The following is a 72,089-nucleotide window of genomic DNA, read 5'->3' on the forward strand; positions in this document are numbered from 1 at the left end:
GTCACAAAGTGAGTCAGAACCAAATAGTTGAGCAAAACAACAAAGTCTGAAGCCAAGCCACTGCATACAAACCCTTCTGAACCAGAGCAGCTGAACGTAAAAAGGCCATGTGGAAAAGCCACAAGGGAGGAAAAACTGCCAAAGAAACCTCTTAATTGTTCCACGTGGATAATCAGATTATTTGCAAGTAACAAGATATTTACCTCTACATTTCCAATATTCAAAGCAAAGGTAATAAATTCTCAAAACTCATCACTTTCTATTTTTACAAAAATTTACTATTATCTCTGCGGTCTTTAGATTGTATTTGTTGTCTTTGTATGGTAGAAATGTTATATGATATTTGGTAAAATGGATCCTCTTTAGTTTTTTTTTATTTCAACAGTTTTTGGGGAACAGGTGGTTTTTGTGTTACATGAATAAGTTCTTTAGTGGTAATTTCTGAGATTTTGGTGCACCCATCACCTCAGCAGGGTAAGCGTATCTTTTCCCAAGCCCAAGTTCAGGGACATCACCTTGGTAGCTTGAAATCAGCCATACTGGGAGAAGTTGGCAAATGCTATACATCAAGGCTTTTTCTTTGTTCAAAGACCTTGTCATTAAACATTTACCAGTTTCCCCTGGCAACACTCTTTCTGCCTGTAAACATCTGAGAAAGGTGTTGGTCCTCCCTGACCAAGGACTGAAATAGTAAATATTTTGGAATCCACACCAGGTAACAGATGATGCCTGAGTTCACACCAATAGTGTTAGATATGCTCCCTGTTTCGTGATTCCTGAAGCCAAGCACTGCACTGTACCACCATCGCACAGCATGGAAATTGTTCTGATCAACAAGAACCAGTTTTGTGCCACACCCTACTCCTATTATCACATGTCTTCTCTTTCTGTGTCTCCTGAGATTTGGATACCACTGTGCAACATGAGAAGAAGCAGAGGGATGGATAAAGATGTCTTTCATCTTGGGAAGATTAGTCCTCCAAGAAAGGGCAGAGAAAGGATGAGTACAGGATGCCTCAACCACAGTTCCATCTTCTCCAGCAGTAAGTAGCTAGTCCTGAAAATACCCAAAGGCAAGAATTTGCCACTGCAAGAGATTTTTTTTTTTCCTCGTGAAGTCCAGCTGGTTCAGACTGCATGAAAAATGCCCTGGTTTGTGGAAGGCTCATTTTATTTTACTATTTGCCGAATAATCTCCCTGCCTTAATAGGCTAAAGGACATTCAGCTCTTTCCTGATCTGTATTTTAGATATATTTTTTCTCATTCCAAAATTCTCCACACTAAATCGTTATGTTTTTTCTAAAGTTACCTGGGCTTCAATGTAGGTTCTAGGCAAATGGCATCAGGTCCACATAATTTCTATCTAAACCCAAGCTGCCTTCCCAATACAACTGATGACTAGTTCAGTTCTTTCCACCAGCAAGACAGGCCTGTAGCCTCATGTTAAATGAACAATGGTGGTTAAGGGAATGGCTGGGGCAAAGAAAGGAGAGCAGAAGTATATAAAGTGCACGAAGTTCCTTGTCAGAGGAAGGAGTCTGAAATTACTAATTTTATTCTGGATGCTAATTTTAGATGTAAGTAGGTTCTTTCAGATATCACGAACTGGGAAATGATCATGTTGCTTCAAGTAATGGGAACTTATTTATGATGTAATAGACAAAATGTATACAAGTTCTATGAGAGATGGAAGTAAATAAAAATTACTCAATCCCACTCTGTTTTTAAAATTAATTTCAACTTTCATTTTAGGTTCAGAAAATACATGTACAGGTTTCTTACACAGGTATACTGCATGATGCTGAGGTTTGGGGTGTGGGTAGTGAGCATAGTACCCAATAGGTAGTTTTTCTACACTTGCCCTCCTGTCTCTCTACCCCTTCTAGTAGTCCTCAGTGTCTATTGTTCCCGACTTTATGTCCGTGAGTACCCAATGTTTAGCTCTCACTTATAAGTGAGAACATGCAGTATTTGGTTTTCTGTTCCTACATTAATTCACTTAGGATAATGGCATCCAGCTGCATCCGTGTTGCTGGAAAGGACATAATTTTATTCTTTTTATGGCTGTGTGGTATTCTATGGTGTGTATGTACCATGTTTTCTTTATCCAGTCCACCACTGATGGGCACCTAGGTTGATTCCATGTATTTGCTATTGTGGATAGTGCTGTGCTGAATATATGAGTGCATGTGTCTTTTTGGTAGAATTATTCATTTTCCTTTGGATATATACCCAGTAATGGGATTGCTGAGTTGAATGGTAGTTCTGTTTTAAGTTCTTTGAGCAATCTCCAAACTGCTTTCCACAGTGGCTGAACTAATTTACATTCCAAGCAACAGTGTATCAGCATTTCCTTTTCTCCATAGCCTCACCAGCATGTGTTGTTTTTTGACTTTTTAATAATAGCTATACTGATTGGTGGGATATACTATATCATAGTGTTTTTATTTGAATGTCTCTGATGATGTTGAGCATTTTTTTATGTTTGTTAGCCACTTATATGTCTTCTTTTGAGAAGTCCCTGTTCACGTTCATGTTTCTTGTCTACTTTTTAATGGGGTTGTTTTTGCTTGTTAATTTGTCTATGTTCCTTGCAGATTCTGGACATTATACCTTTGTCAGATGCATAGTTTGTGAATATTTTCTCCCATTCTGTAGGTTGTCTGCTCTCTGCCAAGGCCAATGTCCAGAATGGTGTTTCCTAAGTTTTCTTCTAAGGTTCTTATAGTTTGAAGTCTTACATTTAAATCTTTAATCTATCATGAGTTAATTTTTGTGTATAGTGAAAGGTAGGGGTTCAGTTTCAGTCTTCCGCATATGGCTAGCCAGCTATCCCAGCACCATTTATTGAAGAAGGAGTCCTTTCCCCATTGCTTACTTCTGTCAGCTTTGTCAAAGAAAAGATGGCTGTAGGTGTGTGGTTTTATTTCTGCATTCTCTATTCTATTCCAGTTGTCTATGTGCTTTTGTTTTGGTTACTGTAGCCTTATAATATAGTTTGAAGTCAGGTAATGTGATCCCTCCAGCTTTGTTCTTTTTGCTTAGGATTGCTTTGGTTATTTAGGCTCTTTTATGGTTCCATATAAATTTTAGAATAGCTTTTTTCTAGTTCTGTGAAAAATGTCATTGGTAGTTGAATCGGAATAGCATTAAATCTACAGATTGCTTTGGGCACTATGGCCACTTTAATGATACTGATTCTTCCAATCTGTCACAGCACAAAATGTTTTTCCATTTGTTCGTGTCATTTATGATATTTTTAGCAGTATTCTGTAGTTCTTACTGCAGCAATCTTTCACCTTCTTTGTCATATACATTCCTATTAGTTTGGTGTAAAAGTAATTGCAGCTTTTGCCATTACTTTAAAAAAAAAAAAAAAAAAAGCAAAAACCGCAATTACTTTTGCACCAACCTAACAGGTATTGTTTGTGTGTGGCTATTGTAAGTGGGATTGTGTTCTTCATTTGATTCTCAGCTTGAATATTACTGGTGTATAGAAATGCAACTGATTTTTGTATGTTGATTTTGTATCCCAAAACTTTCCTGAACTCATTTGTCAGTTCCAGGAGCCTTTTGACAGAGTCCTTAGGATTTTCTAGGTATAGAATAATATCATCAACCATTAAGGAAACCAGCCCTACACCACCCGGCGGGTAACCCTAGTCCAGTGGAGACAAAGGAGAAAGAGACACAAAAAGAGTTTAAAAGGTGGGTCCAGGGGACCAGAGAGTTGGAGGCTTGCTTAGGGCCCAGAGCTCTTCAGTTCAGCCTAATTTATTTGTTTACAAGCTCTTTGTTCTTAGGGCAAATGGGAGGGGTAGGAAGGGATGAGGAAAAGGATTAATCAGTGAAGGAGAACTAGTGAGTCATTCAATAAGATGCATAGCAGTGGTGGTTTCTGTGAATTTCCTTGAGCAAAGGCGTGTTTCTAAACTACTTAAGATTTTTAACTTATCAGGACTGAAATGGGTGGGAGAGGGTTTTGAGGAGCCAAGATGTATGATTATACTCCAGTGCTTCAAGGGAGTGTTATTTCCCTGAGCAACCTGCGGAATGCCGTGGAGTGGTTATGCTTTTGGGGCATAAAGACATGAAGGCAATAAGGAGAGCTTTCTCCTCAGAGGCTGCCCATGGTTCCCCAAGGGTGTCTCACACAGGGGAGACCAACTCATCTGGCGCTCCAGAAACTCTCTTTCCCACATCAATAAAGAGAGATAGTTAAACTTCTTATTTTCCTATTTGGTTTCTATTTACTTCTTTCTCTTTTTTTTTTTTTTTTTTTTTTTTTTTTTTTGAGACGGAGTCTGGCTCTGTCGCCCAGGCTGGAGTGCAGTGGCCAGATCTCAGCTCACTGCAAGCTCCGCCTCCCGGGTTTACGCCATTCTCCTGCCTCAGCCTCCGGAGTAGCTGGGACTACAGGCGCCCGCCACCTCGCCCGGCTAGTTTTTTGTATTTTTAGTAGAGATGGGGTTTCACCGTGTTCGCCAGGATGGTCTTGATCTCCTGACCTCGTGATCCGCCCGTCTCGGCCTCCCAAAGTGCTGGGATTACAGGCTTGAGCCACCGCGCCCGGCTTACTTCTTTCTCTTGCTCGATTGTTCTGGCTAGGACTTCCCAGAGCCCACTTTAAAAGAATTTATGAGCACCTTCAGATTATTCTGAAGAGAATGTTTTGGTTTTTCTTCCACAGACTTTAAACTTTCAGAAAGCAAATGCCCTCACGTGTGAAGAGGCAAGAGACAGAGGTGGAGAGATATCAAGATCCTAATTATTTAATCTGGATTCATTCAAATGATAGATAATAACTTCATCGATGCAATGTAAGTGACTCTTATATCCTTAAGTTTTATGGGCTTAGTCAATAAATTGCTATTTTCCCTTTAGCGAACATAGAAAAAAATCAGATCAAGAGCAAACTAAAGCCAAAATTAGTAGAAAAAAATTATAAAACTCAGGGAAGAAATAAAATTGAAACAAAATAATGATACAAATGATCAATGAAAAGAAAAATTGGTTCTTTGGAAAGATAAACAAAATTGACAAACCTTTAGCCAGACTGAAAAAAAAGAGAGAAAACCCAAATAAATAAAATCAGGGATGAAAAAGAAGACGTTACAAGTGTTACCACAGAAATTCAAAGGATCATTAGAGACTACTATGAGCAACTGCGTGCCAAAAATTGGGAACAGAAAAAATAAATTCCTAGACACATACGACCTACCAAGAGTGAACTATGAAGAAATCCAAAACCTGATGGCCAGGCGCGGTGGCTCAAGCCTGTAATCCCAGCACTTTGGGAGGCCAAGACGGGCGGATCACGAGGTCAGGAGATCGAGACCATCCTGGCTAACACAGTGAAACCCCATCTCTACTAAAAAATACAAAAAACTAGCCGGGCATGGTGGCGGGCACCTGTAGTCCCAGCTACTCAGGAGGCTGAGGCAGGAGAATGGCGTGAACCCGGGAGGCAGAGCTTGCAGTGAGCTGAGATCCGGCCACTGCACTCCAGCCTGGGCGACAGAGTGAGACTCCGTCTCAAAAAAAAAAAAAAAAAAGAAATCCAAAACCTGAAAGACCAATAACAAGTAACAAGATTGAAGCCATAATAAAAGGTCTCCCCACAGAGAAAAGTTGGGACCCAATGGTTTCACTTCTGAATTCTACCAAACATTTAAAGAAGAACTAATACCGATTCTACTCAAACCATCTCAAAAATTAGAGGAAGAGAAAATACTTCCAAACTCATTCTATGAGCTGAGTATTACCTTGATACCAAAACCAAAGACACATAAGAAAAAAAGACAACATAGCCCAATATCCCTGAAGAACTTTGATGCAAAGATCCTCAACAGGAAACTAGCAAACCAAATTCATGAACACATTAAAAAGGTCATTCATCATGACCAAGTGGGATTTATCCCTGGGATGCAAGGATGGTTCAACATACAAAAATCAACCAAAGTGATCATTAATATCAACAGAATGAAGGACAAAAACCATATGATAATTTCAATTGACACTGAACAGTCATTTGATAAAATTCAACATGTTTTCTTGATGAAAACCCTCAAAAAACTGGGTATAGAAGGAACATTCCTCAACACAAAAAGCCATATACAACAGACCCACAGCTGCTATCATGCTGAATGGGAGAAACCGAAAGTTTTTCCAGTAAGACCTGGAATAAGTCAAGGATGCCCACTTCTGCCACTGTTATTCAACGTAGGAATGGGAATCCTAGCTAGAGCAATCAGACAAGAGAAAGAAATAAAGGGTATCCACATTGGAAAGGAAGAAGTCAAATTATCCTTGTTTGCAGATGATTCGATCTTATATTTGGAAAAACCTAAAGAATTCACCAAAGAATTATTAGAACTAATTAAAAATCAGTAAAGTTGCAGGGTACAAAATCAACATACAAAAATGAGTAGCATTTCTATATGCCAACAGTGAACAATTAGGAAAAGAAATCAAGAAAACAATCACATTTGTAATAGCTGCAAATAAAATAAGATTCCGAGGAATTAACTAAGGCAAATAAGTGAAAGACCTCTACAATAACAACTATAAAACCCAGATGCAAGAAATTGAAGAGGACACAAAAAAAATGGAAAGATATTTCATACTAATGGATTAGAAGAATCAATATTGTTAAAATGTTCATACTACCCAAAGCAATCTACAGACTCAGTGAAATCCCCACCAAAATATCAATGACATCCTTCACAGAAACAGGAAAAATAATTCTAAACTTTAGGAACCACAAAAGACCCAGAATAACCAAAGCCATCCTGAGCAAAAGGAACAAAACTGGAAGAATCATGTTACCTGACTTCAAATAATAATACAGAGCTATGGTAACAAAAGCAACATGATACTGGCATATAAACAGACACACAGACCAATGGAACAGAAAAGAGAACCCAGAAATAAAACCAAACATTTACAGTGAACTCATTTTTGACAAAAATGCCAAGAACAAACAATGGGGAGAGGAATATCTCTTCAATAAATGGTGCAGGAAAAACTGGATATCCATATGCAGAAGAAAGAAACTAGGTCCCTTTTACCTTAAAAAAATCAAATCAAAATGGATTAAAGATGGCCGGGCGCAGTGACTCACGCCTATAATCCCAGCACTTTGGGAGGCCGAGGTGGGTGAATCACAAGGTCAGGAAATCGAGGCCATCCTGGCTAACACAGTGAAACCCCGTCTCTACTAAAAATATAAAAAATTAGCCAGGCGTGGTGGTGGGCACCTGTAGTCCCAGCTACTCAAGAGGCTGAGGCAGGAGAATCGGCTTGAATCTGGGAGGTGGAGGCTGCAGTTAGCCAATATCATGCCACTGCCCTCCAGCCTGGGTGACAGAGCAAGACTCTGTCTCAAAAATAAATAAATAAAAAAAAAAAAAAAAAAAAAAGGATTAAAGAGTTAAGTCGAAGACCTCAAACTATGAAACTGCTACAAGAAAACACTGGGAAAACCTCTCCAGGACATTGATCTGGGAAAATACTTTTTGAGTAATGTTCCACAAGCACAGGCAACAAAAGCAAAAATTGATTAATGGGATCATATCCAGTTAAAAAGCTTCTCTACAGCAAAGGAAACAATCAACAAAATAAAGAGACAACCCACAGAATGGGAGGAAATGTTTGCAAACTGCCCATTTGACAAGGGATTAATACCTAGAATATGTAAGGCGCTCAAACAACTCTCTAGGAAAAAAAAATGTAATAATCTGATTTTAAAATAAACTAAAGATCTGAATAGACACTTTTCAAAAGAAGACATACAAATGGCAAACAGGCATATGAAAAGGTACTCAACATCATGGATCATCAGAGAAATGCAAATCAAAACTACAATGACATGTTATCTCACCCCAGTTAAAATGGCTTATATGCAAAAGACAGCATTATGTAACAAATGCTGGTGAAGATGTGGAGAACAGGAAATCCTTGTACACTGTTGGTGGGAATGTAAATCAGTACAACCACGATCAAGAAGAGTTTGCAGCTTCCTCAAAAAACTAAAAATTGAGTTACCATATGATCCAGCAATCCTACTTCTGGGTATAGACTGAAAAGAAAGGAAATCAGTATATGGAAGAGATCTCTGCACTCCTATGTCTGTTGCAGCGCTGTTTACACTAGCTAAGATTTGGAAGCAACCCAAGCTCCATCAACAGATGAAAGGATAAGGAAAATGTGATACATATACACAATAGAGTACTACTATTCAGCCCAAAAAAGAATGAGTTCCTGTTATTTGCAACAACGTGGATGGAACTGGAGGTCATTATGTTAAGTAAAATAAACTAAGCACAGGAAGATAAACTTACACGTTCACACTCATTTGTGGGAGCTAAAAATTAAAGCAATTGACTTCATGGAGATAGACAGTACAATGATCTGGGGCTAGGAAGGGTAGTGGGGAGGGGGAGAAATGCGGATGGTTAATGGTACCAAAAACATACTTAGAATGAATAAGACCTACTATTTAATAGCACAGCAGAGTGACAATAGTGAATAATAATTTAATTGTCGATTTTACAATAACTAAAAGAGTATAATTGGATTTGTAATTCAAAGGGTAAATGCTTGAGGGGATGGATATCTCATTTTATTAGATGTGATTATTATGCATTGCATGCCTGTATCAAAATATCTCATGTACCCCATAAATATATACACCTACTATGTACCCACAAAAATTAAAGTTAAAACTTTAAAAAGATCACTGATAGCAGATCATCATAACAGGTATAATAATAATAAAGTTTGAAATATTGCAAGAATTACCAAGATGTGACACAGAGGCACTAAGGGAGCACAGGCTGTTGGAAAAATGGTATCGATGCACTTGTTTAATGCAGGGTTGCCACAAACCTTTAGTTAAAAAAAAAAATATATATATATATATATATATATATATATATCTGCAAAGCACAAATGAGGTATACATGTATGTAGAAAATCCTTCGGAATCTACAACAAAAGTCAGTAGAACTAACTTGTTAACTCAGCAAGATCATAGGATAATAGTCACTGTGTAACAATGAATTGTATTTCTCTCTTCTAGGAATTAAAAATTGGAAATTGAAATTAAAAATCCAATGCCATTATACTAGGAAAAAAATCATTAGATGTTTAGGGATTAATCTATCAATATGTGTGTAAGATCAAAAAATGCCCAAATCAAATCTATCTGTAGATTCAATGCAATTCAAAATTCCAGCAGGATTTTTTCTAGAAATTGAGGTGAGCCCTAAAATTATTTAAAAATGCAAAATATATAGAATAGTCCATTCTTTAAAAGAAAAACAAAGTTAAAGGACTTAGGGCACCTAATTTCAAAACTTTCTATAAATCTACAAGAATAAAGACAGAGTGGAGCTGGTTTAAGCATAGACATATAGATCAGTGGAATGGAATAAAGAAATAGTTCTGGAACAACTTGCAATACAACTGGGGGCTGGGGAAGAAGAACCTCAATCCCTACTTCTCATCATACTAAAAATTAATTCATAATAAATGATACTGCTAAACACAAAAGCTAAAACTATAAAATATCTAGGAGAGAGCATAGGAAAAACATCCTTGCCACTTTGAGTAACCAAAGCCTTCTTAGGATGCAATAGGCACAAACAATAAAAGAAAGAAATAACACATGGAAGTTCATCAGAAGAAAAAACTTCTCTTCAAAAGATACCATTATGAAAATGTTAAAAATCACAGCAAAAATTGAAAGAAAATATGAGTAATACATATATATCTGGCAAAGGACTTATGTGCAGAATATATAAAAACTGTCACAACTCAAAAGTTAGAAGAGATATAAATCAAGGAAAGATGGGCAAAATATTTAAAGAGGCACATCACAAAAGAAGATACTTGAATGACCAATATGAAAAGATGTCACTAGGGAAATGCAAATTTAAAGAAATATACGATGAAATAGTTTGATAGTTTTTATACAAAAACATACATTTACCATACAACCCAGACATTTCAGTCCTAGGTATTTTACCTTTAAATAGTGAAAACATTTGTCCACAAAATGACTTGTATATGAATGTTCTTTGCAGCTTCATCCACAAGATCCCCAAACAGGAAACAACCCAAATATCCATAAATAGGTGAATTGATATAAATAAGTGGTATGTTCATATCATAGAATACTACTCAACAATAAAAAGAAATGAAGTACATACAAGCGTAAAAATGTCTATGAATCTCAAAACATTGTGCTGAATGAAAGAATTCAGAAAAAAAGAGTAAATACACCATTCTTTGATTTATACGAAATTTTTAAAAGGAGAATCAAACCTATTGAGAAAGGATGTAGATCTACAGTTGCAAGGTTGGGTGGGGACTGACTCCAAAGGAAAAAGAGCAGGTTTTTTTCTTTTTTTTTTTTTTTTTTTTTTTTTTTGGTGGTAGATGCATTCTATATTTTAATTGTGGTAGTATATATATATATATCTGTAAAAGCTCATCAAACTGCACATTTAAAACATGCAATTTTAAGAGTTTATTTTTATTTTATTTACATTTTACCTGAATAGAGTTTTAAAAAAATTTTTTAAAGACTGACAAATGGTCTCAAAGACTTAGTCTTTACAAAATTTAGGAAAAGAACTTACTGTAAATTAATTTGCTGACACACTTCTATAATACTTTTGCCCTACATTTTCAACTACTTGATTATTGATTGCCTCTTCATTTGACAATGAATTTGCAATATTTTAAAAAAGAAAAATAACTTTTTCTTTAATACATGTATCAATTTTTAAATTCTTGATAGTTTAGGTAGGAATGTTTACTTCATATTCAAATAATTTCTAGTATTCAGTGTTATGCCCTTTTTTGACTTTTTGCCTGTATCTCTTTGGTTTATTTCTAGTTGTTGCTGTGTGCATACTTAACTTATCGCAGTTTACATGGAATTAATATTACATCTCTTCACATATAGCATTAAGAACTTGTGACAGTATGTATATTTCTATTTATCACTTCTTCTCTTTTTGATATATTTATTATGTATTTATGCTAATTTTGTCTTAGTCAAATGTCTTTTGAAAACTAAGGTAGGTTTTTAAATTGTTGTGTATTTATTACTTGTTTTATTTTTATGGCACTCCTCACTTATTATTGTACATCCAAGCTTTCTACTGATACCAGTGCTCTTCAACTGAAAACTTGCCTTAGGCAGTTCTTATAGTGAAGATCTATAGGTGAAATATTCTCTCAGCTTTCATTTTTCTGAAAATGTCTTCATTTTGCCTTTATGTTTGAAGAATATTTTTACTACATATGAAATTATAGATTGAAAAGTGTTTTTTGGAGTGTTTTAAATATGTCATTCCATTATCTTTTTACCTTGCATTGTTTCCTGTGTTAAGTCAGTCAAAATTCTCATCTGTATGTGCTACATCTTTTTTCCCCCTCTGGCAACCTTTAGGACTTTTTATTCATCTTTCTTCTTATCAGTTTATAATTTTTTGTGTATTTATTTAACTTGGGGTAAATTGACTTTTTAAAATATTATACTTTAAGTTCTGGGGTACATGTGCAGAACGTGCAGGTTTGTTACATAGGTATACACACGCGCCATGGTGGTTTGCTGCACCCATCAACTCATTATCTATATTAGATAGTTCTCCTAATGCTATCCCTCCCCTAGCCCCCTATCCCATGACAGGCCCTGGTGTGTGATGTTCCCCTCCCTGTGTCCACGTGTTCTCATTGATCAACTCCCACTTATGAGTGAGAACATGCAGTGGTAAATTGACTTTTACTTGCCATTCCTTCACCAGTGCTTCTGTTGAAATCAGTCAAGTCTCTTGAGTTTTGGCACTTTCTTCTTCTCCTGCCTGTATTAAGATCCAATGTTTCCACCCAGAAGTTGCCACAGCATACTGCTCACTTATGAAGGACTTTTCTTTCTTGTAATCACTTTGTAAAGGCTTATCTACATCCAACAGTCTTCAAAAATCCCATAGGTACATGTAAGTTGTATGTTGTCTGGATTTTTCATGGTGTTACCATGGGAGAAAAAGCCATCCACAACTTTTCACATCCTAGCCTGAAGTGGAACTGCCTATACCCGCTATTTCCTAAAGTAGCCTTAAGAAAAGAATATGGTCTTTTGGATTCAGACATACATAAACTCAAAAACTGGACTCTGTATTTACTAGCAGAACATAGTTCAGCTATGCACATAGCAGAACTGTACTTACTAGCAGAACAGTTCTGCTAGTGGCTAATTTTGAAAATATCATCTAGCTGATGAAAATCTTTTAGGAGATTCCACTAAAAAAGAATGAGCTACTGTTAGATGATAATCTCTGCTGAATTTTGCTGGGTCATCCTGTGTAGCTGAAACTGGAGCCAATGACTCCATCAAAACTGAATACCAATTTGTGTGCCATCCTGGAATTTAACAATTAAATTCTGACCAGTATTAGGTGTGGAGTCCTATTTAGGGAAAAGGAGTTAGGCTGGTGGGAGCAGGGCAAAGCAAAAGGAGAAAGCAGATAAGCTATGAGTCTGCCTTTCTTCATGATCCAGGACACATAGCCCTCCTGTGCAAATAACTCACAATCTTCCTGTGCCCGACTTATCACCAGCCCCTCGGCTGACAGAAAAATCCAAGTTAGCTCACTGCAACACTGGCATTATTAGTACAAAGCCCTCTTCAGCACACAGCATAGCACCATTCTATAAAATCCCCAGCAAGCCTTTGTCTCCTTGCAGTCAGCTCCTTTCTTGCTGACCTGTTTGTTGCACCCTTACAATGTATTTTCATATCTTCTCCAATAAGTTTTCCTTTCCTAACCTAAAACTGTCTTGGCAAATTCTTCTTACCACCCATGCCACCGACCTAGATAGTCACAACCTACCTATGACATTAGGTAGTCATAGTAACAAATCGGTCATTTTGTTCTTAAAAATGAAAAGCAATAGTCCACTCACAAATCTAATTTCATGTTGTTTATTAGAAAAAGAAAAGAAGCCATAGTTTCAAAGCTTAAAATCCTAATAAGAACATTTTGTGATTTTTTTTTTGCAAATATGTAACACAAATTGATAGAAAATTAACTTGCCTCAGAAGTGAAAAACATGATCACACCAATCACGGGAACGGTGTGTGTATACATTTTAATTCAGAGCATGTGTCATTTAGTAAATCATTCTGCACAGAAATAAGTACCTAATAGTCATTTGTTGGTCTAACATCTAATTTTTATCTGCTAAATCTGCTTATGAACAGCTTGATGAGAATGTCATAATATTAATGAAGATAATTTTATATGTAGGACATTCCTTTTATACCTAAAACTATGAAATCAAATGAAGAGTTTCAAGGAAAATAGAATTAAACAGCATCATTTACCATGTCGAAGACAGTAAATCTCTTCAAAACTTAGAAATACAAAATTCTTTCTTCAGAAAACCATTAGCCATCATGCTAAGCAGTTATGATAAAAATAATAAAAACTATAAACATGAGATTTTAAAAGTTTCTTATTTTAAAAAAATAGAAAAGAAAAAAAAGAGGAAAGGCATACTATGTCCTAATCCCATTATCTTTAAGAGTTTGCTCTTATTCCAAGGTCAAGTCTGTTACTCATTTTATAAACGAGCCAGGTCTAAGGGTTTATTGTATTCTAAAAACCTACAGTGATCTTGAAATTTCAAATTCAAATTGTTTAACACTTTCTTCATCTTCACAAGCTCTTAAAGAATCATAAAGCATTAATACTGATCTTGTGATGTAGTTAAATTCTATTTACATTTTTACTACAGAAAAAACTCAGTTTGCATAAGATAGATGATAGAAAGGTTGATCAAAGAACTCAGGTAAGATTGAAAAATCTAAGCCAAGTATTTTATACACATTCAGAAATACACACTAACATACACATGGGCACTTCCCCACAAATGTATACCACACTGTTGGAAAACACAACCAGTGGTCTATAAAGGTATTCCTTTATAGTGCAGGGTTTTTTGTGTATACAGACCATAGATTTCTGTTCCTTTTCTATTGTAAATAGGTGTATGTGTAACTGTGTTCTGTTTATCTCACCCTGATCAAAACCTGCTTGCCTGAAGCCTAGCATTTGTAACTACCTACTCTTCTGTTCACTCCACTAAGCTTTATCCTTACATCTGGGACTTACCTCACATGTAAAACCTGCTTTAATACTCCCAGCTGTCTTCCTAGAGTTCCACCCCAACTTATTCACTCAACAACTATTTATTGGGAACCTACTACGTGCCAGACACTATGAAAACAGAAGTGAATAAGATAAAGTTCTACCCACTCAGAGACTTCTTTCCTGCATATAGGCAGGTAGAAGGAGCTGGTAGGGGTGGGGAGGAGGGAAGAGCACTGGAGGTCAAGGATATGATACATTGTCATTATATTCTAGGCACTATGTGTCAAATATTTAATGTATATTATCTCAAAACCTCACAACAACCATATGGAGTTGAATATTATCATATTTCTGCAGATGAGGAAAGTCAGATTCAGCAGATTAAAGAATTTGCCCTAAAACACAAAACTGGTAATTGATAGAGCCGGGATTCAAACCACAGCTGCTTGTGTCCAGGTAGCCTATTATTGATCCTATCACCAGACTGACCCATATAGGATATATACTCCAATACACTCAGACTTACCATCTCTTCTGTACCCTCCCATGCACATCCCCCAACCCCTCCTGTCTTGAGACACAACCAGGCTGACCCACACAGGTATGAATTGAACAGTGCAAACATGTTCAATTGCTTTATTCGTATAACTCAGAGTTGTTTCTGTGGACTTTCTAATGGCAGATGACTTAAAACAAGTACTTTTGAGATTTCTCAGTCCAGCAGTGATTCTCATCTCAATCAATTCTGACTTGTAATCAAGTCACTTACCAGGTTAAATTTTAGTGAGCTGAATGTTCTGTCTTCCTTCATCCTTCTTCCCAAGGCAGTTTCTGAGTCCTAGGGAAGCCTTTGGGAGCACTGTGGCCTTGGTAGAATATATGTAGCTACCCTAAGGCTCTAAGGTCCTGTCTCTGCTAGTGTCTACTACTGATATAACTTGCCTGCCCTCTTGGTTCAAGTGGTATATGTGACCTTGAGCAGGGCTCAGAGTTCTTGACCACAGGCTCTTCTTTGCCTTCTGGTGCTGCCAGTCCTCTGGATTCAGTTCCACACTCTGTCTGGACCATGACTAGAAGTACATGCAGCATTCTTTCAGTGAAGACCTTCTCAGACCAATGGGTGACCTCCTGGGAGGCTTTCCAGCTACTACTCTTAGACAACTTCTGTGTCCCCATGCTGGATCCCCAGGAAAAACTGGATTCCAGATCCATGGGAAAAGCTGAGGAGGGGGTGTTTTATCTGGTTCATATATACCACCTCCCATTTTGCTAAGCTGGCATGGAGCAGGGCTTTTCTCTCCGTCTTGCTGTTGTTCTAGATCGTACCGGGGACCTTCCTCTCCAGGATCCTAAGACTTAAGGAAGATTTTATAGGGTGGAGACAGGTATATAGGTGGAGTTCAGAGAGTGCGATCATTACACTGCTTCTCATTTCCTTTTTTTCTTTCTCTAAAATCTCCTCCCCTCTAGCTTGGAGGTCATTTACTAAGTCTGGGGATTGGGGACAGAAATACAAACATGCTTTTCAGTTCCTCAAACCTATTTCTGGTCTCTTCTATCTTACACTTACCTCAAACTTAGAATCAAAGAGGAAGTCAACTTTGTTATCTGCTGTGAACTATTCCTATATCAACAGAACTTTCTGCCAAATGAGAAAATGTGGGCAGCTATACAAGTTGGACTTGAAATGGCAAAGCAATTAATGATTTGAAATATCAACAATAGACATTCCACTGAAGTCTACCTTTTAACCCTTTCCCTCTGCAAGTGAGTGTGCATGGGTAGACACAACCATAAAAAGTGAAGTTATGGGTAAGGTGTCCTCATGCAGTTCACATTTTCTTAAGAGCAATATAGATGCTTGATTGACAGAAAGAGGTGAAATCAGAGACAGAAGCCAAGAGAACATTCATATGATGCAAATTTTGATATACAGGTTTAAACAAACCCCAAACTGGTGGTATTTGAAAGCATTTAGAATTATTCAGAGAGAAACTGGGTATTTTCATGATTTTTTGCAAGTTTCTATCCTCAACTCTAAAAAAGCAATAAGAACAGAGATACAGAAAAACAGTAGGGAATATGACAATGTACAGATAATCATTTGGAAGTCTCACTTTGTTCAAAGAGAAATAATGATCATAACAAAGGTGGCTTACCTTAACAGAATTTAAAAGGCAAATAATTTGAAATAAAAAGCACAGGGATATTTAATATGTTGAGTTGCTTAGGAAGTGGTTCAATGCAAATTTGTTGAATCAATGTTTCCCTGGCAGAGAGGCAATTACATTTAAGAAAGTTTTTAAAAAGTGGTTACTAAGCAACTACACTCAGCCTACACACATTGTTCATAATCTCTGGTAAATTATAGAAAATGACAGCCTGCCATTAGAGAACAGAGACATACAAAATTAAAGCATTATTATTCTATGTTCCTCCTACAGGAGAAAGATCCATTATATATTTGGTACTGTTATTAGGTTAAATAACTACAATAGGTATTAAACGTTAGTGTGTTATGGTATAAAAGAGTAAAAACCCAAGTGTTTTTCAAAGAATGACCCTTGTAAGTAGGTATAACCTTCCCCTGACTTGACTTCACATTGTATCCTCTCTGTCATAGCAAGAGCAGCTCAAAACACTACTTTATTGGCAGAATTTTAAGTGAGTCTTTGGTAAAAGGAAAAAAAAAAAGAAAAAGAAGAGAAGGAAAGGAAAGGAAAGGAAAGGAAAGGAAAGGAAAGGAAAGGAAAGGAAAGGAAAGGAAAGGAAAGGAAAGGAAAGGAAAGGAAAGGAAAGGAAAGGAAAAGAGAAAGGAAAGGAAAGGAAAGGAAAAAGGAAAGGAAAGGAAAGGAAAGGAAAAAGGAAAGGAAAGGAAAGGAAAGGGAAAGGGAAGGAAAGGGGAAAGGAAAGGAAAAGGGAAAGGAAAGGGAAAGGGAAAGGGAAAGGGAAAGGAAAGGAAAGGGAGCGAGCAAGCCCTGTAAGAAAAATATACATATCAGTATTATTCACAACCCAGAATTCTCTGTTCTAATAAAATAATGATATCTTTGGCGTCAACACTTTTTTGATAGTGGTACTTTAATGACTGCCTACTATTTATTTAGAAGAGAAAATCAGTATATAGCAGTAGATAAAATCAAAACGCCCCTATTTAAGACATCAGGAAAACAGCTAGTTTCTTTCTTTTTTCCTTCTTTTCTTCCTTCCTTCCTTTTTTTTTTTTCCTCTTCTGGAGTCAGGTCTCACTCTGTCATCCAGTCTGGAGTGCAGTGCTGCAATCACAGCTCACTACAGTCTCAACCTTTGTGCTCTAGCAATCCTTCTGCCTGGGCCTTCCAAGGTGCTAGGATTACAAGCATAAGCCACCATGCTTGGCCCTAGTTTCTTGGGAAACAAATGTTTCTATTAAAAGAGTATGCCACTATGCGTGCCTGTAGTCCCAGCTACTTAAGAGGCCAAGGCTGGAGAATCGCTTGAACCTGGGAGGCAGAGGTTGCAGTGAGCCAAGATCGCACCACTGCACTCCACCTGGGTGACAGAGCGAGACTCTGTCTCACAAAAAAAAAAAAAAAAAGTATGCCACTAAATTAGTAATCATGTGGCAAATGTCCACCAGATAAGGGTTCTCAAATTTCAGGGAAAATCTATTGGCCAAATGTATTTTGAAATTTTGTTCATTCTCTTATTTATGAAAATAATTCCTATGGTTGGATAAAACCATCTCTATACTGTTATCCATTTCCATTTCAATGGGCATTATAAAACAATACATCTTTGGAAATAGTGAAGTTATTTTCTCTTCTTGCTCCCACTTCCTACACCTCTTCCCAGCCTGTAATAATCAAGCTCAGAGGCAGTAATAAGCACACAGTGGCTCTTACTACTCAGCAGCAACTGCTTCACACAGTTATTTCTCTTTCTCTCTAATGTGGCTCTCACCATGTCAGTAAAAATTCTGAGGACTGAAGAAACCTGCTGCCTAGTCCCACTCATTTCAGCATGTCCTATTGCCATATAGGTCATTGGTATTGACTGTGACCTAGAAAAATGGGTAAGAAAAGTAAGATCAGTGTCAAAAACAACAAATGAATGGGAACTGAATAGGAACTGTCAGAAAGAGTTAGGCATTCTAGAGGCTCCCTGCCTTGTCATGATCTCTCTCCAGGACTACATGAATTTTCTTTCATTCCATTTCTCCTTTTCTCTTCATTGTATTTCTACTCCATAGATGTTTTGCTTTCTCATAGTTCCTGAATATTTATAACCCGGACTTACCATGGCCTTGAAAAAATACTTCATGATATTTTTTCATCTCCACCCACCACTTCTAACTAAATTGTTCCTTTGTATTCATTAGTTCAAATTTTTGAAAAAGAGAAAATTAACCCAGTTCATCTTTCTGAGCCAGACCATGTTTCAGATCACTGCCTAGCCTATGGGCTGTGTGACAGTTTTTAAAATATACACAAAAATCTTTGACATTTCTCCCATCCAGAGACAGGGTTCATGTCTCCTCTCCTTGAATCTGGACTATGTGAATACAATAGAAGTGGCAGTGGGCAGATTTCCAGGATTAGGCCTTAAGACACCAGCAGCTTGCTCTTGGAATCTGACCACCAGCTGTGAAGAAGCCCAGGTCACACAAAGAGGCCAGGTAGGGGCTGTGGCTGACTGTTCCAGTGGAGGTCCCAGAAAACAGCCAGCATCAACCACCAGAAATGTGTGAGTAAAGCTATCTGCAGAGGACACTAGTCCCCAGTCGATCACTCCCAGCCTTTGAGTCTTTTCAGCTGATGCATCAGATATCGTGGAGCAGCGACAAGCCATGCTCATTGTACCTATCTGAATTCTTGTCATACAGCATATGTGAGCGTAATAAAATGCATGCTTTATACCCTAAGTTCTGGGATAGTTGGTTATATAGTAGTAGACAGCTGGAAAATATTTTGGTACCGTATGTCAATTACCTATAGCTGTGTCACAAAACTACACACTTCAGTGGTTTAAAACAACGATCTTCTTTTTTTGTTTTTTGTGTTTTTTTTCCTGTTTCTGGGAGTCAAGGATTTGAGAGGCATTCAGCCAGGTAGTTTTGGTTCAGCGTCTGCCACACAGCTGTAGTCAAAGCCTGGAGCTGGAAGACTATAACTGCTGAAGCAGTTGGGGGCTGGCTAGGCACCTCCCTTTCCTCTGAGGTTTCAAGGGCTCTCTTCAGGGTCTCTCCATGTACACTACTTTGGGCTTCATCTCAGGATGATGGCCTCAGATGACAGAAATTCTTACATGGTGGCTCAAGGTTCCAACGTGACTGTTCCAATGAGCCAAGCGAAAGATGCATTGCCTTTTTTGACCTAGTCTTGTAAGTCACTTGGCATCATTTCCACCATACTCTTACCAGTCAGCTGCTCATAAACTCAGCTTAGAATCAAGGAGTTGGGGGAGATAGATTCACCTTTCAAAGAGAGGAGTGTCAAAGAAATTTGTCAAAGTTCAGTCCTGGGCCAAAGCTCATACCTATTCTAATCAACTACGCCGAAGGCTAGTGGGATCATAGGTGTACCTATGGCCTCTCTTCTGTTAGGGACTGGAAGCAGGGATAGCTCCCTTAGAAGGAACTACATTGGCCAGTTCAGAGCACTACATCCCTTGCCTGCCCAGAACTCAGGGTCCTTCTTCCTCTTCTTTATGTCCTACACACATCTGCAACCTATTGACCCCATCTATTGAACATCTCTTGAACTCCTCACTGGCAGTTAATAGATGATTTTTATAGAAAATTTGGAGAACACAAAAAACTACAAGGAGAAAAAAATACCCTTCCTCCCACATACACAGTTCCAGAGATGCCCACTCCCAACATGGCCTGTCTGACATTTACAACTACAAATATGCTCATCTTCTGCTAATAGAAAGATATTCCAAAGTCATGACCAGTTATAGCATCAGGAAAAATGTCAAGGACCACTTCAAAAGCTGCTTGCCTATCTCGGAGTCCAGAGTTTTCTGTGGTGTCTAGCCTGTTTCTTTGTTCTCCTTTTTCCGTGCTCCCATTCAGAGTTATTTCTTACCATTTTATGGGCTCAAAATGACCACTGGTAAACATCAAAGCACCCTGAATACAACAAATGAAAAGTAAAGAATATTTATAATAACTATTTTTATTGGTGTACAAAGGGAAAATAAAATCTATCTTTTCATCCTGAAACTCAGGATTTACATATTTGTGATCAAGCAGTATTTACAAATTTGTAGTCTGCATTTTTCCTTTGTACTATAATTTTTGTTGTCATTATGATCTTTAAAATCATGAAAAGAAAATGTAAAGTGAAATATCTAATAGCTTAAGCGATATGTTCATTTTTGTTCATCACTTTACTATTAATAACAAAATTATTTTTAAGTTGAATTACCGAGCAAATAAATTAACCCAGTTATAACTTCACTAATCATTTCTTTTATTTCTATTTTTCTCAATTAAAATAGAATTATTAATTAACATAAATTTATGGGTAAGCCTGGTAGACTGAGTATAATTGTTTTTTCCTTGTAACCTTCTGAAATCCCACTAAAATGAAAGGAAAAGGAATTTAAAACTATAAATCCACAAAAAAGAGAAATAATGACAGCATATGAGAGATCTCAACAAAATCTAGAAACTGAAAAGCAATAAATGAGAAGCAGCCTAATAGACCAAAGACAAATGAAGCTTGAATCTATAATAGGATCTCTAATAAGAAGTAAGCTAATTATATGCCAAAAGGTTAAGAAGTTACAGAATCTTGAAAATTCTCAAGAATTGAATAAACCAGATATCACTGAGTCCAATAGTTTAAGTTGGTCTGAAACCAAGAGGATTGTCTGACAATCTTCATAAGGAATAGACAGGACCCCAATGAACTCCACCAGCCCATTCAGTCAGAGTCTGAAGAAGAACAGGTGCCTGAATACAGACGAATCTGGAGGGCACGATGCTAAATCAGGCACAGAATGACAAATACTACATTATTTCACTTACAGGAATCTAAAAAGTTGAGCTCATAGAAGCAGAAAGTAGAGTAGTAGTTACGAGGGGCTGGGAATGTGGAGAGATGAGGGTTTACAGAGGTGTTGGTCAAAGAATATAAAATTCAGTTAGACAGGAAGAATGAGTTCAAGAGCTCTATTGTACAACATTGTGACTATAATAAATAACAATATATTGTATACTTGATTGCTAATTTTAAGTGTTCTCATTGCACACAAAAATGCATGTGATAAATGCATGTTAATTATCTAAATTTAGCCATTCCACAATGTACACATATTTCAAAACATATTGTATACATAAATATATATAATTTTATTTGTTAATTTAAAATTAATAATAATAATAATATTGTATTGGCAGGCCTAGTCTGTATAAATACAAGAAAAATAAATTTAAGGCATTAGACTGGGGGCAAAAATCAGTGAGATAATAAAGCATTACCTTCATAAAAACAGAAGTCTATTAAAAAGGGACATTTCAAGAAAAGGAGCTCTTTAAAATTAAAGTATAGATATATACTGTTTAAATTAAATCCCACAATTAGAAGATAAAGTTAAGGAAATCTCCTAGAAAGTAAAAGCAAAAAAGATAAAGAAATGGAAAATAGTGGTAGGAAAAAAAGAAAGTTAGAGGAAGTTTTGCATCCAATTTAATTAGTAAGAGTTCCAGAAAAAGAAAACAGAAGAAATGGGCAAGAGAATATTTTCAAAAAATAGCATGCATGTCAAAAAATCCCAGACCTGAAGGACATGAGTGCCAGTTTGAAAAGGTCCACACAGTACACAGCAGAATGACTAAAAATGACTCTCACCAAGGCACGTTATGGTAATACTTCAGCAGGCAGGGGAGAAAGAAAAGACCTAAAGTTTTCGGATAGAAGAAAATGATTTGCATCAGTGTATCATTAAACATCTCAAAATTACATTGTGTGTATACTATAAGAGACATATTGTTGCTATAAGATTAGTGATGGACAAAAGGCCCTCTCAAGTACCTCACAGGGTCTACACTATATGTTCACTTAGCAGTATGGTGCAACCTGGCCTAAGATTTCCAACCACGGCCTGGGAATTACTGGGTCTCTATGACAATGAGACCTAAAAATGCTGGTTGCCCTGGGGACAAGACCACTCAACATAGACGCAACCTTAAAACAATGCTTACCCTCACAAGAATAACTAATACTTCCTTTATAAAAGGAATACCTGGCAACTGACCTGGACTGAATACAGGTATGAAAAAGGAGAAAGAATCCCCTAAACTCTGAGAATGGTCCCCAGATGGAGACTCTCCCAGTCATCTGACTTCTGACTCTCTCTGGCCCATGCCACCAGTCTGCTCCCGCTATCTGTCTTGTAAGAGCACTTCCAGAATAAACTGCCCAAACATCGGACAATGTCTAAGACTCGTCTTTGGAAACTAGAAGAGACTGATGTCTTCAAAATATTAAGGGAAAAATATTTTCAACCTGAAATTCTGTGCCCAACCAAACTACCCATCATGGATAATAATAAAGAAAGTTACTATAAATTATGCTCTATCAAAATAAAGAATAAGATAGGGGATAGAGGAAACAGGAGATTCAAATAGGTGACAGGCAAAGAGAATTCCCTGGATGGTGCTAAAGTAAAGTCCCAGTATAAGAGCTGAGAGGGCTCAGCCTTCAGAGCAACCAGTTCTGCCTACAGAATAGAGGGCATCAGAGGCAAAGTCATCACGGGAAAAAATTAATTGATAGATTACCTGATGTGTTTGACTGTTTTGATAAGTAATTCATTGATCTGTTGGAGCATTTCGGGATTAAAAATCGGTGATAGGTACATAGAAAATCAGGCAAACAATTTTAAACTTCAGAGTAAAAAAAAATTGTCTTGAAAATATTGGAATGTGTATTTAGTGAAATTCAATAACCTTTAAGAATGAAAAAAAATCACTCAACAAAACTACCTCAACACCATAAAGGCCACCTAGGAAAAGTCCACGGCTATCATAGTCAAGGTGAAAGACTGAAAGCTTTCCCACAAGATCAGGAACTAGACAAGAATGCTCACTTTCAACACTTCTATTCAACATAGTGCTAGAAGTCTTAGCCAGAACAATTAGTCAAGAAAAAGAAATAAAAAGCATCCAAAAAGAAGAATTAAAATTATCTCTATTCATAAACAACAGAATCTTGTATGTAGAAAACCTTAAGGATGCCACAAAAAAAGCCTGTTAGAAATAATAAACAAGTTCAACAAAGTTACAGGATTCAAAATCAAAACACACAAAAAAACTATATTTCTACACACTAACAATGAATAATCTGAAAAGGAAATTAAGAAAATAATTCCATTTATGGTAGAATCAAAAAGAATAAAATATTCAGAATAAGCAAGCCAAAAGACTTGCACACTGAAAATTACAAAATGTCACTGAAAGAAATTAAGGCAGACACAAATAAATGGAAAGATATCCTGTGTTTATGGATAGGAAGACTTAATATAATAAGATGTCAATACTCTACAAAGTGATCTACAGATTCGACGCAATTCCTATCAAAATCCCAATGATGTTTTTTTGCAGAAATAGAAAAGCCCAGCAAAGGAATTGAATAGATATTTCTCCAAATAAGATATACAAATGGCCAATAAGCATATGAAAATATGCTCAATGTTATTAATAATTTTGGAAACGAAAATCAAAGCCACAGTGAGGTATTGCCTCCCAGCCATTAGAATGGCTGCTATTGAAAAAAAAGAAAGAAAGAAAACAGATATTGGTGAGGATGTGGAGACATCTGCACTCTTATGAACTTTTGGTGGTAAAATGGTACAGCTGCTATGAAAAACAGTATGATGGTTCCTCGAAAAATTAAAAATAGAAATACCATATGAATCAAAAACTCTACTTAGGGATATTTAGTGAAAAGATTTGCAGTTAGGGTCTCAGGGATATTTATACACCCATGTCCATAACAGCATTATTCACGATAACCAAAAAGTAAAAGCAACCCAAACATCCATTGACGGATGAATGGATAAACAAAATATGGTATGTAATACAATGAAATATTATCAAGCCTTAGAGAGGAAGGAAACTCTGACACATGCTACAACCTGGACGAATCTTGAGGACATTAATTAAGTGAAATAAGTCAGTCATAAAAAGGCAAAAACCGGCCGGGCGCGGTGGCTCAAGCCTGTAATCCCAGCACTTTGGGAGGCCGAGACGGGCGGATCACTAGGTCAGGAGATCGAGACCATCCTGGCTAACACGGTGAAACCCCGTCTCTACTAAAAAATACAAAAAACTAGCCGGGCGAGGTGGCGGGCGCCTGTAGTCCCAGCTACTCCGGAGGCTGAGGCAGGAGAATGGCGTGAACCCGGGAGGCGGAGCTTGCGGTGAGCAGAGATCCGGCCACTGCACTCCAGCCTGGGTGACAGAGCCAGACTCCGTCTCAAAAAAAAAAAAAAAAAAAAAAAGGCAAAAACCATGACTCAACTTATATGAGATATCTGTAGGGAAGACAAATTCAAAAAAATAGAAAGTAGAATGGTTGTTCCCAGGGGCTCGGGTGAGGGGAAAATGGAAAGTCGTTTAACAGGTATGAAAAAATTCTGGAGATTGGTTGGACAACAAACTGAATATACTTACCCTACTGAAGTGTACACTTAAAAATTGTTAAGATGGTAAGTTTTATATTATGTGCATTTTACCACATTAAAGCAACTTTTATTTTGAGACAGGGTCTCATTCTGTCACCCAGGCTGAAGTACAAGTGGCATGATCACAGCTCACTGCAGCCTTGACCTCCCAGGCTCATGCGATCCTCCCACGTCAGCCTCTCAAGTAGCTGGGACCACAGGCACATGTCACCATGCCTGGCTAATTTATTATCATTATTATTATTTGTAGAAACAAGATCTCACTATGTTGCCCAGGCTGGTCTCAAACTTTCAGGCATAAGCAGGCCTCCTGCCTTGGCCTCCCAAAATAATGGGATTACAGGCATGAGCCACTGCACCTAGCTAAAACAACATTTTAATATACTATATTACATTATTCAGCAGTGGACAACATCTACACATGTACTTATAATAACGTAGCACTCATTATTTTTAGACAAAAATTTGCAATATAAATAATATTTGCAAGATAGTGGAAGTTTAGGGTGGGGGAAGAGAGGAGTAGTGGAAGAGAACCAAATTTTCTATGTCAGGAAGTCAATAACAGATAATGTCTAAAATTGGAAAATCAATATGGGGAAACATAAACACATCATTCAGAAATAGAGGATAAACACCTGTGCTAGTCTTAGTGTGATTGGCCTCAGCTCTATGGTTTATTCTTTTCCTGCTCTCTTCTAATAAGGGTGTTATCTGTTGTCTGCATGCTATATTCTCCAAGTTTCCATGTCTGTTGGAGATAGCTAGTTTGACTAACGGGAAACACTGTCAGGAAACTGAATGTGAAGAGGAAAAGACAGAACATTTTCCTCCTTCCTTCTATGCCTCAGGTGACATCTTAAGTGATGTCTATGTTTCTTCCATGGCTCCAGCTCCTGACAGACAAGCTTCCATGGTCCTAGGTTCTGCAGGATTAACCTAGCTACTGGGCTTACCAGCACCTCTTCTCTTTTTCTCTCCAGCCTAATCTATCTAATGTTGCTAGTCTCTGAGTTGCTCACCAACCCCTATTTGGCTTCTCAGCTTTTCCACGACTAATGCCTGCATAAAAGCTTATTGCAAGAGTTTTGTTTCTGCCTAGTATTTAGCTGAGAAGTTATCATTCCTGCCCCAAGTACAAGAAAAACATATGAACTACAGAATCCGAATATTTCTTAATCTCATTAGACAGCTGATGTAAAAAGCAACCAAATAGACTGAAAGCCAAGGAAAAGATAGGAGCCTCCAAGGTGATACAAGCACTGGCTTAATTGTGGCAGAGTACTGGGGGAAGAGATACTGAACATCATAGAAGTGGGTAAGACGAATTCAGTTAAAAATTTTAAGTTGCTAGGCCTCGTTTGGGCTAGTAGGACATCATAGAGCCCCTGGGAGTTTCAGACATGAAGGAAGTTTATGCCCAATTGCAGTTCTTCTCCACATACCTCCAATGAAGGTGTGTGGAGAAGAACTACAAGTGGACATGAGAAATATTTGGGGCAGGGCAGGAGAAGAGGGCCTCCATCAGTAAAGTGAAAGAGGCACAAAACCCATCTGCCTTCTCCTCTTCTGTGGAACAAAGGCCTTAAATCACTCGAGGAAAGGTAGCAAACCCTGTCACCCACAGTAGAAGTTGATAAGCAAAGGATATGCATCCAAGAATTAAAAATAACCTTTAAAACACAAAAGCAAAAACCTAAGTATGACTAACAAGCAATAGTGGAGATAAACTGAAATATTATAAAATGCTCAACTGAGCCCCCCCAAAAAAAATAAGAGGAAAAAAAGGAACAAAGAACAGATCTGGCAAATAAAAAACAGGTATCAAAATAGTAGTTTTAAATTCAACCATATCAATAATCACATTAAATGTAAATGGTCTGAACTTTCTAATTAAAACAGATTATCAGAGTAGACTCTGATTACAGAAGTGGATTACAGATAAAAGGACAAAATAAGATATACTCTGCAAAAATTCATTGTAAAAAAAACTGGAATGGATAACATCAGACAAAGTATAGTTCGGAACAAGGAATATTACCAAGAATCGGAGGTAAATTTCATAATGATAAAGGGGTAAACTTATCAAAAAGATATAACAGTCCTAAATGTGTGTGTACCCTGTAACAGAGATTCAAAATATCCAAGGAAAAGGCTGATAGAACTGAAAGGAAAGTAAACAAATCCACAAATACAATTGGGAGCTTCAACAGTTTTTTTCATTAATTAATAAAACGAGTACACACAAAAAAATCAGTACAGACATAGAAGACTTTAAAAATACAACCAACTGGACCCAATTGATAAATGTATAGAATATACCATTCAAAAAAAGAATAAACACCCTTTTCAAGTGCATTCACAATAGTCACCAAAATAGACCATTTTCTGGGTCATAAGGAAAGGTAATCAGATTGAAATCATATAGAGTATGTTCTGTTACAAGATAATTGAATTAGAAATCAATAACAGGAAGATATAAGGAAAATTCCCAAACATTTAGAAATTAAACAATATACCTCTTAATAATGCATGGGTCAAAGAAAACATCAGAAAGAAAATTATAAAATACTTCAAATGGAATGGTAATGGTAACATCAAAATGTGTGGGATAAAACTAAAGCAGAGCTTAGAGCATAATGTATAGCCTTAAGTACTCATATTAGAGAAGATCTAAACAAGCAAAAATTATAAAATTTCCAGGAGAAAACATGGAAGAAAATCTTTACACTCTAGATGTAGCAAAAATTCCTAGGTGGGAAAGAAGAAGCATGAACCATTTAAACAATTAACAAATTAGACTTCATCAAAATTTTAAAATTCTGCTTTAATTTAATTTTATTTAATTCTAAGTTCCAGGATACATATACAAGATGTGCAGGTTTGCTACACAGGTAAACGTGTGCCACGGTGGTTTACTGCACCTATCAACCCATCACCTAAATATTAAGCCCTGTATTCACTAGCTATTTATCCTGATGCTCTCCCTCCCCTCGCTCCCCTGACAGAACCCAGTGTGTGTTGTTCCCCTCGCTGTGTCCATGTGTTCTCATTGCTCAGCTCCCACTTATAGGTGAGAACATGAGGTGTCTGGTTTTCTGTTCCTGCGTTAGTTTGCTGAGGATAATGGCTTCCAGCTCCATTCACATCCATGCAAAGGACATGATCTCATTCCTTTGTATGGCTGCATAGTATTCCATGGTGTATATGTCCCACATTTCCTTCATCCAGTCTGTCATTGATGGCCATTTGGGTTGATTCCATGTCTTTGCTATTGTGAATAATGCTGCAATGAACATACACATGCATGTATCTTTATAATATAATTATTTATATTCATTTGGGTAGATAACCAGTAATGGGATGGCTGGGTCAAATGGTATTTCTAGTTGTAGGTCTTTGAGGAATCGTCACATTGTCTTCCACAATGGTTGAACTAATTTACATTCCCACCAACAGTGTAAAAGTGTTCCTGTTTCTCTACAGTCTTGCCAACATCTGTTGTTTCTTGACTTTTTAATAACTGCCATTCTGAATAGTGTGAGATGGTATTTCATTGTAGTTTTGATTTGAATTTCTCTAATGATCAGTGCTGTTGAGGTTTTTTTTTCGTATGTTTGTTGGCTGCATAAATATCTTCTTTTGAGAAGTGTCTTTTCATATTCTTTTCCCACTTTCTGATAGGATTGTTTTTTCTCATAAATTTGTTTGAGTTCCTTATAGGTTCTGGATATTAGACGTTTGTCAAATGGATAGATTGCAAAAATTTTCTCCCATTCTGTGGGTTGTCTGTTCACTCTGATGATAGTTTCTTTTGCTGTGCAGAAGCTCTTTAGTTTAATTAGATCCCATTTGTCAATTTTCACTTTTGTTGCAATTGCTTTTGATGTTTTTGTCATGAAATCTTTGCCCATGCCTATGTCTTGAATGGTACTGCCTAGCTTTCCTCCTAGGGTTTTTATAGTTTTGGGTTTTACATTTAAGTCTTTCATCTATCTTGAGTTAATTTTTGTATAAGGTGTAAGGAAGGGGTCCAGTTTCAATTTTCTACATATGGATAACCAGTTTTCCCAGGACCATTTATTGAATAGGGAATCCTTTTCCCATTGCTTGTTTTTGTCAGGTTTGTCAAAGATCAGATGATGTATATATGTGCTCTTATTTCTAAGATCTCTATTCTGTTCCATTGGTCTATTTGTCTGACCCCACAGAAATACAAATAACCACCAGAGAATACTATAAATACTTCCATACAAATAAACTGGAAAATCTGAAGAAATGGAGAAATTGCTGGACAAATGTACCTTCCCAAGAGTGAACTAGGAAGAAATCGAATCCCCGAATAAACCAATAACAAGTTCTGAAACTGTGGCAGTAGTTAATAGCCTGTGAACCAGAACAAGCCCAGTACCAGATGGATTCACAGCCAAATTCTACCTGAGGTACAGAGGAGCTGCTACCATTCCTTCTGAAACTATTCCATATAATTGAAAAGGAGGGACTTCTCCCTAACTCTTTTTAAGGCCAGCATCATCCTGATACCAAAACCTGGTGGAGATACAATAAAAAAAAGGAAACTTAAGGCCAATATTCCTGAGGAACACTGATGCAAAAATCTTTAATAAAATACTGGGCAAACCAAATCCAGCAGCACATCAAAAAGCTTATGCATCACAATCAAGTCGACTTCATCTCTAGGATGCAAGGCTGGTTCAACATACACCGATCAATAAACATAATTTATCACCTAAACAGAACCAATGATAAAAAGCAACCTTAGATGCTCCAGAAAAGAGGCTGAGAAAATTTAAGTACTGAGGAAAAGATGCATCTCTGAGATGACAGCAGAGGATGGTGGTCAGCCTGGAGGACTGAAAGGCCAAGAAAGATGAACAGACCTTAAAGAGAAGGAATATCACCAGCTTCTTCCCTGACACAGCTTCCAAAAAACCAGCCAAAGGGGTGGCAGTCGGCCTCACTCTGGGTGAGATAATCAAAGGTGTGAATAGCTTAGATTCAGTCCTTTGTTTCCAGGCCACCCAGGCAGCCAGGAAAATGCTATCCCAGGAAAAGAACCCCCCTCTGAAATTGATCATTGAAGCAGGCCTCGTTCCCAGGATGGTGGAGTTCCTGAAGTCATCACTTTACCCCTGCTTGCGGTTTGAGGCCGCCTGGGCCCTGACCAACATTGCTTCAGGGACTTCCGAGCAGATTTGAGCCATGGTAGAAGGGGGACCCATCCGGCCCTTGATCAAGCTCCTGTATTACCCCAGTGTGGCTGTGTGTGAACAGGCAAAGTGGGCTCTTGATGGTATACCCTGTGACAGCCCAGAGTTCAGAGATAACATCATCTCAAGCAATGCCATCCCACATCTGCCGGCCCTGATTTCACCCACCCTACCAATCACATTTCTGCAGAACATCACTTGGACCTTGTCGAACCTGTGCCAAAAGAAGACCCCATACCCTTGCGAAACTGCAGTGAAGCAGATGCTGCTGGCCCTTTCACTCCCGCAGCACCACCACGGCAAGGTTCTCTCAAGCCTGCTGGGTGCTGTCCTACCTCACCAATGGCTACAAAGAACACATCAGCCAAGTGGTTGACACGGGGGTCCTGCCCAGGCTTGTAGCACTCATGACCAACTCAGACCTCAATGTCTTGACCCCTTCTCTCCGTAATGTGGGGAATATTATCACAGGCACAGATGAGCAGAAACAGATGGCCATTGATGTGGGCATGCTGAACATGCTGCCCCAGCTCCTGCAGCACAACAGGCCCTCCATCCAGAAGGAGGCGACCTAGGCCTTGAGCAACATGGTGGCAGGGCCCTCTCACCACACCCAGCAGCTGCTTGCTACAACATCTTGCCTCCCTTGGTGGTTCTGCTAAAAAAAAAAAAAGTGGAGAATTTAAAGTCCAGAAAGACACTGTCTGGGCGGTGGCTAACTTTGCAATGTGGGTCACCATGGTTTAGCTGATCCTCCACTCTGGGGTCCTGGAGCCACTGGTGAATCTGCTCATTACCCCAGATGTTAAAATTGTTCTCATCATCCTCGATGTCATCTCTTGCATCCTCCAGGTGGCAGAGAAATGGTCTGAGAAGGAAATCCTATGTTTTCTGATAGAATAACTCAGTGGGATCAATAGAATTGAGGCTTTACAACTGCATGAGAACTGTCAGATTGGCCAGTCTGCTTTGAACATCATTGAGAAGCACTTTGGTGAGGAAGAAGATGAGAGCCTAACTTTACTGAGCCAAGTCCTAAACCAAGATTGTGAATTTATAGATTATGAATGCTTAGCAAAAAATAGCCAAGTTCCATAACTCCTAAACCAACAACCCACTGGGGAAACCCACTCCCAATATTTCAACATAGGTTCTTTCTATTTTCCATAAGTGTCAGCAGGCTGAGAAATAAAGAGAGACAGTTCAAGGAGAGGAACTTTACAGCTGGGCTGCTGGGGGTGACATCACATATCAGTAGGACCGTGATGCCCACCTGAGCCTCAAACCAGCAGTTTTTTATTAAGGGTTTCAAAAGGGGAGGGGTTGTAAAACAGGGAGTAGGTACAAAGATCACATGCTTCAAAGGGCAAAAAGCAGAACAAAGATCACATGCTTCTGAGGGAACAGGATAAAGGGCAAAAGCAGAACTACTGATAAGGGTCTATGTTCAGCGGTGCACATATTGTCTTGATAAACATCTTAAACAACAGAAAACAGGGTTCGAGAGCAGAGAACCGGTCTGACCACAAATTTACCAGGGCAGAGTTTTTCCCCACCCTAATAAGCCTGAGGGTACTGCAGGAGACCAGGGCATATCTCAGTCCTTATCTCAACCGCATAAGACAGACACTCCCAGAGAGGCCATTTATAGACCTCCCCCAAGGAATGAATTCCTTTCCCAGGGTATTAATATCACTATTCCTTGCTAGGAAAAGAATTTAGCGATATCTCTCCTACTTGCACATCCGTTTATAGGCTCTCGGCAAGAAGAAAAATATGGCTCTTTTTGCCTGACCCTGCAGGCAGTCAGACCTTATCGTTGTCTTCCCTTGTTCCCTAAAACTTGCTGTTATTCTGTTCTTTTTCAAGGTGCACTGATTTCATATTGTTCAAACACACATGTTTTACAATCAATTTGTACAGTTAACACAATTATCACAGTGGTCCTGAGGTGACGTACATCCTCAGTTTATGAAGATAACAGGATTAAGAGATTAAAGTAAGGATAGGCATAAGAAATCATAAAGGTATTATTTGGGAACTGATAAATGTCCATATTAAAGTGAAATCTTCAAAACTTATGTTCCTCTGCCGCGGCTCCAGCAGGTCCCTCCGTTCGGGGTCCCTGACTTCCCACAACAACAACCCAGTGCTAAAGGATAACTTCTTTAAGCAGCAGCAGTCCTATATCTTAGTGTACCCCAAATGTAAAGCTTTCAAAACTTAACATTAAAAAAATGTTCAAAACTTTCAAAAAAAAAATTATCTCAATAGATGCAGAAAAAGCCTTCAATAAAAATTCAACATCCTTCATGCTAAAAACTCTCCATAAACTAGGTATTGATGGAACATATTTCAAAATAATAAGAGCCATATATAACAGACCCACAGCCAAATCATACTGAATAGACAAAAGCTGGAAGCATTGTCTTTGAAAACTGGCACAAGACAAGGATGCCCTCTCTCACCACTCCTATTCAACATAGTATTGGAAGTCCTGGCCAGGGCAATCAGGCAAGAGAAAGAAATAAACTGTATTCAAATAGGAAGAGAGGAGGTCAAATTGTTTCTGTCTGCAGATGACATGATTGTAGATCTAGAAATCCCCATCATCTTAGCCCAAAAGCTCTTTAAGCTGATAAGCAACTTCAGCAAAGTCTCAGGATACAAAATCAATGTGCCAAATTAACAAACATTCCTATACACCAACAACAGACAAGCAGAGAGCCAAGTCATGTGTGAACTCCCATTCACAATTGCTACAAAGAGAAGAAAATACCTAGGAATACAGCTCACAAAGGATGTGGAGGACCTCTTCAAGGAGTACCACAAACCACTGTTCAAGAAAATAAGAGAGGACACAAACAAATGGAAAAACATTCCATGCTCATGGATTGGAAGAATGAAATGGCCATATTGCCCAAAGTAATTTATAGATTCAATACTATTCCCATCAAACTACCATTTACATTCTTCACAGAAATAGAAAAAAAAAAACTACTTAAAATCCATATGGAACAAAAAAGAGCCTATATAGCCAAGACCATCCTAAGCAAAAAGAACAAAGCTGGAGGCATCACACTACCCGACTTCAAAATTCTGCTTTTCTAAAGACGCCATGAAGAAAACAAAGTGGTAAACCATGGACTGGAAGAAAAAATTCACAATATATACATCTAAAAGAGCATTTGTTTCCAGAATATATAAAGAACTCTTAAACTCAATTACAAGAAGACAACTCAAGTCAAAATTCGGCAAAATGTTTGAAAAGATTCTTCACAACAGAAGATATACAAATGGCCAATAAGCACATGAAAATATGCTTAACATCACTAGTCATCAGATAAATGCAAATTAGAACTTCATTGAGATTTACTATACTCCCACAAAACAGTTAAAAGTAAACATATTGACATTACCAAACATTGGAGAATATGTGGAACAACTAAAATTCCATTCATTGCTGGTGGAAACGCAAAACTGTACAATCACTTTGGAAAACAGTGTAACAATCTCTTATAAGATTAAACCTACTCTTATCATAAGACCTAGAATTTCACTCCTAGGTATTTACTCAATTCTTTGTCCACGCAAAGAATTGTACAAGAATGTTCATAGAAGCTCCATTCATAATAACTGAAAACTGGAAACAATCCAAATGTCTATCAAATGAGAATGGATAAACAAGCTGATCTAGTCCTGCACCAGTGCCATCAGGTCTTAATAACTACACTTTATATTACTGTTAATACCTTGTCTGGCCAGTCTGCAATACTTTCTACTTTTTCAGAATTTTTTTGGTGAATTCCTGCATTCCAAAGTAACTTTTGAATAATTGTTTAAATCTCCTAAAACTCTTATACGTATTAATTTAAAGAGAATACATCTTATACAAGACTGAATTTATCTATACAGAGATAAGGCATCATCTCCATTTATTAAGGCATACTGCAGGAAATAGAATTGCTTTTACTGGCTATCTGCTAATCTATACCACAACATCACTCCCAATATACCACCCAAGGCACTTTAATTTTTCTACTGACAGAGTTTTATGCCAGAATTTGGGGCTTTGGTGATTACAAGGTTTGCTGTATTCATACCATCACTCATAGCATGTACTCAGTGCTAGTTCTTCACAGTCACGCTCAGAATTAGAAAGCAGGTGTTTGTTACCTTGAATGAATTCAGTTCACCTCAATTTGAGAATCATATATTGTACACCTACGATGTGTCAGCCAAGGTGCTAATTTCTATGAGGAGTCAAAGATGAAGAAGTCACAGCTCTGTTCTCATGAATTTTTTCATTCTATGGCAATGGCAACCATATAAAGCAACAGTTTCATGGAAGGCAGAATGTCCTGAGGGGCACAGAGAGTCTGTGTGGGCACAGAAGGAAGAGTTCCTATTTAGGTAAGAAAAAGAGCAACACGAGAAAGACAAAACTTTAACATTCTGTATCAAAATGTTGATTTAACTTCTGTATCTTCTTTCTAACAAACCCTGAGGCCTAGAAATTTGCTGAATTTGGTGCTTTGTGACTGAGGCTAATTTGCTTCACCGCTCTTCAACCCCAAGGTTTAGAGCATCCTGAGCTTGTAATTTAGGTATTTCTCATATTACCTGCTTAGGTGGTAATTCTTATTTAGCTAATAATAGAACTTGACAAAGAAATTTAAAAGACATTAATGCAGGAATGAATGGTGGGGCAACTCTCCATTCAACATTTTATTGTTAATTATAAATTTGCTGCATAATTTCAGTTCCTAAAGAAGCTTAAATTGGCCAGGTGTGGTGGGTCATGCCTGTAATCCTAGCACTTAGGGAAGCCAAGGCAGGCAGATCACCTGAGGTCAGGAGTTCAAGACCAGACTGGCCAACATGGCGAAACCCCACCTCTACTAAAAATATGAAAATTAGCCAGGTGTGGTGGCGGGTACCTGTAATCCCAGCTACTCAGGAGGTTGAGGCAGGAGAATTGCTTGAACCCAGGAGGCGGAGGTTGCCGTGAGCCAAGATAGCGCCACTGTACTCCAGCCTGGGCGACAGAGCAAGATTCCATCTCAAAAACAAAAACAAAAACAAAAACAAAAAAAGCTTACTTTTTTTTCTAATTATAAGAGACAAGTGGTGTGACCAGAAGCAGCTGCTCCAGAGAGAGTTTTTGCCAACAGTCATTTCCAAATACACACACACAAAGGCATTCAGCGTTGTTCCTTTCCACTTCAACCTTGATATGGGTAGGTTTGTAATTTTTTCACATACAATGTAAAGAAAAATCAGTTAATATCTCAAGATTTATTGTGTCTATTCTCTCAATCTTATGAATAGCTGTGCAGAATAACCAAGCTAAAGTCACTTTTTAAAATATGAAGATGGAGGGAGAGAGGGAAGAGAAAAGATGGGTGAAAGGAAATAAGGAAAGGATAGAAAAGATGAATGGAAAAAGGCACAGACAAAACGTGCAGACAGCAGACTACTGGAAGAGTACAAAATTAGGAGAAAAATACAACTCTAGGCTCTGTTTCTTCATTCTAAGGATGCATGCTGGCCTAACAGTGAAGTGTAAGCTAACAAGTTACAGCAAGAGAATTAACAGCATGAATTTTGGAGTTAAGATTGTTCCAGGATCATTCCTGACTTCCAGTCTCCTACTAATTAAAATTAGTAAGGCCTTGGACAAATTATTTCCTCTGCCTTAGAGTCCCTGTTTGTAAAATGGACTTCACAAAAATGCCCTCCATCTAAGGTTGACATCAGAGAGAAGAAAATAATAACTATAATGTGGTACCATGTCACACCCATCAGATAAGCACAAATGTTAAAAAATTTAATAACAAGTGTTGCTAGGGAAGTCAAGAAATATAGTTCTCATACAATGTTAATAGCAATATAAAGTGAAAAGTAATTTTAAAATCAAACAAGTTAGAAATGCACACACTGATTCAGCTATTCTTCTCCTAGGTAAACATTTCCCCAAGAAAAACTCCTGCATGTGTAAACAGAGAGACACAGAATGTTTACGGCTCTATTATTTATAATTGTCGACAATAGAAAAATTCAAATGCCCTCCAACAGAAATATGGGTAAATCATAGACTATTCATATAGTAACAAAAAGGGATGATTTTGAGTTACACGTGTCAGTATAGATGACTCTCTAATACATTAAGTTGTTTTTTAATCAAGTTTCAGATTTCAGAGTATCAAGGCAGAATCACAGTGAAACTAGAAGAAGGCTGGACTTCAACCCAAGAACCTGAACTTGAAGCTAGATACAATAGCTAAAGTATTATTGGTTGTGCATAAGATAAATTTCTTTATATTAGAATGAGGCATTTAAAAACCGAAATGCATGAAAATTCATATGTGATGTAGGGGGAGGGTAAGTGAGCCTCAAAGTGGTGGAATGTGGATCTATTCTTTTTGCCTGCCAAGCATCCCTATCCTTTTATTTGTTAATCAAACCTTTTGTTTCTGTCTATCACAATCACCTTAAACCTCCATTCCTGATCAGTTGTTGGGCATGGAATTCAATCTCTATTTACTGGGAATTTAAATCTTGGGTACAATCACAAAAATATGAAAAGTGATGCCAGTATCCCCAAAGAACCCAAGACTGACCTGGTGGCAGATTGATTACATTGGATCCCCTCTGTCATGAAAGGGGTAGCAATTTAAAATCACTATAATTGGTACTTACTCTGGATCTTCTGGATCTAGGTTTGCTGTCCCTGCCTGCTATGCTTCTGCCAGCAAAACTATCCCTGGTCTTATTGAATGGCTCATTCACCATCATGGTTGCCCATAAAATCCTGTTTCTGGTCATGGGCTCCATTTACAAATGGGGAGAGGCAGTGGGACTCAATATCTCATATAAAGTGTTACTGGTGGTTAACTTCACATTATTGAACATAAATTGTGGAACACAAATGTGAGTTGTGCAGAGCTAGATGGAGCTGGATTTGAAAATGTGGTAACTGGTGAAACTTGACCTGTCTACCTCTGGAAAGAGACAAGTGTACTTTCAGATGTATGAAGAGATAATTGCATGATGTAAGGAAGGCAGTTTTTTTCTTTTCTTTCCTTCCTTTTTCAGGAACTGAGCATGTGAAGTAAGGTGTGCTTTGATGTCAGGTAGCCAAATACTATGGACTATAGTAGGAATGCATTGGGATTTGGAGCTGTCTAACTTTTTGTATCTCCTTCCTGATGAGTCTTAGTGGTAGGCACACGACCTAGGGCGTTTGACCCAGGAGAAAGTCATCAGATATAGCAACTAAAATTTTAGATGTATAGCAAGGGATACAAAGAAATAGGGCAGGGATAAAATTTTTATAGTATCAGTCACAATAACATGCTCCAATATCCAGGGCCAGCAAAAGTTGGAAAGAAACACTAATCTAATTCTGTTGTAGATTCTGTTGTGAGGCCTCCAAATAATCTTGCCTAGAATTGAAATATGTTACCTCCCAAAAGTAGGTACCTAAGGTTTACATCAGAGAGAGAAAAAATAAGAACTATGATGTGGTGCCATATCACATCCATTAGATAAGCAGAAATGTTAAAACCAGACTACATCTGGTTTAAAAAAAAAAAAAAAAAAAAAAAGCACTTAATTGAAGAACAGTAATTCAGCACCATAGAACCCATTTTCCCTGTAAGTTAAATCACACTTTTTATACTGCAAAGAAAGTACCTGACTAATAATATAAGCTGAGCCCAGAATTTAAGCTCTAAGCCATAGAAGTCTCTCACATTCCTCCTGGAATAATTTTTGGCTGCAACCTAGCTCCTCTGAATCCCACTTCCCTCAGTTCTGGCTCTAAATAAGCAGTTAGGCAATCTTTACATAGTTCCATATTTTTTATGTATGGAATCTACTGCATGGAACATTCTTATGGAAACTGTTCACAGCCACGCTTTATGGCTTCTTTAGCACCATAGCTTCTGGAAGAGTCAATAAGGAAAGAGTGCTGGTACAAGGATGGAACTAAATGCCCACCATTTATCTTATTAGGAAAAAAAATACTGTTTCCCCATGCCTAGCCTGTCCCCTAGGTTCAAATTTGCCTGTAACTCGGGGTTAGGGTGTAAGGTGTCTACTGTGTTCGATACTATGTAATAAGAGGCAACAATTTATTTATTTATTTATTTATTTATTTTTTTTTTTTTTTTTTTTTTTTTTTTTTTTTTTTTGAGACGGAGTCTTGCTCTGTCGCCCAGGCTGGAGTGCAGTGGCCGGATCTCAGCTCACTGCAAGCTCCGCCTCCCGGGTTTACGCCATTCTCCTGCCTCAGCCTCCCGAGTAGCTGGGACTACAGGCGCCCACCATCTCGCCCGGCTAGTTTTTTTGTATTTTTTTAGTAGAGACGGGGTTTCACCGTGTTAGCCAGGATGGTCTCGATCTCCTGACCTCGTGATCCGCCCGTCTCGGCCTCCCAAAGTGCTGGGATTACAGGCTTGAGCCACCGCGCCCGGCCAAGAGGCAACAATTTAACATTTAGACTCAGCTATTTGGGTCTTTTTTTGTTCGGCTAGTTGTTGTTTTTTTTTAATAATTTCAACTTTTATTTTAGATGTAGGGGGTACATGTGCAGGTGTGTAACATGCATGTATTACGTGATGCTGAGGTTTGGGGTACAAATGATCCCATCACCCAGCTAGTGAGCCTAGTACCCAACAGTTGGTTTTACAACCCATTCTCTCCTCTCTTTCCCCCGACTCTGGTAGTCCCTAGTGTCTATTGCTCCCATCTTTGTCCATGAGTACCCAGTGTTTAGTTCCCACTTATAAGTGAGAACATGTGGTACTTGGTTTTCTGTTCCTGCATCAATTCACTTAGGATAATGGACTCAAACTGGATTCGTGTTACTGCAAAGGGCATGATTTTTTTTATGACAATAGTATTCCATGGTGTATATGTATCACGTTTTCTTATTCAGTACACCACTGATGGGCACCTAGATTGATTCCATGTCTTTTCTATTATGAGTAGTGCTGCGATGAACATACAAGTGTATGTGTCATTTTGGTAGAATAATTTATTTTCCTTTGGGTATATACGCAGTAATAGGATTGCTTGATTGAATGGTAGTTCTGTTTTTAAAGTTCTTTAAGAAATCTCCAAACTACTTTCTACAGAGGCTGAACTAATTTACATTCCTATCAACAGTATATAAGCATTCTCTTCTCTGCAGTCTGGCCAATATCTGTTGTTTTTTTGACTTATTAATAGCCCTTCTGACTGGTGTGAGATGTTTTCTCACTGCGGTTTTAATTTGCATTTCTCTGATGATTAGTGATGTTGAGCATTTTTTCATATGTTTGTTGGCTGCCTATATTAGACTCAGTCATTTTTATTCTATGCTTCCAAACAGCTGCATTGTTATGGCATCATCAAATGTATCCCACGTCAGAATAGCCTAACCAAACCCACAAGTCAAAATACTTCTCTGTCTTTATGGCTACAGTGGCTGCATGAATGCTGTGGGCCACATTTCTGTGAGAAGTAGCTCCTTGGATCTGCTCTCTGCATTGAAGTGGGTCCCCTGACCAGGAATGCCTTGAATTTTCCTCCAGAGAGAGCTGTGTCCATGACACTGGCCTTTCTCTTTCCCTCACTGGGCTGGTGCCTGCAGGTAGAAATAGCCCTTGCTATATAGTCATCCACAATAGGGAAGTCACTGCAGCCACCTGTTGACAGCTAAGGGTGTGATGGAATGAGAATCTGGTGCCTCATGCTTCTAACTCCTTACTCCCACACAGGTGAAAAGACCTTGAAGATGGGTCTGAACTCAGGATGGGGGTGACCGTGTTAGGGGAGTGTCTCATTGGACACTTCCTCTTTCCTAATTCTCCCACTTCCTCCTCCTACTCCCACAGCCCTCTTCCTTTAACTCTTTTCTTCTCTAGTATCCCTGTTCCACAAGCTTCTCCCCTGGGGTTTACCACAATTCCCCATAAGAAATAGTCTTACCTCAACCACCATCATTTCCCTCCAAGACTTGCAGCTTCCACATCCCCAGGTGGTTTTCAATGCCAGAGAGTTTCTATTGCATCCATTTACCACTGGTCTGCAGAGGGCAAGGGTGAGCTCTGTTAGTTCTCAACTGAGGGGCCTCCACTGAAAGAAGGAAACTTCTCCTCTGGGCTCAAGCTCATTCTCTCTTAAAGGATGGAAACTACTGAACATATTTCATCATCATAGGATTAATTTTCACCCTCAATTCCACCCAATAAACTGATAGCATAACTTTGATCTTATTTCACAGTAACAAATATCATAGCATTGTTATAATGATAATATTTGATCCTTCTTGTCCTGGATTACATAACAAAGCATTCTATATTAATTGTCAATAAATTGTGCCATGCTCAAATTCTAATCACTTGATTTCCTCCCTGACTATGGGAGGTAGGAGCCAAGTATAATTTGTCCCCCAAATATGTTACAGCAGTCTGGCCATAAATTTTTTTTTTCTTGAGATGGAGTCTTGCTTTGTCACACAGACTGAAGCACAGCGGCATGATCTCGGCTCACTGCAACCTCCATGTCCCAGGTTCAAGCGATTCCCCTGCCTCAGCCTCTCAAGTAGCTGGGATTACAGGCAGCACCCACCACTATGCCTGGCTAATTTCTGTATTTTTAGTAGAGATGGGTTTTCACCATGTTGGCAAGACTGGTCTTGAACTCCTGATCTCAAGTGATCCGCCCACCTCAGCATCCCAAAGTGCTGGAATTACAGGCATGAGCCACCGTGTCTGGCCATGAATTTTTGTTGAAACACTATACATGTCAAATTTGGCAAAGTAGTAAAAGATGCTACTGGAAAACGTCCATGTCCATGCTCAACATGCACAAGTTTTATCATGGGTTATCATTTAATAAATTGCTTAAATGGGTTGCCATCTCATCTCCAGTATTTTCACATTTTCCAGAGGGATTTGGTGTTCTCTGCCCTTTAAATATATATATACATACATATGTGTGTGTGTGTGTGTGTGTGTGTGTGTATGTATATAACTTCTGGGATATATGTGCAGAATGTGGTTACATACGTATACATGTGTGCTATGGTGGTTTGCTGCACCCATCAATCCATCATCTACATTAGGTATTTCTCCTAATGCTATCCCTCTCCTAGCCCCCATCCCCCAAAAGGCCTCAGTTTGTGATATTCCCCTCCCTGGGACCATATGTTCTCATTGTTCAACTCCCATTTATGAGTGAGAACATGCAGTGTTTGGTTTTCTGTTCCTGTGTTTGCTGAGAATGATGGGTTCCAGCTTCATCCATGTCGCTGCAAAGGACATGAACTTATTGTTTTCTATGGCTGCATAGTATTCCATGGTGTATATGTGCCACATTTTCTTTATCCAGTCTATCAGTGATGGGCATTTGGGTTGGTTCCAAGTCTTTGCTATTGTGAATAGTGCCTCAATAAACATACATGTGCATGTGTCTTTATAGTAGAATGATTTATAATCCTTTGTGTATATACCCAGAGATGGGATTGCTATGTCAAATGGTATTTCTGGTTCTAGATCCTTGAGGAATCGCCACACTGTCTCCCACAATAGTTGAACTAATTTATACTCCCACCAACAGTGTAAAAGCCTTCCTATTTCTCCACATCCTCTACAGCATCCGTTGTTTCCTGACTTTTTAATGATCGCCATTCTAACTGGCATGAGATGGTATCTTATTGTGGTTTTGATTTGCATTTCCCCACTTACCAGCGAAGATGAGCTTTTTTTCTTTTCTTTTTTTTTTTTGAGACGGAGTCTCGCTCTGTAGCCCAGGCTGGAGTGCAGTGGCGTGATCTCAGTTCACTGCAAGCTCCACCTCCCGGGTTTAGGCCATTCTCCTGTCTCAGCCTCCAGAGTAGCTGGGACTACAAAGGCCCGCCACCTCGCCCGGCTAGTTTTTTGTGTTTTTTAGTAGAGACGGGGTTTCACCGTTTTAGCCAGGCTGGTCTTGATCTCCTGACCTCGTGATCCGCCCGTCTCGGCCTCCCAAAGTGCTGGGATTACAGGCTTGAGCCACCGCGCCCGGCCTGAGTTTTTTTTCATGTTTCTTGGCCATAAATATGTCTTCTTTTGAGAAGGTCTGTTCATATCCTTTGCCCACTTTTTGATGGGGTTTTTTTGTAAATTTGTTTAAGTTCCTTGTGGACTCTGGATATTAGCCCTTTGTCAGATGAATAAATTACAAAAAATTTTCCCATTTTGTAGGTTGCCTGTTCACTCTGATGATAGTCTATTTTTCTGAGCAGAAACTCTTTAGTTTAATTAGATCCCATTTGTCAATTTTGACTTTTGTTGTCATTGCTTTTGGTGTCTCAAAACTAAAATGGTTAAAAAATAAAATATTTGCCCACGCCTATGTCCTGAATGGTATTGCCTAGGTTTTCTTCTAAGGTTTTTACGGTTTTAAATCTTACGTTTAAGTCTTTAATCCCTCTTCAGTTAATTTTTGTATAAGGTGTAAGGAAGGCATCCAGTTTCAGTTTTCTGCATATGGCTAGCCAGTTTTCCCAACATCATTTATTAAATAAGGAATCCTTTTCCCGTTGCTTGTTTGTGTCAGGTTTGTCAAAGACCAGATGGTTGTAGATGTGTGGTGTTATTTCTGAGGCCTCTGTTCTGTTCCATTGGTCTATATATCTGTTTTGGTACCAGTACCATACTGTTTTGGTTACTGTAGCCTTATAGTACAGTTTGAAGTCAGGTAGCATGAGGCCTCCAGCTTTGTTCTTTTTGTTTAGAATTGTCTTGGCTATATGGACTCTTTTTTGGTTCCACATGAAATTTAAAGTAGTTTTTTCTAATTCTGTAAGAAACTCAATGGTAGCTTGATGGGGATAGCATTAAATCTATAAATTACTTTAGGCAATATGGTCATTTTCACAATACTGATTCTTCCTATCCACGAGCATGGAATGTTTTTCCATTTGTTTCTGTCCTCTCTTATTTCCTTGGGCAGTGGTTTGTAGTTCTCCTTGAAGAGATCCTCCACATCCCTTGTAAGTTGTATTCCTAGGTGTTTTACTGTCTTTGTAGCAATTGTGAATGAGAGTTCACTCATGATTTGGCTCTCTGCTTGTCTGTTGTTGGTGTATAGGAATGCTTGTGATTTTTTGCACATTGATTTTGTATTCTGAGACTTTGCTGAAGTTGCTTATCAGCTTAAGGAGATTTTGGGCTGAGACAATGGGGTTTTCTAAATATACAATCCTGTCATCTGCAAACAGAGAAAATTTGACTTCCTCTCTTCCTGTTTGAATACCCTTTATTTATTTCTCTTGCCTGACTGCTCTGGCCAGAACTTCCAGTACTATGTTGGATAGGAGTGGTGAGAGAGGGCATCCCTGTCTTGTGCCAGTTTTCAAAGGGAATGCTTCTACCTTTGCCCATTCAGTATGATATTAGCTGTGGGGTTTGTCATAAATAGCTCTTATTATTTTGAGATACATTCCACCAATATCTAGTTTATTGAGAGTTTTTAGCATGAAGGGGTGTTGAATTTTAATGAAGGCCTTTTCTGCATCTATTGAGATAATCATGTGATTTTTGAGATGGGTTCTGTTTATGTGATGGATTAAGCTTATTGATTTGTGTATGTAGAACCAGCCTTGCATCCCAGGGATGAAGCAGACTTGATTGTGGTGTATGAGCTTTTTGATGTGCTGCTGGATGCACTTTGCCAGTATTTTACTGAGGATTTTCACATTGATATTCATCAGGGATATTGGCCTAACATTTTCTTTTTTTGTTGTGTCTCTGCCAGGTTTTTGTATCAGGATGATGCTGGCCTCATAGAAAGAGTTAGGGAGGAGTCCCTTTTTTTCTATTGTTTGGAATAGTTTCAGAAGAAGTGGTACCAGCTCCTCTTTGTACGTCTGGTAGAATTTGGCTGTGAATCTGTCTGGTCCTGGGCTTTTTTTGGTTGGTAGGCTATTAATTACTGCCTCAATTTCAGAACTTGTTATTGGTCAATTCAGGGAATCGACTTTTTCCTAGTATAGTCTTGGGAAGGTATATGTCCAGGAATTTATTCACTTCTTCTAGGTTTTCTAGTTTACTTGTGTAGAGGTGTTTACAGTATTCTCTGATGGTAGATTGTATTTCTGTGGGGTCAGTGGTGATATCCCCTTTATCATTTTTTATTGTGTCCATTTCTTTTTTTCTTTATTAGTCTAACTAGCGGTCTATTTTGTTAGTCTTTTCAAAAAAATCCAGCTCCTGGATTAATTGATTTTTTGAAGGCTTTTTCGTGTCTCTATTTCCTTCAGTTCTGCTCTGATCTTAGTTATTTCTTGTCTTCTGCTAGCTTTTGAATTTGTTTGCTCTTGCTTCCCTAGTTCTTTTAATTGTGATATTAGGGTGTTGATTTTAGATCTTTCCTGCTTTTTCTTGTGAGCATTTAGTGCTATAAATTTCCCTCTAAACACTGCTTTAGCTGTGTCCCAGAGATTCTGGTATGTTGTGTCTTTGTCTCATTGGTTTCAAATATGATATCCTTCTTAATGTTCTATTTTTCACTTACCAAGTAGATCTATTAATTTGTATCATGAATCCAACAATTCCAGAGTTATAATCTTTCTCCTCACAGAATGATTGGCAGCCCTGAATGATCAAGGAATTATGGCAGCAGCTGCTGACAATACCATCATTATATTTTTCAAAGAAACCTATTTATGAACAATAGTATTGTCTTGGTCAAGAGATACTGTAGTCAAGACATATCAAAAGAAAAGAGTGGATTCAGTGAATCATTTTGGTGACATAGGCTGTTACTGTAAAGGTTTTCCATACTACTGGCAAGACTCCCCCAAAGCCTGGCTGTCTTATGAGTGTTTAGTGTTTTGCATATAAAAAATTACCAGCTTAATGGTGTTACAGTATTTCAAAATTTTTAAAGTTTCCAAAATGGACATTTTGAACTGAAACCTCACCACCTTTTATTCTAATAGAGAAATGTAAATCTGAGGATGCTAATGAAAAGGAAATCTGTTCAAATCTCAGTCCTAAACAAACAGGTGCAACTGAGATCTTTCTAAGGCTTATGTTTGGGCATCACAGACTAGCAGGAGAAACACATAGTCTCTTTATAGTCTATTTTGACTGTTTCAAAATAGAATAAACCTATAACTCATACATACAAAAAGGCTGAAACAAAACACTTTTACCTGTCCCCCCACATACCACTTAGGTTGGAGACTGTATTAGATTACTTACTAGTAGATCATGAGAGTAGACTAACCCTGCTAGTTGTTTCCAGACTTTCCAACTTCAATTAATCTGAAAATGTGTTTTGTTGGATAATAGATCTTTTTCAAAGTAAACTTTATTTTTTAGAACAGTTTTAGTTTTACAGAAAAATAGGAAAGATAGCATGAGGAGTTCCCATACATCTGGGTACCCAGTTTCTGCCGCGGTGGCTCACGCCTGTAATCCCAGCACTTTGGGAGGCTGAGGCGGGCAGATCACCCGAGGTCAGGAGTTCCAGACCAGCCTGGCCAACATGGTGAAACCCCATCTCTACTAAAAATACAAAAATTAGCCCAGCATGGTGGCAGCAAAATTCTCAGCAAAAATCCTGTAAGCTAAAAGAGATTAGGGTCCTATATTCAGCCTCCTCAAACAAAACAATTATCAACCAAGAATTTTGTATACAGCAAAACTAAGCTTCATAAATGAAGGAAATATACAGTCTTTTTAGACAAACAAATGCTGAGAGAATTCACCACTACCAAGCCATCACTATAAGAACTGTTAAAATGAGTTTTAAACCTTGAAACAAATGCTGAAAACACATCAGAACAGAACCTCTTTAAAGCATAAATCTCATAGGACCCATAAAACAAAAATGCAATTGAAAAAACAAAAACCAAGGTATACAGGCAACAAATAGCACAATGAATGCAATGGTACCTCACATCTCAATACTAATGTTGAATGTAAATGGCCTAAATGCTCCACTTAAAAGATGTGGAATTGCAGAATGGATAAGAACTCACCAAACAACTGTCTGCTGTATTCAAGAGACTCACCTAACACATAAGGACTCACATAAACTTAAGGTAAAGGGGTGGAAAAAGACATTCCATGCAAATGGACACCAAAGCAAGCAGAAGTAGCTATTCTTATATCAGACAAAACAAACTTTAAAGCAACACCAGTTAAAACAGACAAAGAGGGATAGACAGCAAAACAATATTAGTGAGAGACTTCAATATTCCACTGACAGCACTAGACAGGTTATCAAGACAGAGAGTCAACAAAGAAACAATGGATTTAAACTATACCCTGGGACAAATGGACTTAACAGATATTTACAGAACATTCTACCCAACAACCACAGAATATACATTCTCTTCAACAGTGCATGGAACTTTCTCCAAGATAGACTATATGATAGGCCACAAAACAAGCCTCAATAGATTTAAGAAAATTGAAATTATATCAAGCATTCTTTCAGACCAAAGTGGAATAAAACTGGAAATCGACTCCAAAAGGAACCTTCAAAACCATGCAAATACATGGAAATTAAATAACCTGCTCCTGAATGATCATTGGGTCAAAAATGAAATCAAGATAGAGATCAAAAAATTCTTCAAACTGAACAAAAATAGTGACACAACCTATAAAAACCTCTGAGATACAGCAAAGGTGATGCTAAAAGGAAAGTTCATAGCCCTAAATACCTACATCAAAAAGTCTGAAAGAGCACAAACAGACAATCTAAGGTTACACCTCAAGAAACTAGAGAAACAAGAACAAACCAACCCCAAACCCAGCAGAATAAAGGAAATAACCAAGATCAGAACAGAACTAGATGAAATTGAAACAACAAAAAAATACCAAAGAGAAATGAAATTAAAAGCTGGTTCTTCGAAAAGATAAATAAAATTGATAGGCCATTAGCAAGACTAACCAACAAAAGAAGAGGGAAAATCCAAATAAACTCAGTTTGAAGCAAAACAGGAGATATTACAACTGACACCACAGAAATACAAAAGATCCCTTCAAGGCTACTATAAACAACTTTATGCACATAAACTAGAAAACCTAGGGGAGATGGATAAATTCCTGGAAAGATACAACCCTTCTAGCTTAAATCAGGAAGAATTAGATACCCTGAACAGACAAGTAACAAGCAGTGAGACTAAGGTAATTCAAAAATTACCAACCAAAAAAAAAAGTCCAGGACCAGATGGATTCACAGCAGAATTCTAACAGACATTCAAAGAAGAATTGGTACCAATCCCACTGACACTATTCCACAAGATAGATAAAGAGGGAATCCTCCCTATATCATTCTATGAAGCCAATATCACCCTAATACCAAAACAAGGAAAGGACATAACCGAAAAAGAAAACTACAATATCCCTGATTAACATAGATGCTAAAATCCTTAACAAACTACTAGCTAACCAAATCCAACAACATATCAAAAAGATAATCTATCATGATCAAGTGGGTTTCATACCAGGGATGCAGGGATGGTTTAACATCTGCAAGTCAATAAATGTGGTACACCACATAAACAGAATGAAAAACATAAATCACACGATTATCTCAATAGATGAAGAAAAAGCATTTGACAAAATCCAACATCGCCTCATGATTAAAACCCTCAGCAAAATTGGCATACAAGGGACATGACTCAATGTAATCAAAGTCATCTATGACACACCCACAGCCAACATAATACTGAATGAGGAAAGGTTGAAAGCATTTTCTCTGAGAACTGGAACAAGACAAAGATGCCCACTCTCACCACTCCTCTTCAACATAGTACTGGAAGTCCTAGCCAGAACAATCATACAAGACAAAGAAATTAAAGGAATCCAAATCAGTAAAGAGGAAATCAAAGTGTCGCTATTTGCTGATGATATGATCATTTACCTAGAAAATCCTAAAGACTCTTCCAGAAAGCTCTTAGATCTGATAAAAGAATTTAGCAAAGTTTCTGGACACAAAACCAATGTACACAAATCAGTAGTTCTTCTCTACACCAAAAGCAACCAAGCTGAGAATCAAATCAAGAACACAATCCATTTTACAATAGCTGCAAAAAGAATAAAACACTTAGGAATATACCTAACCAAGGAGGGGAAAGACCTCTACAAGGAAAACTACAAAATACTGCTGAAAGAAATCATAGATGACACAAACAAATGGAAACACATCCCATGCTCATGGATGGGTAGAATGAATATTGTGAAAATGACCATACTGCCAAAAGCAATCTACAAATTCAGTGCAATTCCCATCAAAATACCACCATCATTCTTCACAGAATTAGAAAAAACAATTTTAAAATTAATATGGAACCCAAAAAGAGCCCACATAGCCAAAGCAAGACTAAGCAAAAAGACTAAACCTGGAGACATCACATTACCTAATTTCAAACTATACTGTAAGGCCAAGGTCACCAAAACAGCATGGGACTATATAAAAATAGGCACAAAGACCAATGGAACAGAATGGAGAACCCAGAAATAAACCCAAATACTTATAGCCAACTGATCTTCAACAAAGCAAACAAAAACATAAAGTGGGGAAAGGACACCCTATTCAACAAATGGTGCTGGGATAATTGGCTAGCCACATGTAGGAGAATTGAAACTGGAACCTCATCTCTCACCTTATACAAAAATCAACTCAAGATGGATCAAGGGCTTAAATCTAAGACCTAAAACTGTAAAAATTCTGGAAGATAACATTGGAAAAATCCTTCTAGACATTGGCTTAGGCTTAGGTGAGGATTTTATGACCAAGAACCCAAAAGTACATGCAATAAAAACAAAGATACATAGCTGGTACTTAATTAAACTAAAGAGCTTTTGCACAGCAAAAGGAACAGTCAGCAGAGTAAACAGACAACCCACAGAGTGGGAGAAAATCTTTACAATCTATGCACCTGGCAAGGGACCAATATCCGGAATCTATAATGAACTCAAACAAACTAGCAAAAAAAAAAAAAAAAAAAAAACCTAAACAATTCCATCAAAAAGTGGCCTAACAACATGAAGAGACAGTTCTTGAAAGAAGATATACAAATGGCCAGCAAACATCTGCAAAAATGCTTAACATCACTAATGATCAGGGGAATGCAAATCAAAACCACAATGCGATACCACCTTACTCCTGCAAGAATGACCATAATCAAAAAATCAAAAGTAGATGTTGGCATAGATGTGGTGAAAAGGGAAAATTTTTATACTGCTTGTGGGAATGTAAACTAGTACAACTGCCATGGAAAACAGTGTGGAGATTGCTTAAAGAACTAAAAGTGCCGGGCGCGGTGGCTCAAGCCTGTAATCCCAGCACTTTGGGAGGCCGAGATGGGCGGATCACGAGGTCAGGAGATCGAGACCATCCTGGCTAACACGGTGAAACCCCGTCTCTACTAAAAAAATACAAAAAACTAGCCGGGCGAGGTGGCGGGCGCCTGTAGTCCCAGCTACTCTGGAGGCTGAGGCAGGAGAATGGCGTAAACCCAGGAGGCGGAGCTTGCAGTGAGCAGGGATCACGCCACTGCACTCCAGCCTGGGCGACAGAGTGAGACTCCGTCTCAAAAAAAAAAAAAAAAAAAAAGAACTAAAAGTAGAACTACCATTTGATCCAGCAAGCACACTACTGGGTATATACCCAGAAAAAAAGAAGTCATTATATGAAAAAGACACTTGCACATGCATGTTTATAGCAGCACAATTCACAACTGCAAAAACATGGAACCAACCCAAATGCCCATCAATCAAGTGGATAAACAGTAAGATATATATATATATATAAAATATATATTTGATGGAATACTATTCAGCCATAAAAAGGAATGAATTAATGGCATTCACAGCAACCTGGATGAGATTGGAGACTATTATTCTAAGTGAAGTAAACCAAACCAAACATCATATGTTCTCACTCATAAGTGGGACTGAGCTATAAGGATGCAAAGGCATAAGAATGACACAATGGACTTTGGGGACTCAGGAGGAAAGGGTGGGAAGGGGGTGAGGGATAAAAGACTACAAATAGGGTACAGCATATACTGCCTGGGCGATGGGTGCAACAAAATCTCACACATCACCACTACAGAACTTACTCATGTAACCAAACACCACCTGTTCCCCCAATAACCTATGGAGATTAAAAAAAAATTTTAAGGCCGGGCGCGATGGCTCACGCCTGTAATCCCAGCACTTTGGGAAGCTGAGATGGGTGGATCATGAGGTCAGGATATGGAGACCATCCTGGCTAACATGGTGAAACCCCATTTCTACTGAAAATACAAAAAATTAGCCGGGTGTGGTGGCGGGTGCCTGTAGTCCCAGCTACACAGGAGGCTGAGGCAGGAGAATGGCGTGGACCAGGGAGGCAGAGCTTGCAGTGAGCCGAGACTGCGCCACTGCACTCCAGCCTGGGCGACAGAGCGAGACTCCATCTCAAAAAAAAAAAAAAAAAAAAAAATTATTTTAAAAAAATCACCACTTTAATATAAAGAATTTTTAACAAAAGTGACTGTCTCCAGGAGACTAAATATAAGACAAGTAGAGAAAGTGTTACAATTATGGGTCCTTTACCTGAGCTCTGTATTCAAAATCTGCCTTTGCTACTTATTGGTCATTTGCCACCAGGCAAGTTTCTAAATTTCACTTGGACCTGGTTTCCCAACTGTAAAATAGGAATAACAACAATAATACTCTTCTCACAGGGTAGTTGGAACCAACCAGTAAACAATGACTATCAATGCTCAGCCCCCTTGTTTCAACCAGGACAACTCCTGAGCTCCCAGTGGGATTGGCAGATTCCTCTATTGCAATTGCATCTTATTTCAACTTCTTCTTCCGCCCAATCCTGCTTCCCTCATTCCCTTATAAATATTGTTCCCAAGAGCTCATCCTCATAAACCCCTGCATGCAAATCTCCATCTTGGGAAGTGTGACCTAAGGCAGCTAGCATTCCCATCATAACTACTATTATTATTGTTGCTGTTTGTTCCAAGGTCCCAGATGAATGCAAGATTCATGGCTGTGTATGCACTGCAACAATATACATCCCTCAGTTCTTCAATTGAAGGACCACCCCGCAGACAGACTTACACTCCCCAAATTGATGAGCCACTTGAATTGGTCAACCCAATCTAAAGTGTTTTGATCTTCTTAGCACAGCTAGTGATGATGGAAGATGATGGGCAAAGATGAGCCAAGAGGACAGAAAGCAGACTTTCAAATGATGAAAGTTCCCCAATGCAGCCTAGGCTAAATCAATAGAATAGAACCAAAAGTGAAATTTGGCTGGGCATGGTGGCTTATGCCTGTAATTCCAGCACTTTAGGAGGCTGAAGCAGGCAGATCACTTGAGGTCAGGAGTTCAAGACCAGCCTGGCCAACATGGTGAAACCCCATCTCTACTAAAAATATACATATATTCTCTATAGGCAAATATACACAACATGACATGCTTCCTTTAAAAACACTCAGGGATATTTTTAGTAAATTTACCCATAGCCATCCTGTTTTGTGAATTTCTCCTAAAACTATATGTGTTCACTCTTCCCATCAAGTTAAAACTTGGGGCTTTAAGAACAATAATAAAAGAGGTCTCAACAGTAGTAGTCAACCTGTCAAGAAATTTTTCTCTTTAAAACTGAGATGTCAGCTTTTCCTTTATGCATACAGATTTAATTATCTGATGACTACAGTTTCCAGAATTACTCTAGTTTTCTAGAATAGTGGCTATTAGGGTGCAAATAGTAGGTACTGAGAAAAGTTGTCCAAAAGAAATGAATGTCATTTTGAGACTTCCAGGAATATACCACTTGCAGTGAACCAATTCCAAATGTGGAAAGCATGCTCCCACTTAAAATTTTTGTCTCATATGTACCTACAAAATACACTCATGTTTAAACTACTTATGTACAAAGGAAATGCATTAAAATGTAGAGACAGAAAAGAAATTCAATTAAGCCAGCTCTGCTAGACTTGAATTCACCAAAACGGAAAGCCTAGCTCATAAATTGTGTCTTCCCTTCAAGTGAATCAAACCTATTTTAGCCAAGTTCAAGTTCCCCTGTAGAGATCAAGAAGGCTTGGCTACAGGCATCCAGTGACCCCAGAGAGTTCATTCTGTGGGCTCCTAGGGACCTAGTAGAGGTAACAAATGTCCCATGACCTTGAAGGCCACTGGGGATAGTGACACAACTGGATTAGGAGATGCAGTGCTGAGCTGGAGGCCATCAGAGGCACAGGCAGGACACTGGATACCTTAGGTAGAAAGCAAATCAGAATTTGATGTGACTCAAAGTTGAGAGGGAAGGTACTCAACAGAGTAGACAGAGTGGCACACAATAATATTTGATATCCAACATGGAAAAACCAACCAACAAAGAGAATGAATCTTAAATAACTTGTTTGCAACTTTAACAAAAAACAGCTAAAAATCTTTATTTCTGTAACACCTCTTTATCTGATGAGTGCAGAACAATTAACACTTACAGCTAATTAGTCCTCACAGTTTGAAGTTTCATATAATTAAGATTTTCCAGGGATGCTATTCATGAGTCATAGATGAGACACTGAAGGAATCTTTTTTAAAAGGAAAAAACATTTATAAATATAATCAGGTCATTTCAGTCCACTGCCTGCTGGAGGGAATGTGGTCTGCCTAGAACTGTCGTGAGTGCTCTCGGCACTGGCAGGCCCTAGAGCCGGGAAGAAAAACCTCCTGATTCTCCCTCATGTGGCAGTAGCCATTGGGAGCTCTTTACGGAGAGGCATTCAGAGCCCAAGGTCCATCTTAGTGGGGAAAAATACTGTGATCAATTACAACATCTAGCACCAACAGAGAATCAGAACAAATACTTGACAACAAACTTGCCTTAAGAGGTTCTACTAGAGAGGCTGTCCAGGAATTGACAATCTCGGCATGCTGCCAGCCTGCCAACTAGAGCAGCTTGGACAGTTCCACATCTCCCTAACCAGGCCGAGAAACAGGGCCAGAAGAAGCATTAACGTATAGAAGCTAGGCACTGGGTGAGAAGTGTCCAGCCTATGTTGTGGTCTGGTAGGGTTTTCAGTCCCCTTCAGCAGTCTCATTCCTTCCTACATAGTTAGAAGACTTTTAGTAACATTGAAAGCCAGGAAAATTGATCCTTACTAGCAATAGAAAGGTTTGCTTTGCGTTGTGGGTGTTCCTGTTGCAATGAAGGGCCTGAGGAAGCTGCTGACTCCAAGAACCTGTATTGCCCATTCCAAACTTGATGGCTTAAGGCAACACACATGTGTTCTCTTATAGTTTACACTTCTGGAGGTCAGGAGTCCAAAATCAACTTCACTGGGCTGAAAAAAATCAAGGTGTTAGCGGGGCCACACTCCCTCCAGAGGCTTTAGGAAAGAATCCCTTTCCAGCTGCTAGATTGCATTCGTTGCTTTCTTTAGCTCAAGGCCCCTTTGTCCATCTTCAAAGCCAGCAGAGTAGCATCCCGTTTCAGCCTTCACATTATCTACTTCTGGTTCAATTTCTCTCTGCCTCCCTCTTCTAAAAATACTTATGATTACATTTAGGGCCCACCTAGAGAATCCAGGATAAACTTCCCCATCTCAATATCCATAATCATAGCTGCAAAATCCATTTTCCCTATACAGTTATATTTATAGTTTCCAGGAATTAAGATCTGGATGTCTTTGGGGGCCATTATTTAGCGTATCTCAGCCAAGAACAATGACTCCCCCAGCCTTTACCCCACTGGGGAAATAAAAGTGGGCATGTGGAGAAAGGGAGAACATAGGAAAGCAAAGAAGGAAGGCTATGAGGACGGGGAGGGAATCAGCCTGCAATTGGGTCTGAAGGGCTGCAAAGAGCAAACAACGCCAGACATCCTCCTCTGGACTCCAGATTGTCCTCTTTCTGTAATGTTGTGCACTCATATGCCTTTCTAGACATAACAATGCTCACTGGTGAGGCTTTAATCCATTTTTCTTGTCTAAATTATATGTATTAATTTTTCCTAATTATAATACCAATATTTATTCATGGCAGACATTTTAGCAACTACAGGAAATAAAAATCACCCGATACCACGACTGTTAATAATATGGCATATTCCCAAGCTATCTGAGCCCATCTTTCTTGAATTAAGTCCTTGGAACATTTTGGGTTCAGCATTGCCAAGAAATCCTTACTTAGAAGGTCGGAGACAGTCTTCACGTTGTGTTTTATTGATGAAAAGACCACGATGTTAAAAAGGTGAAGTGCTTCATCCAGCCTCATTCATTAGAACCAAGAGTGAACGGTGAGACATGGACCTCTTCCTTCTCCTTGTTGTCTTCTGGTCACTATCGAAGACCTCTTGGTATTCCATATCCAATTAAATACATCCAGAATTCCTAGTCAGTCTTAATGATTCATTTGTTATTCAACCTGTTTTTGGCACATCAATGTTTTAACATTTTTTAAGTCATAAATCAATATCTACTTTTCCCAAGTCAGAAACTATATTGCTATTATAAATTACATCGGAATATAAACGTGACCAATTACTTAGCCTGTCAAATATCTGGAGAAGAGTGGGAGAGGAATGGAGATAAGCTGAATTCTATTATTTTGTCATTGTTATCGAGTATACTTTGGTGAGAAAACTAGCAGATGTTATTCCTCACTGTTGGTCATTTTGAATCTCACCGACAAATAAGTAAAATCCGCTTTAGTGATCAGACAACAAATCAATACTTAGAGTACTGGTGCACTTCAGGATGGGTTTCCTTCTTTATTGAGCTGAAGAAGACTCACAAAGGAATGGGAGAATGTTTAATGAGCTTGAAAATGAAGCTGTTCATTTCATCTGAAGAAATCAACACGTTCTCCCCTCACCCCACATTAACTCATTATTCCTGTTATGGAGAAAATGAGAGCTATCGAAACCATAGAGGCCAAAATCCAAACACTCAAAGTGCAGTATCTTCAAGATCTTCAGTACTGCTGCTGAACACTAAACAAATTCTTACTCAGTAACTGCTCACTCTCTAGCCTCTTCATCTTACACTCTGTTAACACAATTTTTCTTCAGATTTCAGTACAGTTGTCATTAAGCAACTCATGACTGTATTTCAAAATACAGAGCTATGTTTAAAAGTTATAGCCTAAGCTTTATTATACTTTGGGAAATTTGGGAGAAGGGCCTGTCCTACTCATGGAATGAAGTAGACAAGAAGTCGAGCATTCAGTACAATTGGCTAACCCAACTACCATTTTATAGAGGCATACACACACACACACACACACACACACACAAATTTCTCAGATTCTATGGAAACCAAATATGGCCATTTGACACATTCTGGCCAAAAATATGTGAGTAGAAGATTGCTGGTGCCAATTCTTTCCTTGCTGCTTCCTTCCTGCCTGGACTGTGAACATGACCTAAAAGTATAAGCAGCCACTTTTCAATCATGAGGATAAAAACCATAGGCTAAGAATTGTGGGAAAAAAGGAGTCTTTGTGTGTGCGTGTGTGTGTGTGTAACTGTTTTGTAGCAAAAATAAATCTGTATCCATTTAAGCCACAATGGTTTAGCTAAAGCCAAATGCCATCTCTACAAGGAGAAAAACATCTTTTCTCCTGAGGCAGTGAGGCTCACCAGTGGAGGGACAGCTGTGCCACGCAGACCATGAACTCCATTGGTCAGAGAGGCAGTACTGCAGAGGTGACAGGGACACTGGAGAGTAACAGTGTGACGAAGTGGGGCTTACCACACATGAGGCAGCACACCAGGTTCTCTCTGACATATCTGGATATTCCTTAAGGTGGATAAATAAAGCCAGTGGATCTTGGGCCACCATAATTTGGGTTATGTTTGAGTAACACAGTTTCCTTGCTGGCCCCTAGGATTGCCACTATGGGAAGAACAGAGTGAGATCAAGTAGAAACCATTCACTACACACCAAGCTAAGTCCATCTCAGTAGCTTTTTCCTCCCCTAGATACCTAAGGAAACAAGGTCCTTTCTCATGGGGATTCTGGCATTAAGACCAGGTTGCAGTCTATGCAGGAGTAACAGTCCCTAGTCCCGGCCCACACCCTGCACCCTCTGAACCATTTTCCCTCTTGGCTTGAAGTAAGATAAGCTCCTCTGTTATATCTTGGTCTCTTCTCATATCTTTCATTCAGCTTTTAAAACTTCTATTTTGCGCATCATGATGTATTGGGGGGCGGGGGAAGAAAAAGCTTTTATGACATTATTTCAGACTTTATCTCCCTACGTTTTTTTTTAACCATGTCAATGTATAGTTTCTTCCTACTTTTTGTAACATGTTTTTACAAATGTTCCTATATTTCCCAACAATCAAGTTCTGGACTTACAGTGACATCATGGAGCTCCACTTCCTATATGTCATATCTATCATATAGGACAAGGGTCAACAAACTCCAGTCCTCCTACCCCCTTATTTTGGTAAACAGTTTTATCAGTTCACATCCTCACCCATTTGTTTACTTTTTGCCTATGGCTGCTTTTGCATTACAACAGTAGAGATGAGTAGTTGCAAGAGAACAAATGGTCCCACGAAGTCTAAAATACTTATGATTGGCCTTTCACAGAAAAATGTGTCCACCACCAGTAAAGGCTGTCAAGTATTCTGAGTTAATATAAAATATCGGAATATCCAGATTCCAGTTTGTATTGTTCATATGGTAGCCATTTGGGGAAAATTCTTAATCTACTTATTTGGTGATTGTTTTTTGTCATATTTTCTGTCAAAAAAATTACGCTCTCACTCAATCCCTTCAATTGCTACATAATATTGTAGATTGAGAACCTGATGTTAAAATATAGTTAATTATTGGCAATATGCAATATGGTTTTCACACATAAGGCGTAAGATAAATGTGAAACATAATCTATTTCAAATTTAGGATTTGTTGTGGTATTTTTATGAATTATTACCATTAATATTGGTTTACTTTTAAATGCACTTTTTGTTTTGACAGGAGACATCCTCCTAAATTATTTATATAAAGTGTATTATCACTCTTTTGTTGGATCAGTGAACTAGATGACAGCTCAATTTAAGGCATGCCAAAAAAAAAAAAAAAAAAGTCTTTAGAAGAATCATTTGTGGTTTTGGCAACAAAAAAAAAAATTATATTGTCTTTCAGAATAGAGATCATGTGATATTAAATAAGAAAATGGTAAGAGAATAAATAATTGTACAACAGTAACATTCCTGCTCACTGAAATGAGATGTTTTTCAATCAGCAGGAAATAAAGGAAACAAAACAGAGATGAAAATACATTTTCAACCAATTCAAAGTAATGTTTCAAAATTTAGGAAGCCTAAAAACAATGCCCCCAAAATGTAATTGCTCATTCAGTGAGATGCAGAAAGGCTGCAGTGATTGTATGAGTAGAAATTAGAACATACCAACCAAAAAAAAAAAGCCTAGGACCAGAAGGATTCATAGCTGAATTCTACCAGGTGTACAAAGAAGAGCTGGTACCATTCATACAGAAACTATTCCAAAAAATTGAGGATGCCATAACTCATTCTATGAGGCCAGCATCATCCTGATACCAAAACGTGAGAGATACAACGAAAAAAGAAAACTTCAGGCCAATATCCTTGATGAACATCAAGGCAAAAATCCTCAACAAAATACTGGCAAATGGAATCCAGCAACACATCAGAAAACTTATACACCATGATCGAGCAGGCTTTATCCCTGGGATGCAAGGTTGGTTCAACATACACAAATTAATAAATGTGATTCATCACATAAACAGAACTAAAGATAGAAATCAATGATTATTTCAATAAAGGCAAGAAAAGATTTTGATAAAATTTGTGATGGTTAATACTGAGTGTCAACTTGATTGAAGGATGCAAAGTATTGTTACTGGGTGTGCCTGTGAGGGTTTTGCCAAAGGAGATTAACATTTGAGTCAGTGGGCTGGGAAAGGCAGATTCACCCTTAATCTGGTGGGTGCAATCCAATGAGCTGCCAGTGAATATAAAGGAGGCAGAAAAACGTGAAAAGCAAAACTGGCCTAGTCTTCCAGCCTACATCTTTCTTCCATGCTGGATGCTTCCTGCCCTCAAACATCGGACTCCAAGCTCTTCAGTTTTGAGACTCAGACTGGCTCTTCTTGCTCCTCAAGCTCCTCAAGCTTGCAGACAGCCTATTGTGGGACCTTGTGATCATGTAAGTTAATACTTAATAAACTCTCATATATATTATACATATAATTATATATTATATATTATTATTATATATAACAATAATATATATAACAATAGTGTGTGTGTGTGTGTGTATATATATATATCCTATTGGTTCTGTCCCTCTAGGGAACCCTGGCTAATACAAAATACATCCATTCATGTTAAAAACTCCCAATAAACTAGGTATTGAAGGAACATACCTCAAAATTAATAACAGCCATCTATGACAAACCCACAGCCAACATCATACCGAATGGGAAAAAGCTGGAAGCATTCCCCTTGAAAACTGGCACAAGACAAGGATGCCCTCTCTCACCACTTCTATTCAACATACTATTGGAAGTCCTGGCCGGGGTAATCAGGCAAGAGAAAGAAATAAAGGTATCCAAATAGGAAGAGAGGAAGTCAGACTATCCCTAAAATCTTTGTGAGCTGATAAACAACTTCAGCAAAGTCTCAGGATACAAACAACAGTTTAGATTCAGCAAATTTCAGGACACCAACAACAGTCGGGCCCAGAGCCAAATCAGGAATGAACTTCCATTCACAACGGCCATAAAAAGAATAAAACATCTAGGAATACAGCTAACTAGGGAGGTAAAAGATCTCTACAAGGAGAACTACAAATCACTGCTCAAAGAAACCAGACATTACACAAACAAATGGAAAAATATTCCATGCCCATGGATAGGAAGAATCAATATCATTAAAATGGCTATACTGCCCAAAGCAATTTGTAGATTCAATGCTATGCCTGTTAAACTACCATTCACATTCTTCACAGAACTAGAAAAATTATTTTAAAATTCATATGGAACCAAAAAGGAGCCCAAATAGCCAATGCAATCCTGAGCAAAAAGAACAAAGCTTGAGGCATCATGTTACCTGATTTCAAACTATACTACAGGGCTACAGTAATAAAAACAGCATGGTACTGGTACAAAAACTGACACATGAACCAATGGAATAGAGAATCCAGAAATAAGACTACACACCTACAACTATCTGATCTTCAATAAACTTGACAAAAACAAGCAATGGGGAAAGATTTCCTGTTCAATAAATAGTGCTGGGATAACAGGCTATCCGTATGCAGAAGATTGAAACTGGACCCCTTCCTTACACCATATACAAAAATTAACTCAAGATGGATTAAAGACTTAAATGTAAAACCCAAAACTATAAAAACCCCGGAAGACAACCTAGGCAATACCATTCAGGACATAGGCACAGGCAAAGATTTCATGATGAAGAAGCCAAAAGCAATTGCAACAAAAGCAAAAAATAACAAATGGGCTCTAATTAAACTAATGACCTTCTGCACAGCAAAAAAACTATCAACAGAGGAAACAGACAACCGACAGAATGGGAGAACATTTTTGCAAACTATGCATCTAACAAAAATCTAATATCCAGCATCTATAAGGAACTTAAACAAATTTACAAACAAACAAACAACCCCTTTAAAAAGTGGGCAATGAACATGAATAGACACTTTTCAGAAGAAGACATTCATGCAGGCAAGAATCATATGAAAAAATGCTCAACATAACTGATCATTAGAGAAATGTAAATCAAAACCACAATGAAATGCCATCTTACACCAGTCAAAATGACTTTTATTAAAAAGTCAAAAACTAACAGAGGCTGGCAAGGTTGTGGAGAAAAAGGAATGCTTATACACTGTTAGTGGAAGTGTAAATTAGTCCAACCACTGTGGAAGACACTGTAGTGATTCCTCAAAGACCTAAAGACATAAATACCACTAGACTCAGCAATCCTATTACTAGGTATATACCCAAAGGAATAGAAATCATTCTATTATAAAGACACATGCACACATATGTTCATTGCAGCACTATTCACAATGGCAAAGACATGCAATTAACCTGAATTCCCATCAATCACAGACTGAATAAGGAAAATGTGGTACATATATACCCACCCTGGAGTACTGTGCATCCATAAAAAAGAATGAGAGCATGTCCTTTGAAGGGCTGTTGATAATGCTGATGGGAGGAGAAGTAGATTATCTTGTAGAGCACTCCAGACACAGGAAACTGGAATTTTTGAAATACTAATGCCAAACTACAGACTTAAAGTGCAGGTATTCAATGTCATAGATACTTGTATTTATTTATATTTTATTTTCTTCAAATATAGAAAATTCCCTTTTTTAACTTTAAACTTTTGTGACTACATAGTAGATGTATATATTTATGGGGTATATGAAACATTTTGATACAGGCACACACTGCATAACAATCACATCAGGATAAATGGGGTTTCATTACTTCAAGCATTTTTCCTTTTTTTGTGTTACAATCCAATTATACTTTTAGTTATTTTAAAATGTACAATAAATTTGTGTTGACTGTAGTCAGCCTGTTGTGCTATCAAATACTAGATCTGACTCATTCTATCTGACTATATTTTTGCACTCACTAAACATCACCACTTTCCCAAACCCACTGCCATTCCTAGCCTCTAGTAACCATTGTGCTACTATCTCTGTATTAGTTCATTTTCACACAAAGCAGCAAGGCCCTAGACCCAGCTCACAAAATCATTTTTTTCCTCCTAGGCCTCTGGGCCTGTGATGGGAAGCGCTGCCATGAAGACCTCTGACATGCCTTGCAGACATTTTCCCCATTGTCTTGGTGATTAATGTTTGGCTTCTCATTGCTTATGCAAATTTCTGCAGCCAGCTTGACTTTCTACCCAGAAAATGGGTTTTTCTTTTCTATTGCATTGCCAGGTCACAAATTTTCCAAACTTGTATGCTCTGCTTCCCTTTTAAACATAAGTTCCAATTTCTAACCATCTCTTTGTGAGAGTTTATAACTTTTAAGAACACCCAGGTCACCTCTTGAATGCTTTGCTCCTTCGAAATTTCTTCTGCCAGATACCCTAAATCATCTCTCTCAAGTTCAAAGCTCCACAGATCCTTAGAGCAGGAGCACAATGCCACCAGTCTCTTTGCTAAAGCACAGCAAGAGTGATCTTCACTCCAGTTCCCAATAGGTTCCTCATTTCCATCTGAGATCTCCTCAGCCTGGAATTCATTGTCCATATTACTATCAGCATTTTGGGCACAACCATTTTAAAAGTCTCTAGGAAGTTCCAAACTTTCCTTCACCTTCCTGTCTTCTTCTGAGCCCTCCAAACTGTTCCAACCTCTGCCCATTACCCAGTTCCAAAGTCACTTCCACATTTTTGAGTATCTGTATAGCAATGCCCACTTCTGGTACCAATTTACTGTATTAGTTCGTTTTCACAGTGCTATAAAGAAATAACTAAGACTGGATAATTTATAAAGAAAAAAGGTTTAATTGACTCACAGTTCTGAATGGCTGGGGAGGCCTCAGGAAACTTACAATCATGGAGGAAGGGGAAGCAGGCCCATCTTACATGGTGGCAGGCAAGAGAGAGGACGTGAGCAAGAGGAGGGAAAGTGCCTTATAAAACTATCAGATCTCATGAGAACTCACTCACTATCCCAAGAACAGCATGGGGAAAACGGCCCCCATGATCCAATCACCTCCCACCTGGTCCCTCCCCTGACACATGGGGATTATGAGAATTACAATTGGAGAAGAGATTTGGGTGGGGACACAGAGCCAAACCATGTCAATCTCCATGAGTTCAATTATTTTAATTTTTACCTTCCACAAATAAGTGAGAATATGTGAAGTTTGTCTTTCTGTTCCTGCCTTATTTCACTTAACATAATAACCTCCAGTTCCATCCATGTTGCTGCAAATGACAGCATCTCACTCATTTTTATGACTGAATACTACCCCATTGTATATATATACCATATTTTCTTTATCCATTTGTTTGTTGATGAACACTTCAGTTGCTTCCAAATTTTCACTATTGTGAATAGTGCTACAATAAACATGGGAGTGCAGATATCTCTTCTGTATACTAATCTCCTTTCTTTTGGGTATATACCTAGTAGTGAGATTTCTAGATCCTACAGTAACTCTATTTTTAGTTTTGGAGGAACCTCCAAACTGTTTTCCATAGTGGTTATACTAATTTACACAGCCACCAGTAGTGTACGAGGGCTCCCTTTTCTCCACACCTTCACCAGCATTCGTGTTGCCTGTCTAATCAGCCATTTCAACTGGGGTGAAGTGATATCTCATTGTAATTTTGATTTGCACTTCTCTGATGATTAATGATGTTGAGTACCTTTTCATATGCCTGTTTGCCATTTGCATGACTTCTTTGGAGAAATATCTGTTCAAACCCTTTGCCAATTTTTTAATCAAATTATTCGATATTTTCCTATAGAGTTATTTGAGCTCCTTACATATTCTGGTTATTAATCCCTTGTCAAATGGATAGTTTGCAAATATCTTCTCCCTTTCTGTGGGTTGTCACTTCACTTTGTTGACTATTTCCTTTACCGTGCAGAAACTTTTTAACTTCATGTGATCCCATTTGTCCATTTTTACTTTGATTGCCTGTGCATACGGAATATTACTCAAGAACTTCTTGCCCAGACCAATGTCCTTGGAGTTTCCCCAATGTTTTCTTGTGGTAGTTTCATAGTTTGAGGTCTTAGATTTAAGTCTGTGGTCCATTTTGATTTGATTTTTGTATAAAGTGAGAGAATTAAGTTTCATTCTTCTGCATATGGATATCCAGTTTTCCTCGCACCATTTATTGAAGAGACTGTCTTTTCCCCAATGTATGTTATTGGCACCTTTGTCAAGAATAAGTTCACTGTAGGTATGTAGATTTATTTCTGGATTCTCTATTCTGTTCCATTAGTCTATGTGTCTGTTTTTATGTTAGTACCATGCTGTGTTGGTTACTATAGCTCTGTAGTATAATTTGAAGTCAGGTAATGGATTCCTCCAGATTTGTTCTTTTTGCTCAGGATAGCTTTGGTTATTCTGTATCTTTTTTGACTCCAGATCAATTTTAATATTGGTTTTTCTATTTTTGTGAAGAATGTCATTGGTATTTTTATAGGGGTTTTATTGAGAGTGTAAATTGCTTTGCATAGTATGAACATTTTAATAATATTGATTCTTCCAATCCATGAACATGGAATATCTTTCCATCTTTTGTGTCCTCTTCAATTTCTTGCATTAATGTTTTATAGTTTTTATTGTAGAGAAGCTTCACTTCTTTGCCTAAGCTAATTCTTAGGTATTTTATTGCATTTGTAGTTATTGGAAATGGGATTAAGTTTTGGTTCCTTTTTCAGATTGTTTGCTGTTGGCATATGGAAATGTGCCATATGGTTCCACGTACACAAATCAACAAATGTGATACTTCATATCAACAGAATGAAGGACAAAAATTGAATGATCATTTCAATTGATGCTGACCAAGCATTTGATAAAATGCAACATCCCTTCATGATGAAAACCCTCAAAAAACTAGGGATAGAAGGAACATATCCCAACACAATAAAAGTCATCTATGACAGACCCACAGCTAGTGTAATGCTTAATGGGGAAAAACTAAAAGCCTTTCCTCTAACTTCTGGAACAAGACAAGGATGCCCACATTCACTACTCTTATTCAACATAACACTGGAAGCCCTAGGTAGAGTAATCAGAGAAGAGAAATAAATAAAGAGCATCAAAATTAGAAAGGAAGAAGTCAAATTATCATTGTTTGCAGATGGTATAATTTTATATTTTGAAAACCTTGAAGACTCCATAAAAATCTATGAGCACTCATAAAGAAATTTAGTAAAATTGCAGGATACAAAATCAGTATACAAAAATCAGTAACATTTCCATATGAGCCACCGCACCTGGCCAAGGCTCTTATTCTCTTCCCTTCCATTCTCCCAAACAAATGGAGTCTCTCCATGTAGCTATCTAGAGCTAGGAGTGAAGTGTCACAAGCACCCCTGTGGCCACCACCACCAGGACTGTGCTGTGTCATACCTGAAGCCAGGACAGCACTGGTTCTTGCCCAAGGCCTGTGGCAACCACTGCCTGGCTACCATCTAAGTTCACCCAAGGCTCTAGGGTTCTACCATCCACAGGTGCAAAGCCAGCCATGCTTGTGGCTTCACTTCAAGGTGGCCAATTCCCCCCAGCCCCAGATGGGTCCATAAATGCCATCCTGGAGCCAGGTCCTGGAGTCATAAATCTTAGGAATCTACCTGGTGCTCTATTCTACTGTGGCTGAGCTGGCACCCAAGTCAGAAGACAAAGACTTTCCCATTCTTCCCTCCACTTTCCACAAGCAGAGGAGTCTCTCCCCATGGCCACCACCGCCGCAGGCCCGTGGTGCATACTGCCTGACTACTGCTGATGTTCACTCAATGCTCAACAGCTCTTCAATCAGCTTGTGGTGAATGCTGCCAGGCTTGGACTTTCCTTTAAGGGCATTGGCTCCCCTCGGGCCCAGGGCAGGTCCAGTATTGCCGTCCATGAGTTGAGGCCTGGAATCAATGATCCCAAGGACCCTCTTTGTGCTCCACCCCACTGTAGTCAAGCTGGTATCTAAGCTGCAGACAAAGTCCCCTTTACCCTTTCCTCAAGCAGAAGGAGCCTCTCCCCATAGCCACCAGTTGGAACATGCTGGTCACACCTGAAGCCAACAAATCTCTGAGTCTCACTCAAGGCCTACAGAGAGTACTACCTGGTTACCCCTACTGCTTATCCAGGGCCCAAGGGCTCTTTAGCCAGCAGGTAATAAATTCTGCCAGGACTGGGTTTTTCCCTTCAAGGCAGCAGGTTCTTTTCTGGTCCATGTTGTGTTGAGAAATGTCATCTGAAAGCTAGAGCCTTGAATGACAGCCTCAGGACTCTGCCTGGTGCCCTATCCTACTGTGGCAGAGCTGGCATCCAAGATGCAAGACAAAGTACTCTTTACTTTCCTCAAGCAGAGACTCTCTTGCTGTGGCCTGTGCTGCCTGGGGTTGCAAGAGGCGTGGCACAAGCACTGTCTTAGCTGCCTCAGCTGGTGTCTTACTGGATCATATGCCCCAGAAGTCCACCGGCTCTGAGCCCAGCACAGCATTAGGCCTTGCTAAAGAATTGCAGTCCTCATGGCCTAGACTGCCTTTGAAGTTTATTTAGGATCCCAGAACACTTTAGCCCACAGTGGCAAGGCTTGCCAGAACTCAGTTTCCAACTACTGGGATGGGAAGTTGTCCTCTAGCTAGGGGCTGGTGTAAATGCTCCTTCTATGGGCACCAGATGAGTTCTACTCAGTGTTGTTTTCTGCTGTGACAGGGCAGCACAGAGTTCCAATGGAAAGTCCCATAATCACTGCAATCTCCCTCCCTCCAAGTGCATAGATTTTTTTCTTAGTGCCATGTGGCCAATGCCAGGATATGAGAGAGGGGTGGCATTGGAAATTCAAGGCTGTCTTTCCTACCCTCTCAGTACCTCTTTCAGTGATATGAAGTTGAAAGCAGCTACTATGATTGCTCACATGATTTTTCGGTTCTTAGGAAAGTGCTTGTTTGTGGACAGTTATTCAATTTGGTGTTCCTGTGGGGAAGATGGTTGGTGGAGGCTATTTGGCCATCTTGCTCCATCTCCTCTTCAGCATAATTTTTCTTAAAAATACTTGATTTTGATCCTACCTACCACTAGTGAAAATGTAGTATATAGGAATATATACCTTCCTAGGTATATTCTTGAAAAGAGAGATGGGATGTTGTAGTCGCTAAAAACTAACTAGAATTCCAAAGTATGTTCTGAACTAAATCTCCACCAAGAGTTATTTTATGCAGCTTAAGTTGAGAGGCAAGGTGTCTTCTATTTTTGTTTTCTGAGTGAGTTGCAACACAAGAATGAGGACAAAATGTGCCCATATTCAAATCTACAGTCACTCATATAAAAACTGCCTTCATTGGTAATGTTAACCCCACTTCTATTTTTTAAATGGACTTGATAGAATTGAAATGTCTAGAAATGTAAATGTCCTTTCCAAGGACTAGTCCATTTTTGCTGCTATAACAAAATACCTTAGAATGGGTAATTTACAAAGGATAGAAATTTATTTTCTCACAGTTCTGGAGGCTGGGTAATCCAAGATCAAGGCACCAGCAGATTGAGTGTCTGATGAGGACTGCTTTCTGCTTCCAAGTTGGTGCCTTTTTGCTATGTCCTCATGTGGCAGGATGTGGAAGGGAAAAATTTTTTTAAAAAAATGCCAGTTAATTCCCTCAATTCATTTTATAAGGCATGAATCCAATCCATCAAGGCCGAGCCCCCATGATCTAATCACCTCTTAAAGGTCCTACCTCTTAATACATTGGGGATTAAGTTTTAACAGAAATTTTGAAGGGGACACAAACATTCAAACCATAGCAATGCCTTACTTAATTACATCCTCCCCTACCCGCAAGCCCTGCTGCTTCTTTTTTATGCTGGTAAGTTTGATTAGTGTATACGGAAATTCAGTAAGCTTTGACAATTGTTCTGTTATGTGAAATTTAAACATAAGGGGAAGCTGGGTGAAAGGTATGTGTGAACTCTACTATTGTTGCAATTCTTCTGTAAGTCTAAAATTAACTAAAAATTAAAAGTTCTTTTAAAAAGCAAGGTACGCACCAGGACTGGTGGCTTATACCCAACACTTTGGGAGGCTGAGGCGGGTGGATCACTTGAAATCAGGAGCTCAAGACCAGCCTGGCCAACAGGGTGAAACCCCATCTCTACTAAAAATACAAAAATTAGCCAGGCATGGTGGCATACACCTGTAATCCGAGCTACTCAGGGGGCTGAGGGAGGAGAATTGCTTGAAACTGGGAGGCAGAGGTTGCAGTGAGCCAAGATTGTGCCACTGCACTACATCCTGGATGACAGAGTGCGACTCTGTCTCAAAAATAAATAAATAAATAAATAAATAAATAAATAAATGCAAGGTACAGAACCTTGTGCATAATATGCTGCCATTTGTATACAAACAGGAGAAAAGAAGCAGAAACATGAATGTAATTTTATATGGTTAGAATATCCCTGGAAGTACACACAAGAAACTGATAACACAGGTTAACTTTTAGAGAAGAGACCTGGAGGCTGAAGGTCAAGGATAGAAAAATGAATTTTCTTGAGATACCTTCTTTGAACATTTTGTATTTTCTACAATGTAAATATTTTACTGATTCAAAAAAATTAAAATGAAAAACCAGACGACAACTTAAAAGGGCTGTAAAAGCTCTAATTCTAGAGTTCATGAAGTCAGCACAGGCAACTCAATTTCTCTTTCTGCCCAATTATTTTCTCTTTTTTTTTTTTAGAGATAGGGTCTCGCTTTGTCTCTCAGGCTAGAGTGCAGTGGCCTAACCATAGCTCGCTGCAGCCTCAAATTCCTGTGCTCAAATGATCATCCTGCCTCCACCTCCTGAGTAGCTAGGATGACAGGCATATGCTAAATGCCAAGACATGACCAAGTATTTTTTAACTTTTTTGTAGAGATACGGTCTTGCTATGTGTCCCAGGCTGGTCTTGAACGCCTGCCTCAAGTGATCCTCCTGCCTCAGCCTCCCAAAGCACTAGGATTACAGATGTGAACCACCACACGTGGCCCTGCTTTCTTTTATTTTCATCCACAGGTATTGACCCTGTTAAATAAAATTTATGGGAGACTGTTGATTTGGACTGAGCTCCTGCACCACACCCCAATAGACCAAAGCAAAATTGAGTCACTGATGCTAAAGTTCCATGGCACCAAACTAAAACTAAGTTGTTTACCTCACCTTCTGAGAAATCAGGAGACAGAGAGAGATAACAGCCTACTCACCAATAGGCCAGTTTTTAAAAGTGGCATGAGAAGGAAGCCCCCTCTGCTTTAACTTTTACAAGGCAAAAAAGTAACCTGAAGTAACCTGATGTTAACCAAACCACTTTTTGTATTATGCTGTTTCTTTGTTCCTGTTCAAGATACCGTATAAAAAGTAGCCATGCCTAATAGAGCACTCTTTCCAAATTTTCTGATGAGATGCTGCCCTACTCACAAATTGCAAACTTACAAAAAGCCAGTTATCAGTTAGATAAAAGAAATAAGTTCAGCCGGGCACAATGGCTCACACGTGTAATCCCAGCACTTTAGGAGGCTGAGGTGAGTGGATCACAAGGTCAGGACATCAAGACCAGCCTGGCCAAGATGGTGAAACCCCATTTCTACTAAAAATGCAAAAATTAGCCAGGCACAGTGGCAAGAGCCAGTAATCCCAGCTACTCGGGAGGCTGAAGCAGGAGAATTGCTTGAACCAGGGCAGCAGAGGTTACAGTGAGCTGAGATCAAACCACTGCACTCCAGCCTGGGTGACAAAGTAAGACTCCACCTCAAAAATAAAAGAAAAAAAAGAAAGAAGTTCAAGAGATATATCATACAACATGGTGACTATAGTTAATAACAATGCATTGTGTTTATACATGTTGCTAAGAGAATAAATGTTAAGTGCTCTCACCATGCCAAAAAAAAAATAATAAGTACATGCGGTAAAGCATATAATTAGCTCAATTTAGCCATTCTACAATTGCAAAACAATGTTACTTAGATGATAGATATATATTTTTTTTATTAGTAAGCAAGTAAATCAAGAAAATTAGATCTTTAAACTAAATTTGTTGAGATTTCATCCTTTGAGAACCCCAAAGGCACTTGCTAATAAACATACTGCATTTTTTCTGAGAGTACACTTCCCAGGAGAGCCAACCTGGGCCACTAATCTTATACCTACTCATGCAGCAAATGTGTAAAATTGACAAAAGTAAGTTACTTTAACTGTATTTGGTTAATATTGCTGTCTCTTTCTATCTCAACATCTACTCCGTCACTCTTCTCATCATGTTGTGTGGTGGTAGAGAAGCTATGGGCATTTGGAGATTCCGTTAAGTATAAGATGAGTAAGGGATATATTTTATCTGGGTTGGTGGGATACCTTTATCACAGGTACTTCCTGCATAGACAAGTTATGGATAGCTATTCTATTGTGGGAATAGTGTCATGACACAGTGGTGCAAGGGCAGATGTCACACTGAGATGTGAATGTGTTCTATGGTGTTCGGCACTGGAATTTTGTGGGTTGTGTTGGGGAAGGTTGCTATGTAAGCAGCCAGAAGCATATGTGGAAAATCTTTTCAGCATCAGACATACAAAGTAACAAGTAAAAGATATGATTCTCATCAATGCCTAGTCGAAATGAAATTTCTCTTCTGTCAGATAACATAAAATTCATAATATGCCACGACAATGAAGACAACTGATGATAAATTGGCCAATGAGTGTCATCAATCCAAAGAATATTTAAGATTAGTTACTACACAAGAAAATTTGAAACGCCCTAAAATCTTATGGTTCATATATAAAAGAAAATTGCCAGATTTCCCAAAATTTAGCAACAATCCTAGATAGTACATGACATTACCAACAATCAGTAATGAAATGGAACAAATCTTTACTAAGCTATTATAAAATAAATTTTAATCAACCAAGATAGAAGAAAGATTAAATAATCTTTCTATTCTCGCCAGAGAAAATAATATTACAAAATTATTTTCATATAAAAAATATGATCAAAGATTATGCAGCCTAAAAATCATAGGGGAGAAAAGTGCTATAGAGGTATTTCAAACAGTTAATTAATTAGATTATGTTACTTTTCTAGATTTTTGTGATGCTTGTGTATTTGTCAGGTTTTTTTTGATATCTTCTCTTATTCTAAATAAATTATCACATTTGTATCTGATTGTGCATTATCTTCTGAAAGAGAGACTAAACATTTTACTAATCTTCAGGCACTACAAAATCTAGATCCATCCATGAGAGCCACACTTTGAAAAAAAGATGTGTAAACTATTATTACTGTATTAGAGGTCCATAATGGCTAGAGTGTCTTTCAAGACAGAAATCCTTGCAATGAGAAAATCGTATGTTCCCAGGGGATGTCTGGAGGAAAATAACACAGCATTCTCCTGAATATTAGTGCATGCTGCTGCAGTCTCTATTAGCAGCACAAACTCACTAGACAAATTATTAACATTTCTGATTTAACATCATTTATACATTTGTTTTATTCTTTCAACCATATTTTATAGTCAAAGCATTGTGCAGTAAAGTTCTAACCAGTGCTATTTAACAATTAAGTGTGGATATACAGCCTTGAGAAACTTCCCTTATTGTTCCCATTTTCTTTACCACTTTCCTATTTCTTTCAAATTTACAATCTTCAGCTCATGTTCAGTAAGTAGAATAATAGACATATGCCACGAATGTCACTGGGTAAAATGTGAACAAAGCAGAAAAAGCTTAGTGTTTCCCAATGATTGTTCACATGAAAAGACAATAGATACAATTCTTATTGGGATCATATGTTTTAGCTCACACATTTGCATATAAACTGGTTCCTACCAAAAAGGGTGGCATTGAATTGAAGAGTGTGAATGTACCTTAATATTACTTTAAATAAGAAAATCAGATGTTTCTAATCTCATCATTACAAACAGAAAACAGCTAAGAACAGGAATATGGCAGAAACTGCTGGGTGTCTGTCAACATTCATTCTTCTTCCTTACCAACAGAATTCTAATTTTGAATGTGCACAGCTGATAAGCTACGTTTTCCAGCCTTCCTTGAAGCTAGCAGTGTCTGTGTAACTGAGTTCTGACCAATGAGATGAAAGCACAAGTCACTGGGTGGAGCTCCCAGGAATGCTCTATATATAAAGATGGAAGACTCAGCTAGCAAGCCTTTGCCCTCTGTCATAGGAGAGACAGCCATCTTACAATTCAAAGGCAACAAAAACTGAAGTTCACAAGTGCACAACCTGCATCTATGCAGGCACAGTGGACCATTACTTACCTTCCCTGGGCTGCCTACCTCTAGGCTTCTTGTTAGGTTTAAAATGTAAATCCTTGTTTGTTTAAGCCAACTGTAGTCCAGTTGTGTCATACACAATTGTAAACAAATTTCTACCTAATACAAGGAGTAAATGAGATCTCTATTTTTATTTTCCTTACTTTGTTTATGAATACCTATTATTCGTAAAAAGCTAAGATATTGGCCGGGCACAGTGGCTCACACCTGTAATCCCAGCACTTTGGGAGGCTGAGGCAGGCAGATCACTTGAGGTCAGGAGTTTGAGACCTGCCTGGCCAACATGGTGAAACTCCATCTCTACTAAAAATTTAAAAATTAGCTGGGTGTGGTGGTAGGCGCCTGTAATCCCAGCTACTCCGGAGGCTGAGGCAGGAGAACTGCTTGAACCCTGGAGGCGGAGGTTGCAGTGAGCCAAGATCGTGCCACTGCACTCCAGCTTGGGTGACAGAGTAAGACTCCATCTCAAATAAACAAATAAGTAAATTTAAAAAGCTAAGATATTTAGGAGTTATACCTGATGTAAATGACGAGTTGATGGGTGCTGACGAGTTGATGGGTGCAGCACACCAACATGGCACAAGTATACATATGTAACAAACCTGCACATTATGCACATGTACCCTAGAACTTAAAGTATAATAATAATAAAATAAAAATAAAAATAAAAATAAAATAAAATAAAGAAAAAGAGAGTAAATTGAAAGCCTAATGATGGCTGCCCCCAACAAATTTGAGTGAGCTGAAAAGAAAGTACGTGAAGCAATTAATAAAACAAGGCAGGGGAGTAGAAGAGAGAACGGAGGATGGAATTGAACATGGCATAAAAATACAGGCATACAATACACTCAGGCAGAAGACATATTCCAAGAAAGAGAACAAAATTCAGGAACACAAATCTTTCCTGCCCTTAAATAAATTCTCCACATTTAAGAAAATATTAAATCTGTGTTTTAAAGGATCAC

The 72,089-nt window shown here is 38.4% G+C and overlaps 1 pseudogene; it reads left to right on the forward strand.

Moving 5' to 3' along the window:
* Positions 1-24,733: 24,733 nt before the first annotated feature.
* LOC103225158 (importin subunit alpha-8-like) lies at positions 24,734-31,188 on the forward strand (annotated as a pseudogene).
* The last annotated feature ends 40,901 nt before the right edge of the window (positions 31,189-72,089 follow it).

This window comes from Chlorocebus sabaeus, chromosome 4, assembly GCF_047675955.1.
Source record: "Chlorocebus sabaeus isolate Y175 chromosome 4, mChlSab1.0.hap1, whole genome shotgun sequence".
Lineage (NCBI taxonomy): Eukaryota > Metazoa > Chordata > Mammalia > Primates > Cercopithecidae > Chlorocebus > Chlorocebus sabaeus.